General features: G+C 34.9%; 6 protein-coding genes and 1 non-coding gene across 11 annotated transcripts; 3 read left to right on the top strand and 4 right to left on the bottom strand.

The window, feature by feature from the left end:
- The first annotated feature begins 8,003 nt into the window (after window positions 1–8,003).
- Window positions 8,004–8,109, top strand: LOC144570802 (small nucleolar RNA R71). The gene has a single exon (XR_013517026.1). It is a non-coding gene; the product is annotated as a small nucleolar RNA R71 (small nucleolar RNA).
- An 18,655-nt stretch (window positions 8,110–26,764) lies between these two features.
- LOC144569632 (uncharacterized) lies at window positions 26,765–28,668 on the top strand. Its single transcript, XM_078320091.1, has 3 exons — window positions 26,765–27,111; window positions 27,440–28,069; window positions 28,382–28,668. The coding sequence occupies exons 1-3, from the start codon at window positions 27,027–27,029 to the stop codon at window positions 28,417–28,419; spliced, it is 753 nt and encodes a 250-aa protein (XP_078176217.1). The 5' UTR covers window positions 26,765–27,026; the 3' UTR covers window positions 28,420–28,668.
- Window positions 28,669–30,590: 1,922 nt separating this feature from the next.
- On the bottom strand, window positions 30,591–36,516 carry LOC144569887 (ent-kaur-16-ene synthase, chloroplastic-like). Of its 3 annotated transcripts, none has more exons than XM_078320370.1 (15): window positions 36,458–36,512; window positions 35,725–35,843; window positions 35,553–35,599; window positions 35,175–35,451; window positions 34,921–35,101; window positions 34,373–34,590; window positions 34,144–34,264; window positions 33,966–34,063; window positions 33,417–33,616; window positions 33,222–33,334; window positions 33,025–33,120; window positions 32,664–32,879; window positions 31,383–31,524; window positions 31,055–31,300; window positions 30,591–30,954 (listed from the first exon to the last, which is right to left on the bottom strand). In XM_078320370.1, the coding sequence occupies exons 1-15, from the start codon at window positions 36,466–36,468 to the stop codon at window positions 30,658–30,660; spliced, it is 2,382 nt and encodes a 793-aa protein (XP_078176496.1). In that variant the 5' UTR covers window positions 36,469–36,512; the 3' UTR covers window positions 30,591–30,657. The 3 variants fall into 3 exon arrangements, with proteins under 3 accessions (XP_078176496.1, XP_078176497.1, XP_078176498.1); XM_078320372.1 differs by having other exon boundaries at window positions 30,727–30,881; window positions 36,458–36,516; XM_078320371.1 differs by lacking the exons at window positions 35,553–35,599; window positions 36,458–36,512 and having other exon boundaries at window positions 30,592–30,954; window positions 35,725–35,841.
- Window positions 36,517–38,459: 1,943 nt separating this feature from the next.
- LOC144569382 (uncharacterized) lies at window positions 38,460–39,427 on the bottom strand. Its single transcript, XM_078319708.1, has one exon. It carries the CDS (start codon window positions 39,310–39,312, stop codon window positions 38,662–38,664), a length of 651 nt encoding a protein of 216 aa, XP_078175834.1. The 5' UTR covers window positions 39,313–39,427; the 3' UTR covers window positions 38,460–38,661.
- PTAC14 (plastid transcriptionally active 14) lies at window positions 39,415–44,369 on the top strand. 2 transcript variants are annotated; one of them, XM_078319706.1, is made up of 13 exons: window positions 39,418–39,588; window positions 39,717–39,845; window positions 40,291–40,428; window positions 41,113–41,238; window positions 41,547–41,678; window positions 41,759–41,848; window positions 42,124–42,274; window positions 42,470–42,579; window positions 42,665–42,736; window positions 42,837–42,942; window positions 43,429–43,629; window positions 43,908–43,950; window positions 44,025–44,194. In XM_078319706.1, exons 1-13 carry the CDS (start codon window positions 39,532–39,534, stop codon window positions 44,101–44,103), a joined length of 1,434 nt encoding a protein of 477 aa, XP_078175832.1. In that variant the 5' UTR covers window positions 39,418–39,531; the 3' UTR covers window positions 44,104–44,194. The 2 variants fall into 2 exon arrangements, with proteins under 2 accessions (XP_078175831.1, XP_078175832.1); XM_078319705.1 differs by lacking the exon at window positions 43,908–43,950 and having other exon boundaries at window positions 39,415–39,588; window positions 44,025–44,369.
- A 2,449-nt stretch (window positions 44,370–46,818) lies between these two features.
- LOC144569438 (uncharacterized) lies at window positions 46,819–52,561 on the bottom strand. Its single transcript, XM_078319789.1, has 8 exons — window positions 52,415–52,561; window positions 51,920–52,018; window positions 51,045–51,161; window positions 50,865–50,947; window positions 50,391–50,552; window positions 50,191–50,301; window positions 48,542–48,608; window positions 46,819–47,270 (listed from the first exon to the last, which is right to left on the bottom strand). The coding sequence occupies exons 3-8, from the start codon at window positions 51,142–51,144 to the stop codon at window positions 47,005–47,007; spliced, it is 789 nt and encodes a 262-aa protein (XP_078175915.1). The 5' UTR covers window positions 51,145–51,161; window positions 51,920–52,018; window positions 52,415–52,561; the 3' UTR covers window positions 46,819–47,004.
- Window positions 52,562–58,733: 6,172 nt separating this feature from the next.
- On the bottom strand, window positions 58,734–65,836 carry LOC144569460 (vacuolar-sorting receptor 6-like). Of its 2 annotated transcripts, none has more exons than XM_078319822.1 (14): window positions 65,418–65,836; window positions 62,362–62,836; window positions 62,040–62,257; window positions 61,582–61,670; window positions 61,407–61,476; window positions 61,185–61,268; window positions 61,001–61,077; window positions 60,780–60,861; window positions 60,282–60,364; window positions 59,993–60,056; window positions 59,760–59,888; window positions 59,430–59,533; window positions 59,140–59,249; window positions 58,734–59,029 (listed from the first exon to the last, which is right to left on the bottom strand). In XM_078319822.1, the coding sequence occupies exons 1-13, from the start codon at window positions 65,707–65,709 to the stop codon at window positions 59,148–59,150; spliced, it is 1,869 nt and encodes a 622-aa protein (XP_078175948.1). In that variant the 5' UTR covers window positions 65,710–65,836; the 3' UTR covers window positions 58,734–59,029; window positions 59,140–59,147. The 2 variants fall into 2 exon arrangements, with proteins under 2 accessions (XP_078175948.1, XP_078175949.1); XM_078319823.1 differs by having other exon boundaries at window positions 58,817–59,023.
- Between the last annotated feature and the right edge of the window lie 5,115 nt (window positions 65,837–70,951).

Here is a 70,951-nt window from a genome sequence, read left to right as displayed (position 1 = left end):
TAATACAACACTCCTATTGAAGGTATTTGGAGCACTATAGTACTGTCTCTATATGGCAAGAGAAGAGGGTATTGCAACCCTAATTCAACACTCCAATTGAAGGTGTTTGGAGCACTTTAGTAGTGCTCCAAATGGAAAGCTAATGGAGCATTTATAACCCTAATACAGCTCTCCAATTGATGGTGTTTGGAACACTCTAGTAGTGTCTCTATATGGCAAGCTAATAGGGCATTTGCAACCCTAATACAACACTCCAATTGAAGGTGTTTGGAGCACTCTAGTAGTGTCTCCAGATGGCAAGATAATAGGGCATTGACAACACTAATACAACGCTTCAATTGAAGGTGTTTGGTGCACTCTTGTAGTATCTCCATATGGCAAGATAATATGGCATTTACAACCCGAATACAATACTGCAATTGAATGTATTTGGAGCACTGTAGTAATGTCTCTATATGGCAAGAAAAGATGGTAGTTGCAACCCTAACACAGCACTCCAATTGAAGGTGTTTATAGCACTCTAGCAGTGTCTCAAGAGAGCTAGATAATATGGTATTAACAACCCTAATACAACATTCCAATTGAAGGTGTTTGGAGCACTCTTGTCGTGTTTCTATATGGCAAAATAATAGGGCAGTTGCAAACCTAATACAACATTTCAATTGATGGTGTCTGGAGCACTCTAGTAGTGTATCCGGATGGCAAGATAATAAGGCATTTACAGCTCTAGTACAACATTCCAATTCATGGTATTTGGAGCACTCTAGTAGTGTCTCCAGATGGCAAGATAATTGGGCAATTACAACCCGAATAGATTCTCCAATTGAAGGTGTTTCGAGCACTCTTGTAGTGTCGTTATATGGCAAGATAATATGGCAAGAGAAGAGGGTAGTTGCAACCCTAATACAACACTCAAATTGAAGGTGTTTGTAGCACTATAGTAGTGTCTCCGGATGGCAAGATAATAGGGCATTAACAACCCAAATACAACACTCCAATTGAAGGTGTTTGGAGCACTCTCGTAATGTCGTTATATGGCAAGATAATATGGCATTTATAACCCTAATACAACACTCCAATTGAAGGTGTTTGGAGCAGTCTAGTAGTGTCTCTATATGGCAAAATATTAGGGCATTTGCAAACCTAGTACAACACCTCCAATTTAAGGAGTTTGGAGCTACCTAGTAGTGTATGCATATGGCAAGATAATATGACAATTACAACCCTAACACAACTCTCCAATTGAAGGTGTTTGAAGCACTCTCGTAGTGTCTCCATATGACAAGATAATAGGGCATTTACAACCCGAATAAATACTCCAATTGAAGGTGTTTGGAGCACTCTAGTAATGTCCCTATATGGAAATAGAAGAGGGTAGTTGCAACCCTAATCCAACACTCTACTTGAATGTGTTTGGAGCACTTTAGTAGTGTCTCCAGATAGCAAGAAAATTTGGCATTTACAACCAGAATACAACACTCCAATTGAAGGTTTTTGGTGCACTCTAGTAGTGTCTCTATATTGCAAGATAACAGGGCATTTACAACTCTAATACAACACTCCAATTGAAGGTCTTTGGAGGACTCTAGTAGTGTCTTTAAATGGGAAGATAACTGAGCATTTATAACCCTAATACAGCACTCTAATTAATGATGTTTGGAGCACTCTAATAGTGTCTCTATATGGCAAGATAATAGGGCATTTGCAACCCTAATACAACACTTTAATTGAAGGTGTTTGAAGCACTCTAGTAGTGTCTCTAGTCGGCAAGATAATAGGGCATTTACAACCCTAATACAACACTCCAATTAATGGTGTTTGGAACACTCTAGTAATGTCTCCAGATGGCAAGATAATAGGGTATTTACAACTCTAATACAACACTCCAATTGAAGGTCTTTGGAGGACTCTAGTAGTGTCTTTAGATGGCAAGATAATTCAGCATTTATAACCCTAATACAACACTCCAATTGAAGGAGTTTGGGGCACTCTAGTATTGTCTCTAAGATAACAGGGCATTTGCAAAACCTAGGACAACACTCCAATTGATGGTGTTTCGAGCAATCTGTCTTTAGATTGCACGATAATTTATAACCCTAATATAACGCTTCAATTGAATGTGTTCGGAGAAGTCTAGTACCGTGTCCAGATGGCAAGACAATAAGGCACTTACAACACTAATACAACACTCCAATCGAATGTGTTTGGCGCTCTCTAGTAACATTTCTATATGACAAGGGAAGAGGGTAGTTGCAACCCTAATACAACACTCCAATTGAAGGTGTTTGTACCACTCTAGTAGTGTCTCCAGATGGCAAAATAATAGGGCATTTACAACCCAAATACAACACTCCAATTGAAGGTGTTTGGAGCACTCTAGTAGTGTCGCTATATGGCAAAATAATAGGGCATTTGCAAACCTAGTACAACACCTCCAATTTAAGGAGTTTGGAGCAACCTAGTAGTGTATGCATATGGCAAGATAATATGACAATTACAACCCTAACACAACTCTCCAATTGAAGGTGTTTGAACCACTCTCGTAGTGTCTCCATATGACAAGATAATAGGGCATTTACAACCCGTATAAATACTCCAATTGAAGGTGTTTGGAGCACTCTAGTAATGTCTCTATATGGAAATAGAAGATGTTAGTTGCAACCCTAATCCAACACTCCAATTGAAGGTGTTTGGAGCACTCTAGTAGTGTCTCCAGATAACAAGAAAATTTGGCATTTACAACCCGATTACGACACTAAAATTATAGGTTTTTGGAGCACTCTAGCAGTGTTTCTATATAGCAAGATAATAGGTCATTTACAACCCCAATACAATACTCCAAATGAAGGTGTTTCAAGGTCTGTAGCAGTGTCTTGAGTTGGCAAGATGGGCATTTATAACCCTATTACAACACTCCAATTGATAGTGCTTAGGACATTCTAGTAGTGTCTCTATATGGCAAGATAATAGAGCATTTGCAAAACTAGTACAACACTCCAATTGAAGGTGTTTGGAGCAATCTAGTAGTGTCTCCAGCTGACAATATAACAAGGCAATTATAACCCTAATACAACGCTCCAATGGTTTGGAGCACTCTAGTAATGTCTCTATATGGCAATATAATAGGGCAATTACAACCCTAATACAACACTTCAATTGAAGGTATTTGGAGCAGTCTAGTAGTGTCTTTAGATGGCAAGATAATATGGCATGTATAACCCTAATACAACACTCTTATTGAAGGTGTTTGGAGCAGTCAAGTAGTGTCTCTATATGGCAAGATAATAGGGCACTAGTACAACACCTCCAATTCAAGGTGCTTCGACCAATCTAGAAGTGTCTCTATATGGCCAGATTATAGGGCATTTCCATCCGTAATACAACACTCGAATTGAAGGTGTTTGGAGCATTCTAGTAGTGTCTCCAGATGGCAAAAATAATAGTGCATTTACAACCCTAATGCAACACTTCAATTGAAGGTGTTTGGAGCACTTTAGTAGTATCTCTATACTGCAAGACAATAGGGCATTTGGAAACCTAGTACAACACTCCAATTGAAGGTGTTTGGAGCAATCTAGTAGTGTGTCCAGATCGCAAGATAACAGGGCAATTACAACCCTAATACAACGCTCCAATTGAAGGTGTTTGGAAAACTCTAGTAGTGTCTTTATATGGCAAGATAATATGGCATTTATAACCCTAATACAATACTCCAATTGAAGGTGTTTGGAGCACTCTAGTAGTGTCTCTATATGGCAAGATAATAGGTCATTTACAACCCCAATACAATACTCCAAATGAAGGAGTTTGGAGCAACCTATTAGTGTATGAATAAGGCAAGATAACAGGGCAATTACAACCCTAATACAATGCTCCAATTGAAGGTGTTTGAAGTACTCTCGTAGTGTCTCCATATGGCAAGATAATAGGCCATTTACAACCCGAATAAATACTCAAATTGAAGGTGTTTGGAGCACTTTAGTAATGTCTCTATATGGAAATAGAAGAGGGTAGTTGCAACCCTAATCCAACCGTCCAATTGAAGGTGTTTGGAGCAATCTATTAGTGTCTCCAGATGGCAATATAACAAGGCATTTACAACCCTAATACAACACTCCAATTGAAGGTGTTTCGAGGACTCTAGCAGTGTCTTTAGATGGCAAGATAATTAGGCATTTATAACCCTATTATAACACTCCAATTAATAGTGTTTGGGGTATTCTAGTAGTGTCTCAGAATGGCAAAATAATAGGGCATTTGCAAACCTAATACAGCACTCCAATTGAAAGTGTTCGGAGAAATCTATTAGTGTCTCCAGATGGCAATATAACAAGGCAGTTACAACCCTAATACAATGTTCCAATGGAAGGTGCTTGGAGTACTCTAGTAATGTCTCTATATGGCAACATAATAGGGCAATTACAACCCTAATACAACACTTCAATTGAACGTGTTTGGAGCACTCTAGTAGTGTCTTTAGATGGCAAGATAATATGGCATTTATAACCCTAATACAACACTCCTATTGAAGGTGTTTGGAGCACTCAAGTAGTGTCTCTATATGGAAAGATAATAGGGCATTGCAACACTAGACAACCTCCAATTCAAGGTCCTCCGACCAATCTACTAGTGTCTCTATATGGCCATATGATAGGGCATTTCCAACCGTAATACAACACTCCAATTGAAGGTGTTTGGAGTATTCCAATAGTGTCTCCAGATGGCAAGATAATAGGGCATTTACAACCCTAATACAACTCTCCAATTGAAGGTGTTCGGAGCACTTTAGTAGTATCTCTATATGGCAAGACAATAGGGTATTTGCAAACCTAGTACAACACTCCAATTGAAGGTGTTTGGAGCAATCTAGTAGTGTGTCCAGATTGCAAGATAACAGGGCAATTAGAACCCTAATACAACGCTCCAATTGAAGGTGTTTGGAGCAATCTAGTGTCTCTATATGGCAAGATAATAGGGCATTTTCAACACACATACGACACTCCAATTGAAGGCGTTTGGAGCATTCTAGTAATGGCTCTATATGGCAAGAGAAGAGGGAAATTACAACCCTAATACAACAATCAAATTGATGGTGTTTGAAGCACTCAAATAGTGTCTCGATATGGCAATATAAGAGGGCATTTGCAACCCTAATACAACATTCCAATTGAACATTTTTGGAGCACTCTAGTAGTGTCTCCAGATGGCAAGATAATAGGGCATTGAGAACCCTTATACAACACTTCAATTGATGGTGTTTGGAGCACTCTAATAGTGTCTCTATATGGCAATATAATAGGACATTTTCAAACCTACTACAACACTCCAATTGAAGATGTTTGGAGCAATCTAGTCGTGTCTCCAGATGGCAAGATAACTGGGCAATTACAACCCTAATACAAGACTCCAATTGAAGTTGTTTGGAGCAATCTAGTAGTGTCTTTAGATGGCAAGATAATAGGACATTTACAACCCTAATATAACGCTCCAATTGAACATGTTTGGAGTAATCTAGTAGCCTCTCTAGATGGCAAGATAATATGGCATTTATAACCCTAATACAACACTCCAATTGAAGTTGTTTGGAGCTCTCTAGTAGTGTCTCTATATGGCAAGGGAAGAGGGTAGTTGCAACCCTAATACAACACTCCAATTGAATGTGTTTGGAACACTCTAGTAGGGTCTCCAGAAGGCAAGATAATAGGGCTCCAGATGGAGACATCCCTAATACAACACTCCAATTGAAGGTATTTGGAGCACTCTAGTTGTCTCCAGATGGCAAAATAATAGGGCATTTACAACCCTAGTACAACACTCCAATTGAAGGTGTTTCGAGCACTATAGTTGTGTCTCTATATGGCAAGATAATAAGGCATTTACAACCCTAATACAACGAATGTCAAACCTACTACAAAGGATATCAATTGAAGGTGTTTGCACTATACTAGTGTCTCTATATGGCAAGATAATAGGGCATTTGCAAACCTACTACAACACTATTAGAGCCTTGGTATTCACCACTTGGCGCTCCTTCAGGGCTTGGTATCGTAATTAGCGGATGTCAAATGTGAAGTTGAGTCTCATTTCTGTTGTTGCTTCCCATGGTGAAAGACTCTTGCTTGGATCAGAGTTACTGGCCATCTTCCAGAGACTCCATGCGGTTCGTGAATGATCCATGCGGTTTAGTGCTGAACCGTGTGCTTCTGGAATGTTGTGACAGAAGACCTACATAATTTCTTGAACTTGAATTATTAGAGAGAATTTCGGAAATTGCTAAGTGTTGTGAGAGAAAATGACAGAGAATTATGTCAAGATTTATAGGGAGAGTAGTAATCAAGAGATTGGAGTAGTGGAGTGTTGGTTATTTTGGATCATGGTGGTTATTTTGCTTAATACATAAAAACCTCCAAAATAACTGAATTATGGTTATTCTCTTATTTGATCCTGTCTCCAAATTCTTCTAAGTCCCTGTGATCATAGAATGCAGTTAGTATACAAGTTATAACTGCCAAAAAATCTAGAACTTAGAAAATTTTCCTGCATTTTCCTTCAATTCGCACAAGTACCAGAATCGCATGCGGTTTGCTGCCAAACTGTGTGCTTGCTGGTATATTACCTTATTCAAAGCCAACGGCGATCCGTGTGCGATTGGTTTTACCTTATTCAGAGCCAGCATATGATATGAAGAAAAACGTGTGCGCTAGAATACTTAGAACTTTTTCCATTTTAACAACTGATGGGGCATTTCGGTCGCGTGCGGTTCTCAGGTGACCCACACGGCCTCAAGATATCAGATTTTCCTTTAGCCATGGTTGCTTCTATTGGAGCTCCATCCGTGTGCGATTCTAGCTTGAACCGTGTGCTATCGAGACTGCTATTTATGGTAGGGAGATATAAATTTTTGACATTCTCTCAGTTGCATGTGGTTTAGTGTTGAAGCGCACTGATGGGCGAAAAGTTCCATACTGGTGTATTTGCTTAGACTTTTAACAGAAGTGTTCATGTTAAGTATATATTGTGCCCATTAGTTGTGACTCTTTATGTAGGCTTAAAGTGTTAAGTTATCACTCTTAAGTGTGCAAGTCCTAACCATGACCTTACTGTAGTTATGCTAAGAAAAGAGAATGCTAAAAGTAAAAACGAATGTAAAGTAAGTTCTTGGGTTGCCTCCCAAGCAGCGCTTGCTGCACCTAGTTTTAGTGGTTGGGTGGTGGCAAGAAGGATCCTCCTTCGCTAGTTGAAGGTCCTTCATATCCGCATTCTTTTCGGTGGTTGATGCACTTGCAACTCTCCTTAGGATTCACCTCCGGCTGACCCGATAGGTTGGATCTTCCTCTTGAGAAATTGGCGAAATCATTTGCTAGATAAGCAACCTGATTTTCGACATTCTTTGTTCTGTCGGTTAGTGCAGCCACACTTGCAGCCATGTCATCGCTTGTCTTCTTTTGAGATCTAATGAATTCATCCATCCTCCACCAAATAAGGTTTACGAGGCGGTTGAGCATCGAATTATCGCTGCAGATATGGTTGTTGTTGTGTGGGTCGATTTTGATAGTTCGGTTGGCGCATGCCTCCTTGGTTGTTGTAGGTAGGGTTTTGATCATTCCTCATTCCTGCATTATAATAGTTAGGATTGTAATTGTTAGATTAAGGATTCCCTACCATGGTAATTTGCTCGGCCTCGGCCTCGTTCATGAGAGGACAATGATCCTTAGGATTGTGAGACTCTCCACAGTCACCGCATGTTACAATGTTTGCCACTATTGCTTTTTGGGTTGTCAACTTGGATACAACACTAGTTAATGCGTCCACTTTGGCGGAGGGGAGAGTGAAGTCATTGACATTGTGCTTGCCCAGAGTGGCTTTGGCACAAGTCATTTATGATTCGGTTAGCATCCTTGACACTTTGACTAATGAATGCTCCTCCAGCGGACGATTCTAGTATTTGCTTCAGATGAGGGAAGAGACTATCATAGAAAGATTGTAGAACTAGCCATTTGCCAAGCCCATGGTGGGGACACTCTCGTAAGAGGTCCTTGTGGTGCTCTCATGCATCATTCAGAGATTCTCCATCTTGTTGTTGAAAACCGGTGATTCTCGATCGATAGTCAGTGGTCATCTTTGGTGGAAAGTACTTGGCAAGGAAGGTGGTGGCGAGCTCATCTCAGGTTATGATTGACTCGGGATCTAGAGAGTCTAGCCATGCTTTCGGCCTTGGTCCAAGTGAGAAAGGAAATAGGCGGAGACGCATGTGGTCTTGCTCTACTCCTTGTCAGATGGAATCACTGATGGTGAGGAAATTAGAGATGTGGATATGGGGGTTATCTCCCGGTCAGCCTTCAAATCGATTTCTTTGTACTTCGGTTTGAGCATTGGCGGCTGGTTATGAAGTCTTGAGTTCGGTTTGAGCATTGGCGGTTGGTATACGAATGCTACTTCAGTTGTGCTCCCAGTTGGCATGGAATAGTCTTTGATAGGTCTAGTCTCTTCTCCATTGGCCTCCACTCGGTTGGGTGGAGCTTGGTGATTGCGTTGTAGTGTAGGGTTGAGTATAACTCCATCATTGGAAGACATCTCAGAAGGTTTGGGCAGAATTCCCTTGGAGGGGTCTTGCTTCCTTACGTACTTCCTCTTGACTGGAGTTGAGAGATGAGGGGTTAACTTCTTATTTGAGTTGAGAGCTAGACTGGATCTCGTGTATCCAGCCAGTGTATGCACCTACAAGAAGAAAATAAGAGATTAAGAAAGATTGAGGAAAGAGATTAAGAAAAGAAACTAAAAGAATTAAAAGACCTAGATTCAGTTTGATAACTTAGACACCTTAATGACAATGTAAAAATCTGTGATAATTTTTACACCTTCCCCAGCAACGGTGCCAAAAAGCTTGATAGAGTGGAAATCAATGCTAATAATATTTATCGTACAGTATAGATTGGGGTGTCGATCCACAGGGATGGTGTATTAAGAGATCTATGATGTAAACTAAGATCTAAGTTATCGGTTCGATTCACAAGCTCATGAATCTATCGTACAGTATAGATTGGGGTGTCGATCGACATGGATGGTGTATTAAGAGATCTAAGATGTAAACTAAGGTCTAGGTTATCGGTTCCTTTAGGTTGTTTGATTGTTGGTTTCTCAATTGTAATATTGGATTACAATAAAGAAGTAGTAGTAGATTAAGTGTTTAGAAGATGGGCTTCTAGGGAATCAGACATTCTATCATTCAAACTTGTTTAATCTAAGTTCTGGTTGTCATAACAATAGCGCACGGTCTATCACTAACCGCATGCTACTGCTAATACATGTTAATTGTATAGTTACTCAGCAACATGCAACTCTGTCACCATCCGCACACGTTCTGGGTAAACCGTACAAAGTCTGGTTTTAACTCCAGTCGAAATCGCACACGGTTTGATACCGCACACACCCTGTACTAGTATCTCTGTGATCTGAGAGTTGCTAATCATATTCTAATGTTGATCTCCGGTCAGTCTCACAACACCCTAATTGAGTAAGTACCTGTCGGGAACTTAGCACAATTACATGTAGATTAATGATAAGTCCTAATTACTAATATTACAAAAGGGTCAAGTTCACTTGGTCGGTCCTTCCTCTAACCTTTGGTAATAGCAATAATCAAGATTACCCCACTATTAGTAATGGAATGCGACATTCGTCTGCTAAACCACGTCCCAATAGGTCCCTTAACTGTGGTTCGAATACAAGCGGTTAACCGATCAGTCTATTATACTTGTATCTAGGATAACTTATATTCTTCGAATATTGGTTAACCCTAATTATGTATGAATGGATTACGTACTCCACATATACAAGGTCACTTTAAGCACACAATAAACAATAACATAAGGCATAAAATCTCAGTAAGAATTTAGATCATAGTGCAAAGATAATATAAATGAACAATTATATTAAATTCATAAGAATTCAAGATTACATGTCTTCACCCTAGAATAGGGTTGCTTAGCCGCTCATGGCGGGTTCAACAACAAAAGAAACAAAGTACATAAAAAGGGAGAGCAATAAAGAGAGATGGAGGGAGAACACTTATGCTGCCCCTTATCTCATGCGTCTTTACGCCTTGTTCCTTCCTCCTCTTCTAGTAGAGACCTTGTTATTCCTTATTCATTTCTCCTTTGTATAGCCTCCACTAGAGTGAAACCCTAGTTCTAAGTGCTCTCAGATGTGTATATTCTTCTGTGGTTTCAGAGATTCGAGAGTCCCATTTCTTCCCAGGCGTCCATTTGCTTAAATAGGCTTTGGTTGGGAAGTTACATCTGTAACTGCTGTTCTGGCAGTTTTCGCGTGCGGATGCTGAAATAGCATGCGGTTTGGCTGAGATCCACATGGGCAGTTATAACCTCCTGTGATAGCTCTTCCGAGTAGCATGCGGATGGAGGCATCCGTGTGCCTAAGGCTGAGATGTCAGAATTGCGTGTTTTATGCCTGTTTTTACTCCAGTATCATTGAAAATCTGCAATTCTCTAAAATCAAGTGAAATAACAAAAAGAAATTTGATTCTCTATAAAATAAGTAATTGTAACTCGATAAATGGCAATAATATCGGCAAAGTGATAGGGAAAATAGTGACTTATTTGACCTCTATCATAATACAACACTCCAATTCAAGGTGTTTAGAGCACTCTAGTAATGTTTCTATATGGCAAGATAATAAGGCATTTGCAAACCTAGTACAACACTCCAATTGAAGGTGTTTGGAGCAATCTAGTAGTGTGTCCAGGTGGCAAGATAACATGGCAATTACAACCCTAATACAATGCTCCAATTGAAGGTGACTGGAGCACTCTAGTAGTGTCTCTATTTGGCAAGATAATAGGGCATTTACAACCCTAATACAACACTCAAATTGAAGATATTTTGAGCATTCTAGTAGTGTCTCGAGACGACAAGATAACAGGGCAATTACAACCCTAATACAACACTCCAATTGAAGGTGTTTGGAGCACTCTAGTAGTGATTTTAGATGGCAGGATAATAAAGCATTTATAACCCTAATACAACACTCCAACTGAAGGTGTTTGCAGCACTCTAATAGTGTTCCCAGGTGAAAAGATAATATGGCATTTACAACACTCCAATTGATGGTGTTTGGAGCACTCTAATACTGTCTCGATATGGCAAGATAATAGGGCACTTGCAACCCTAATACAACACTCCAATTCAAGGTGTTTGGAGCACTCTGGTAGTGTCTTCAGAATGCAAGATAATATGGCAGTTGCAACCCTAATACAACAATTCAATTGAAGGTGCTTGGAGCACTCTAGTGTCTCCCGATGGCAAGCTAATAGGACATTTACAACCCTAATACAACACTCAAATTGATTTTATTTGGAGCATTCTAGTAGGGTCTCGATATGGCAAGATAATAGGGCATTGCAACCCTAATACAACACTCTAATTAAAGATGTTTGGAGCAGTCTAGTAGTGTCTCCAGATGGCAAGATAATAGGCCATTTGCAACTCTAATGCAACACTCCAATTAATGGTGTTTGGAGCACTTTAGTAATGTCTTCAGTTGGCAAGATAATAGGGCATTGACAACCCTAATACAACACTCCAATTGAAGGTATTTGGAGCACTCTAGCAGTATCTTTAGATGGAAAGATAATATGGCATTTACAACCCTAATATAACACTCCAATTAAAGGTGTTTGCAGCAGTCTAATAGTGTCTCCAGATAGTAAGATTATAGGGAATTTACAACCTTAATACAACACTCTAATTGAAGGTGTTTGGAGCACTCTAGTAGTGTCTCTATTTGGTAAGATAATAGGGCATTTACAACCCTAATACAAGACTCCAATTGAAGGTGTTTGGAGCACTTTTGTAGTGTCTTTAGATAGCAAGATAATAGGGCATTTATAACCCTAATACAACACTCCAATTGAAGGTGTTTGCAGCACTCTAGTATTGTGTCTATATGGAAAGATAATAGGGCATTTGCAAACCTAGTACAACACTCCAATTGAAGGTGTTTGGAGCAATCTAGTAGTGTCTCCAGATGGCAAGATAACAGGGCAATTACAGCCCTAATACAACACTCCAATTGAAGGTGTTTGGGGCACTCTAGTAGTGTCTCCATTTGGTAAGATAATAGGGTATTTGCAAATCTAATACAATAGTCCAATTGAAAGTGTTTTGAGCACTCTAGTAATGTCTCTATATAGTAAGAGAAGATGGTAGTTGCAACCCTAATGCAACACTCTAATTAAAGGTGTTTGGAGCACTGTAGTAATGTCTCTAGATGTCAAGATAATAGGGCATTTACAACTCTAATACAACACTCCAATTGATGGTGTTTGGACCACTCTAATAGTGTCTCTATATGGCAAGATAATAGGGCATTTGCAACCCCAATACAACACTCCAATTGAAGGTGTTTGGAGCACTCTAGTAGTGTCTCCAGATGACAAGATGATAGGGCATTTACAACCCTAATACAATACTCCAATTGAAGGTGTTTGGAGCACTCTAGTAGTGTCTCCAGATGACAAGATAATAGGGTATTAATAGCTCTAATACAGCACTTCAATTGAAGATGTTTGGAGCACTCTAGTAGTGTCTCTATAATAATAGGGATTTTGCAACCCTAATACGACACTCTAATTGAATGTGTTTGGAGAACTCTAGTAGTTTTTTCCAGATGGCAATATAATAAGGCATTTGCAAATCTAATACAACACTCCAATTGAAGGTGTTTGGAGCACTTTAGTAATGTCTCTAGATGGCAAGATAATAGGGCATTTACAACTCTAATATTGAAGGTGTATGTTTTTGGAAAAATTTGAAAAGTGGAAATTAATGAGAAATGTCACGGTATATTTTGGTATGAGTTAATACCTCTAAATTTGTGTATTCGGTGGGTGCCAAAATATATATAAAAAAAAAAGATAGAAAAGGAAAAAGAAAAAATATATATACAATGAATAAAGAAGGACGTAAAAATAGTACGGGCTCTTACGCAAGAATGAAAACCAATAGGCTCATGAGTCCTCCAAGTTTTTATTTTTGTATCAATAAATTTTTGCGCCCTACCAACACTAGTAGTCGGTGAATTTCTAGCTCAATCTTGTTCCAAATTTGGAGGGGTCAAAAAGAAAAAAATCCACTAATAAGTCGAATACACCCTTTGTTGGAAATTGAGAACTTTACTAAATTTGATTTATTAGCTTTTAAAACCTCGGAATATTTTTTTAGTATGAAATTTGATTAGTTTTATTTGTGAGGTCAATCAAGATTTTTCAAGGATTACTTTGAATATTTTCCGAATTTATCTCAAGGTTTTTAAGGTTAAACAAGATCATGCAAATTTGTCATTTTAGAATTAAATAAGGTTTGATAAGTTTTTAGCTCTTTGCTTGAGGACAAGCAAAGGTTAAATCTGGGGGATTTTGATAGCAGTAAAACATATAGGATTTTTAGTAAGATTGATAAGTTCAAACAGCCAAAAAATTTAAATATATCATAATCCCAAAAAAGATAAATCAAACCACCACGTTTTCTGAAAATTTCAAATTTTGACAGGGCCACATCCTCTAGATGCGGCCACTTTTCTGCGGGCCGCATCCCCTGATGCGACCATCTTTTTTTTTTCCTTCTCGTGCGGCAGTTGATGGATATATTAAAATGTGCTTGCAGATCAAATTTTACATTTTTTTTGAATTTTTTTACTATTTATTAAGTATTATACATAATTATTGTTTTCAGAAATTGAAATTTTATACCCATCTTAATAAATAGTAAAAAAAATTCAAAAATATATATAATTTGATCTGCAAGCATATTTTAGTATATCCATAATGTTGAACGGTTTGAATCAACTATCTAGACTTTGAAAATGCAAAGTGTAATCCGGTGTCACTAAAAAACAGTGTAAGTAGATCCCTCGATCTCTTTCTATTATGCACATAGAAAGAAAGAGATGAGCATATATGCTTTATGAAGAGCCACAATTGCCCACCTTCTCTATATATAATATCACATGACATTTATGAACATGTTACTTGAATTTTCAGCTTTAACTTGCAGAATTTGTTGATTTCAATGAGAGCGTGACAAAATCATGAAAGCATGAGAGAGGAGATTATTTGAATCTCTCTTCGCCATATTATTTTTATAAGAAAAATATATAAATCAACTGAGCAGAAATTCCGGTCAATCAGGCTAATACATGTGAAATCAGCAGAAATTGAGATTATCCATTTCATTTTCTTACAGTAGGTACTGGGCTTTATAATGTGTTTTCAAATTAAGTTGAAAAATGATTAAAAACTAAAAAGATAGTGTATTAATTTTCCTATAAGTCCCTAATAGCATTGCTTAAACAATTTAAGTCACAAGTTTGTTCTCGATGAAGACTAAAGAGGGCACGCTAAAGTTATTTAATTAACGTTTAATGTGGTAGCTTAATTAGCTAGATCAATTTATTCTTTTTAGGGGAGACTGAAGTCAAGAATATAATGATTTTTCTATATACCATCACAAATTGTCACGCTTCAGTGCATTACATACAAAATGTCAAAATTTGTCTGGCTGAGATCGCCGAAGGAACCCCTAACTAATATATATTTTCGGTTGGCAGTATTTTTGTTTGATAACACAATATTTTTTAGGATTATAAATATGTAATAGTTATTTCAAACGTTCTCTAAAGACAATGTTTTGGTCTTTCAAAAGAGAGAGAAAAAAGTGTCCACTTTTGAAAGGTTGAAATGTTTGACAATTTTATATAAATGATTAAATATCTATTTAAGTTTAAAAAAGTGTGTATTCTAAGTGTTTGTTCTCTTTTTTTGAAAAAGAATACTGAAAACAGCTATCAGTGTTTACAAGTATCAATAGTAAATAATCAAAACAAACATACACATCATGCATCTAAATAATGAACCGCGAATACGTTTAAAAAAACATTCCAGTTGAAACAATAGTAAAAAAATCTAAAGAAAACAAAAAATTTAGTGCACAATTTTCTCTTTGAACGCAAAGTATCTGGACCTTTTTACTTTTCAAAACATCTGAATACAAATCAATTATTAATATTATTATTATTGTTGTTACTATTAATAATTTAAAATACATTATCACAATGACACAATATATTGTCACTTTATAGTTTATATCTTCACGTGGTCTTTTGCTTTTACCCGAACGGGTATGACCCGTTTTACCCGACCCGTACCCGTTACCCGAGGTACCCGTACCCGTGCCTGGGTATAGGCGGGTACACGGGTACGGGTTTGAGACGGACCAGACTCATTGATTCGGGAAAAAAACCCGCCCAACCCGTACCCGTTTTACCCGTACCCGAAACCCGTCTACCCGCACCCGTTTTACCCGTACCCGCACCCGTTTACCCGACCAACTTTACCCGTTTACCCTTTACCCGTGACCCTTTACCCGTTTACCCATTACCCTTTACCCATTACCCGTTTCATTTGAAATTCGAATTTTTTTGCCGCCGGTTCAGACAAACCGGGCCCGGACCGGTCAAATCAAACCCAGCCGGACCCACCCGGGTCAAATCCCGGTTTTTTTTTTTTTTTTTTTAATTTCGAATTTAATTCCCCCCTCCAATTTTTTCTTTAAATACACCCCCTCTAACTCTCTTTCTCTCCACATTCTATCTCAAACTCTCATTCTCTCAATTTTCATTATTCTCAATTTCTAAATTTATTTTTTTTTAAAATTATATAGTTGTAATTTAATTCATTCTACAAATACGCAAACGGAATTACGAAGGTATCGAAATTACAAAGTTCAGCACCTCCGGCAAGATTTTTCCGCGAGATTTAAAGGTTAGATTTATTTTATGTTAGATTAATTTATTTTTGTAGAGTAAATTTAGTTTAAGTTAGATTTATTGAAAGTTAAGTAATTAGATTTGTTAGATTTGTTAAATTTGTTAAGTAATTAGATTTGTTAGATTTATTTTATATTAGATTTGTTAAATTTGTTAAGTAATTAGATTTGTTAGATTTGTTAAATAATTACATTTGTTAGATTTATTTTATGTTAGGTTTGATAGATTTATTGAATATGTTAGATTTATTTAGTTTATGTTAGATTTGTTAGATGTGAAGTAATATTTGTTTTGAATATGTTAGATTTTTTTTTTTTAAATTCGGATTTATTTTTAATAAGTTAGAAAAGATGTTAGATTTTTTTTTAAATAGATTAGATTTATTTTTCTGTTTTTTACTTTCTGTTTTTAATTTCTGTTTTTAATTTCTGTTTTCAAATTTCTGTTTTTAATTTCTGTTTTTTAATTTCTGTTTTTAAATTTCTGTTTTTAAATTTCTATTTTTAAATTTCTGTTTTTTAATTTCTGTTTTTTATTTTCTATTTTTAATTTCTGTTTTTTAATTTCTGTTTTTTAATTTCTGTTTTTAATTTCTGTTTTTAATTTCTGTTTTTTAATTTCTGTTTTTTAATTTCTGTTTTTAATTTCTGTTTTTAAATTTCTGTTTTTAATTTCTGTTTTTAATTTCTGTTTTTTAATTTCTCTTTTTAATTTCTGTTTTTTAATTTCTGTTTTTTAATTTCTATTTTTTAATTTCTGTTTTTCAATTTCTCTTTTTAAATTTCTGTTTTTAATTTCTGTTTTTTAATTTCTGTTTTTTAATTTCTGTTTTTAATTTCTGTTTTTTAATTTCTGTTTTTAATTTCTGTTTTTAAATTTCTTTTTTTAATTTCTGTTTTTTAATTTCTGTTTTTAAATTTCTGTTTTTAAATTTCTGTTTTTAATTTCTGTTTTTTAATTTCTGTTTTTTAATTTCTGTTTTTAATTTCTGTTTTTTAATTTCTGTTTCTTAATTTCTGTTTTTTAATTTCTGTTTTTTAATTTCTCTTTTTAAATTTCTCTTTTTAATTTATGTTTTTAAATTCTGTTTTTTAATTTCTGTCTTCAATTTTTTTAATTTCTGTTTTTAATTTCTGTTTTTTAATTTCTGTTTTTTAATTTCTGTTTTTAAATTTCTGTTTTTAAATTTCTGTTTTTAATTTCTGTTTTTAAATTTCTGTTTTTTAATTTCTGTTTTTAATTTCTGTTTTTAATTTCTGTTTTTTAATTTCTGTTTTTAATTTCTGTTTTTAATTTCTGTTTTTAATTTCTGTTTTTTAATTTCTGTTTTTAATTTCTGTTTTTTAATTTCTGTTTTTTAATATCTGTTTTTTAATATCTGTTTTTAATTTCTGTTTTTAATTTCTGTTTTTAATTTCTGTTTTTTAATTTCTGTTTTTTAATTTCTGTTTTTAATTTCTGTTTTTTAATTTCTGTTTTTTAATTTCTGTTTTTAATTCCTGTTTTTAAATTTCCGTTTTTAATTTCTGTTTTAATTTCTGTTTTTAATTTCTGTTTTAATTTCTGTTTTTTAATTTCTGTTTTTAATTTCTTTTTTTTAATTTCTGTTTTTAAATTTCTGTTTTTAATTTATGTTTTTAAATTTTTTTTTTAATTTCTGTTTTTAATTGGTTAAAAAATGACATCTCCTCATCACGAATCGGTGGAAGAAACATTTGAAGCGAGAATGTCGGCTTCTATTTTTGGCCCCGATATGCCACGACCTAATTATCCACATAATTATCTTGATAGTTCCTCCCAAATGCCACCACCTAATTATCCACCTAACTATCCACACAATTATCAAAGAAGGGACCAAATCCTAGATTTAAATTATCAACAACCCCCACAAATGCATGCACCGTATTATACTTCAAACGATCCAAACGCCTACATTCCACAAGAAACATTTCAACCGACACCATCGTATGCATATGGAGGCACTTCTTCTGTAGCATCGAGTCAATTTACTCTCTCTATAGAAGGTACTCCTTCGAGAAGTGCCCCTGAAATTCAGGAAGAAGCTATCCCTCCTTCGACAAGTGCCCCCCCCCCCCCCCGCAACAACCAGTGGTAAAGAAGGCTAGAAGAGCTCCGGAATACAATCAGCCGTGGGCCAGATTTTATGAGATTAAAAAAGATGATGATGGCTTTATGGAAACCCTTGAATGTAAGGTACCCAATTGCAAGAAACTTTTTTTTGTGTATAAGCAAAGTAGTGGTATGAGTAGCTTTAAAAGACATGCCGAAACGCATGAAAAAAAGGGTGAGGAACCAAGTGCAAATGTACCATCGAGACAAATCCAAACCCTTATTAATGCGGATGGTACCAGAACCAACCCAAAATTTGATGAAAAAAAAATGCTTAGTGAATTGGCACAGCCTTTGCCCGGTTGCACAGCCTTTGCCCGGTTGGTCATTCGGGGGTGTGCTCAACCAATGTACAAGAGGATGCATCATAGAAAGTTGGTTGGTGAAATAAAAAAACAGTTTACAACCATAAAAGATGACCTCAAAGGTACATTTGCATATCAATCCAATAAGGTGGTTGCACAGCCTTTGCCCGGTTGGTCATTCGGGGGTGTGCTCAACCAATGTACAAGAGGATGCATCATAGAAAGTTGGTTGGTGAAATAAAAAAACAGTTTACAACCATAAAAGATGACCTCAAAGGTACATTTGCATATCAGTCCAATAAGGTCTCAATTACCTCCGATATATGGACTGCTGGTAAACATGGCCTTGGGTACTCTTGTGTTACTGGGCATTGGATCGATGATCAGTGGGTATTACAAAAGAGGATATTAAGTTTTCGAGTGTTAGATTCCCCGCACACCGCAAATGTAATTTTCAAATCTATTATTGAGGTTTTACAAGAGTATAACCTTAAGAGGGATATGGCTAACAAGGTTTTTTTCTATATCTTTCAATAATGCTAGCAACAACATTGCTTCCATTGAAATTTTTAAACGGTCACTAAACCTGATTATGAATGGTGAAATGTTTCACCAAAAGTGTGCTTGTCATATACTTAACCTCGTCGTGAAGGCGGGACTTAAAACAGAAGCCATAAAATTATTGATAGTTAAATTTAAGGATGCCCTCAACCACATTGTTTCAAACCATGAAAGAAGACAAGAGTTTGCGAAGTTGTGCGCAACCTATCGACTAAGCAAGTTGAAAGTACCTTGGGATATAGATACCCGTTGGAACTCAACCTATAGGATGTTGAACCGATGCCTTCCTTACAAAGCTGTCATATGGGAGTTTTTGAGGGGATCCACCCCTCAGGGAATGCAATTGGAACCCACAGTTGGGGAATGTGACCAACTAGAAAGGCTTTCAACATTCCTAGGAACCTTTTTTGAAGCAACTGTCAAACTATCCTGCTCGTATTCACCGACGGCATTTGAGTTGTTGGGGCAAATCTACCAAATTTCCAAGGTGTATCGTAATTTGGAACAAGCAGAAACCCACGATAAATCTCTCACACCGATCGTAGAGGCCATGAAACTAAAATTTCTAAAATATTGGGAAGATGTACCCCTCCTGGCCATTATCGCAAGCTGCCTCAACTCGGCATACAAGAAATATTACACGATCAAAATGGTTGAAGCGTACAAAGATAATCTACATTTAGTCGCAACCGGGGTCGAGGCATACGTGGATGCGAAGTTCGCTGAGATGTTTAACATATACAACTCAAGAATTAGTGGCAACCAGAACCCCTCTTCGTCCCGGGCTGGTCCTAGGTATGAATATATATACATTATGCTTTTAATCTTTATTATTTATAATATCTACATTATTTGTCCACTAATTTTTTTTTATTTTTTAATAGTTCCACTTTCAGGAGCACTAGCAGTAGTGGATTGTTAGCAGATTTTCAGTCAGATAGCGAACCGCACGCATCCACAAACGAGTTAGTGAGCTATTTGAATATGCGCAACGAAAATGAAAACGTTGACATCATGACGTGGTGGAAGAGGAATCAAAGGTCTTATCCAACACTGGCGATGATGGCCCGCGACATCTTTGCCGTACCTGTTACATCTGCAAAAAAAAAAAAAAAAAAAAAAAAAAAAATTTGTAAAACGTTATGTAACGTTTTTCACTGTAAAACTTGATAAAAATAGCAATTTTATGAAGGCTGGATTCAATTAAAATGTCATAACGTTTTCAGAAAACGTTATAACGTTTTATACACTAAATTATGCGTTTTAAACACTATTTCCTGCGTTTTTCACTAGCTGAATCGTTATAACAATTTACCAAAACATTATAACGTTTTATCCGACAATATGAGGGTCTATTCGCAAAATTATGTGTCTCTTTCTCTCTCACTCCATCCCTTCTCCATGCTTCTTGTGTGTTCCGCCAAAGAAAGAAGAAAAGAGAGAGAGAGCTTCCCCTCCCTCTAAAACTCACCAAAACTCCCGTGAAATCGAAGGAAAGAGCGAGAAATTGGTTGCTTCTCTCATATAGCTCTCCCATTCGGTATTCCCTTCTCTCCTCTTCTCTCTCTCAAAACCCAAATTTCACCATTGTTAGGGTTTTTGCTTAAACCCGAAATTCGTGTATAAATTGCGAGTAATCTATCTCCCTTGAGCTTCCATGTTGTTAATTTGGTGATTCTCTTCTCGATTTCATCTCAATCTTGATTTTCAATTTAGGGTTTTGCTCAAATCCGAAAATTGGGGGAAAATTGTAATTGTTTAGTCTAATCCAACCTAATAGAAGTGTAATCGGTAAGTCCCTTTCCCTATCTTTGAAACCTAGAATTTATTTCGATTTTTGATCAATTTAGGGTTTAATTAATCGACAAATTTAATTGTTACAAGAACCAAAATAGTGAGACGGTAAAGGAATTGTTACCAAATTGGAATTGTGTAAGGTCTAGAGGACCCAAACGTGAATATGAGAATTGATAAGAGAGGTTAAGTAATTAAGACCAATGAAGAAAGGGTTGACACCAAAATATGTGAATTTCGTTAAGGAAAGTATAAAGAGATTAATACAACTCAAGCAATCATTCGAACAAAGGTTAAACCAAGGGTGCATGTAATATAGGTGTAGGCTTGGTCGAGCAAGACTTTGCGGGACATTTCGAGACGTCTGATCCATAACTAAGCGGTACGCTCGTTGTAATCAGGTGCGGGATTCTTGGACTTGTTTGATACTTTATTTTCAGGAATTAAACTGTTTATTCGTTTGTCATGTTGAATGCTTAATTGTTGCATACTTTGAAATTCATGCTGCATATTGATTGTTGCATAAATGAGAATGATTGAATTGTTAGGTTAAGGTAAATTGGCATGTTGGTATGGTTATTATTTGATTAGTTCTATTAATTATTCTTGATGTGAATGAATCTGCCAGGCCGACCTGTTTAGGTGGCTGGATAAGGTGACGCTCCTGACTTATGTGTTGACCTATTAGAATTTGCCAGGCCGGCCTGTTTAGGTGGCTGGATCAGGTGACGGTGACCTATCCGTTGATATGTTTCTGAATTTGCCAGGCCGACCTGTTTAGGTGGCTGGATCAGGTGACGGTGACCTATCCGTTGATCTGTTTCTGAATTTGCCAGGCCGACCTGTTTAGGTGGCTGGATTCAGGTGACGGTGACCTATCCGTTGATCTGTTTACTGAATTTTGCAAGGCTGATAGCCGACTTTGGTTCTATTTGAATGAAATTGCAAAGTTGAGCAGTATGGCTGACTTTGATTCCGCGTGATTGCATTTTTGTCAAGTTGACCTGTATAGGTGACTTGTAACCAGACCTTAGGAAATGGTTAAGCCAAACAGCTACAGATGGGTGTCAGATAAAGGGTCCAGCTTGGTTGGCCATCTGTAGGCGCCTGTAACCCTACAGATGTGGGTTTGATAACGGTCCAGCTCGAAAGAACATCTGTAGTTATTACAAGCCCTAATGAGTCGAGTTAAGCCAACTATGTGTTTATTTTGAAATTCATCTTGGAAATTCAGGGAACCGTGATCCGGTTTTATTATTTGTTGTCGAGCATATGCATTCCTTTTTATTATGAATATGTATTTGTTTGAATTGCTATTGAATGGGTTTCATTTTTGAATATGGAGTTTGATTGCAAGTCCAATAATCTAACTGTGGCAAATTCGCACTGAGAATTTATTCTCACCCCCTCCCTTTGGGTCATTTTCAGGTTTATTACAGGGATACAGCAGATGAGGATATTGGTAATGCATATAAAAGATCCACTGCCTTGCGTATATATATGCCTTAATAAATATACGCGGCAGGCTGTCAGACCCGGGATTTGGGGTGTGACAGTACCCGTGTCAACCGTCCCTTCAGAAAGTTGTTTTAGTTCGGCGAACAGGATCCTCTCCGACAAACGCAGTAAATTGGGTCCACATGTTTTTGAGAGACTTGTGTGCTTGAAAGATTGGATTAATGCTGACGAGCGCAACCAACATCGAGATCAAGAATCATCATCCGCAGCTGATACTGAAGAAAGCGTTACCGAGCCGCAGCCCCAAGCTAATTCAGATTCAGACGGTGCGGAAGAAAACGAACAATGGTATATGAATCCAAACTACTAGATAGGTAGTGTCGGTATAATTTTCTAACCTCTTTTAATATTTATGGTTATTTTAAAAATTATAATTTCTAAACATTTCAATTAGTTTTTAAATTATTCATTTTAAAGAACAATTACTAACAAAAAAAAAAGTTAGAACTCCGCCTATGTTATTTTACATAGCCGGTCCCAAGCCCGGAATAAAGGAGGAGGGTAACTTTTATTTTTTAATCTATTGTTTTCAAATTATTCATAATTATTTTTAATGTAATAAATTAATTTAAGATGTTATTATTTATATTTTATTGTTTTAATTAGAATGAGAATTTGAAAATAAAATAAAATGACTTGCTTAAAGAAATAAATAAATAGATTTGTACTTAGCCGTATAAATATACAAATTTTTGTACGAATAATTTTTATATATAAGGTACAAATTTTATTCATTTATAAATTATAAAGACGCGACTTGATAATTTCATGTATATATATACTCTATTTGATATCGAACTATTCATATTATAAAAATCGAATTATAAACACGTAATAATATTTGTTCGACACTGTAAAAAAAACAGAAAAAAAATATTAAATAAAACAGAAAAAAAAAACATAAACAAAGACAGAAAAAAAAAAAGAAAAAAAAACGGAAAAACAAAACAGAAAAAAAAAACAGAAAAAAAACCAAAAAAAAAACAGAAAGAAAAACAGAAAAAAAAGTAAAAAAAAAAAAAACCAAAAAAAAAAAAAAATACCCGTACCCTACCCGCCCTACCCGACTACCCGTACCCGTTACCCGAGACGGGCACGGGTTTGAAACGGGTAGGGTACACTCTTTTAAAAACCTACCCGACCTACCCGTATCCGTCTACTCGACTACCCGTCCTACCCGTACCCGCCCTACCCAACTACCCGACCCGGGTATACCCGGGGTACCCGTACCCTACCCGTTAGCAAACCCCTATCTTGACGTCGTAATATGTTATGTTACTTAACAACAATAATGAATAGTACAAATGACAACAAAAGATAATATTATATATAGTATAGTAATAATATAGTTATATTACTTTATTATTATTGAATACAAATATCTTATTCGAGAAAAATAGTCAAAAATATAAAGTAAAGGACACGAATGGCATCTTTATATTAAAGGGGGGCGAGATTGTTTTTTTTTTTTTCTTTTTTCTTTTTGATCTCTCTTTGTCCATCTTTTATGTGTTATGCTGGTTGGAATAATTGAGTGAAAGAGGGAAATGACATAAATTATAATGTCGATGAAATATAAAAGATAGAATAGAGAAAAACATTTGCTACCAGACCCTCTCAATCTTGCACCGCTTTTTATTTCATTCAGATAAAAATAAGATATTTATAAAAAAAAAAAATGAAATTGAATATATCTTACTCTTACCGAACAGGACTACAGGAGTAAAAATATAATACAAAAATATATTCACTGTTTTCAATTTAATTATTTTGGATCACATGCTAAAAAAAAGTTAGAATATAAAACACCTAACTAAAGTAGATATGATGACCTGCGAATCTTATTATTCCCTTAATTGGTTAGTTAAACAGTCGCTCAGTTGAAGCGGAGAAAACAAGAATTCTCATCTTCTGAGATATCTCATATTTTGCGTGACTTTTTGAAAAATTTCAACCGTTACAATACGTTCTACGCGAATCTCAAAGCTCAAATAATACTGGCCCCTACGTCACCCCCGAATAGGCACCGGACACGTCGGTCACGCAAAATTTGAGATATCTCAGAGGATACGCACTCAGAAAACAATAGGTACAAGTGTACAACTGTACTTTGGTCATTGGTGATTCCAAATCTTCTGTAGCGCATATTCTGCAATAATTTGTGTAGGTCTGTTGAATTTATCTTCATACATGATACATGATCACCGGAAGTGAGCTTGCTGTCTTGCTGGAGCCTGGATGGCGGACCTTTCATCAAGTGACTCGCCACACAGAGATGCACAGTGAACCTCAGAAAAGCGTGGTCATAGGGGTGCTTTCCTTCAGCAAGACTCTTGTGAGGGTGTGCAAGTGCAAATCTGTAGATCTTTACAATTTCTCTTCCCTCAAGCAAGCATTGATGCTCAAATGCTCAATCTCCAAAGAAAGAAAAAGAAAAAAGAAAAAAAAAACTGAAAAATCCTGAGTCCTCACATTCCTTTCCTTTTTTTTTTTTTTTTTTTTTTTTTTCCCTCCTTTGGGAGGTAACCAACTAACCATGACAATATTTTTTTCAGATAAATATTAATATATAATGAACGCATTGTACAAGGTATGGAAATTGCAGGATATGCATGCAGAAATATACATAGTAGATTTTAAGTCATATATGCACAGACAATCCAGATGGGTACTCTATCTACAATTCTACATCGATACAGGACATTTTGATCTTTCTTTTTCCAGAAAAAATAAATAAAAGACAACTTTGTTACACATCAGTACATCACAGATGAGATACTTTTTTTCAGTAAAAAAGAAAGGAAACAAACAATTTCCATGGACAACCCATCTTACCTACACATTTCCAATATTAAACCATTCAAGTGACCCAAGCATTACTTTTTATGTCTATCAGACTACCTCTTGAAGATGCAATAGGAGCTATGGAAAAAGTAAAATAATAATATTAATATTAATAACTCGTACGAAATTTGCAGACGGGTACTACATCATCTATGCCTTGCAAAATAACCCCTAAATTTTTTGAAACATTCGCAACAAAGTTTCTAAAATTAGTTAATCATAAACAGTATATACCACTACTAGTGTGTGTTCTCCAAAATGATGTTCGGGCAACTTCTTTCAAATGATTTTTGGACATCAATGTTTACCATTTATGTATTGAATTTATTTTTCATGAGAAACTGAATTGTAACTCAAAAGGTTAAAAAAAAAAATAGGTTGGACCAAAGATTTTTTTTACCACAACTCAACTCTATTGATTACTTATAGAAAGTGTCATTAAGTAAATAGATAAAAAAAAAATTAAGCATATGTTTTATAATTAAACATACTCTAATATGACAAGACTAAAAATAAATACAAAATAAAATAAAATTAAACACAATACGTTATAGTTAAATCAGTGATTAATGTTTCACCTTCATAAGTTTTGGCAATTAGTTTTTTTTTTCAAAACTTAATTTCTATTTAATTGAACAATAATATATGCATTTTTTCATGAATTTCATTTTCTCTATTTAATTCTGATTCACATATATTCGATGTTAAGTCTAATTTTCTTCATTGTAGCGGTCTTTGGATAAATTATTTTACTTATTATTTAATTAAATAATAACATTAGTTTATAGAGTAATTTTCTTGTTAATACTTGTACCTAATTTTCTTCCTTGCCTCTCTTTCTCATGAATATCTTTATAAAAATAGGATTTTTCACAACTCTTTTTATGATACAATCAAATATTTATTGCAGCACATTCCAATACAAAACTAGGAGTATGGGTCTTGTAAATTAATTTGTCGATTTTTATATCCGTAAAATTTCATCCCACATAATCGTGTGATAACCGAACATGCATATATACCATAATAACATGATGTGTTGTCCAATTTGTACATAGTACCATAAGAAAATTGCATTTAAAACCTACCAATCATGAAACTTTTATAATTGAGTTTTCATATATCAACTTTAAAACAAGTCAAATACTTCTATAAAAACATATCTTCTTTCATATTTAACAGCTATGATTTCTATGTAAAATCACTAATTTTTTTTTAGTAAAGTTGGAGGTCAAGCCACCAAACTATTTAATACCCTTGTTATTATAACAAAGAATTTTCCCCATCTGGGTTTCGAACCAATAACCTCTCACATAGAGATGTAAAATCGCTAATTTATTAGAGCATTTCCAAACCATAAATTCATTAGAAATTAATTATCGCTGCCAACTAGACAATAGAAATTAAAATTAATTTTAATTTCTTAACCCCTCCATCCCAACAATTGCTTTTTAATTTTTTTGAACTCAACAGCGAGAGAGAGGTTCTTTTGGCCAGAGTGGTTTTAGCAACCAATAAGTGTAGTTCTTTTGGCCAGAGTGGTTTTAGCAAACGTTTTCTTTATAAGAAAACTTACTAAATTAGAAAACGTCCCACAACGCTGAAATTAAAAAGAAACTGCCAGCGTAGATTACAAATCGGAAAACAATCAGCGTTATAGATGCTCTTAAAAGTAAGTAATAATGGGTAACAAGTATTTTTTTTTTTTTTCAATTCCTCTACAAAGAAAAAATATCCAACTTTGATGGTCCTTTTTGCAATTTTCGGATAAGAAAAGGAGCTTTAACCAAATTTATCTAATTTTAAGTTTTAAACGATCAATTAAAGCATTTTCATGCCGCTTTAGTGCCGCCCAAAATTGTGTTCTTATTGCTTAGCTTTAGAATGGCCAATACACACTGCTTTAATCTCTCTATATGTACTTTGGTAGCCACCTCTTCTCTCTCCCCTTTGTTTCAAGTATCCATTAAAATTGTGTTGCGCCTCTGTACAAGAAATCAGAAGCTAGTAGGTGTGTAGGGCTCTTAACCCAAATGGAACAAAGAAGGTTTTACTTACGAGTGCTTTATATGTTGTTGCTACTTCTCTTGATTTCTCCACACTTCTTATTTCAAATTGGTAAGTTCGCTTACAAATAGAGAGAAATTTAGTGCATTTGGTGGTTAGGTGCTTTCCAGTCAGATTTAAAACCAGGGATTAATTCAATTTTTTTAACCTAAAAAAAAGTTGATCGAGTACCATTTTTAGAAAAAATAACTAATTTCAATACTCTTGAACAATAAAACATGGAAAACTAACCTTATCAAGAGTGTCATTTTTACAAAGTTGCTATTTTTCAAAACTTCTGAATGACAATATGTTGACATGGTTATGCTTTTAATTGCGGAAACACTATTCTGGTACTCTTCACACCTTTGATTAATTTATTTGTTCACTACTGATACAGATGCAAGACACATAAACCATATCAAGAAACATTCTTCAAATACAGCCACAACAAAACCAAGATTATTAAGCATGTTAGACTCTGATATTAATTATGACAATGTAATGGACCCAACCACCGACTCTGCTGCAACGAATTCTCCCTTTTGCCCCAACCCAACTGTTACACCCATAACTCCGACCCCCATAACTCCCATAACTCCAACTCCTGATCCGACGACTCAACCTCTTTTAACCCCTCCAAAAGTTACTCCAAGCACACCTCCCAAATCCACCACAAACCCTCCCATTGTTGTCCCTGCACCACCGATATTTACACCGGGTCACCCAGTTTTCTTACCTCCTGTAGTTTACCCGCCTCCATTTGGGCCTCCACCACCAATGTCAAAACAGGTACTTTGGTGTGTTGCCAAACCATCGGTTCCTGATCCGATAATACAGGAGGCAATGGACTATGCATGCGGGTTGGGTGAAGACTGCAGCCCGATCAAATCAAGCGGACCATGTTATCAACCCAATACAGTAATATCACACGCTTCATATGCATTCAATAGCTATTGGCAAAATCTGAAGGAGACAGGTGCCACATGTGATTTTGGCGGAGCAGCTGTCCTTGTCACCAAAGATCCAAGTAAGTTTTTTTTTTTTTTTTTTCATGTTTTCTTATTGTACTTCTAATTTATTAGAAGGTATTCTCATTATTGGCCTCTAATTAGATATTTAAAATAACTATTCAGCTTTATAATGTAATAACATTAATTTGCAAAGTTTATAAGGTATTGATATGTACTAACCATTAATTTATGCTGTCGGTAAATCCAATATTTGCACGAATATGGCTCCAACTGATGTAATGGTCATTTAAATTAAAATATAATTTCATGGCATTTGCTATAGTATAGTGTGATTGGTTTCACTCTTTTTTCCCTTTTTCTCTGATTAGGTTATGATAATTGCCATTTCAAGCTTGCGTCAGCATGAATCCAAGAGGGTCCATGGCAAACCGTCTTTTGTTCCACCATATTAAGAGAAATTTCAGAAGTCTTCTGTACTTTAGCAACCAGGATATGATTAATATATAAATTGTAATTTTGTAATTAACAGCTTGTTAGTATAGTAACGGGGAGAGGCGAGATCCCCTGCTTTTCTTTGAATTTTATTTAGTATGAGTTTCCTGTTCTTCTTTCTCTTAGTTATAATCCTTTAATTGAAAGACTACCAAAAATTGCACCATATACTTAATTTGGATATTAAAAATACTCCTCAAAATAAAAGTCTTTTGTTTTTTGTTTGTAGTTAAAAAAGGAAAAATTGTAACTAAAAATAATGATCATACCATAAAGCTTGGCAGACATCCAGAACGAGGAAGCGATTCAGCCTAAATGATTGTCTCGGTCATCGGATTAAGTTGAGAATTGTTAATCCAATAAACTAAGAATATTAGGTTATTAAGTTGAGAATTGTTAATCCAATAAACTAAGAATATTAGGTTATTAAGTTGAGAATTGTTAATCCAATAAACTAAGAATATTAGATTATAACCTGAGTAAGATAGAATTGTTGATTTTAAGGACAAAATGAAATGTTTGATAGAGCTAAAGAAAATGCATAATATATTAATCCAATATACCAAAATAGTTTAGATTTTAACTAGATTAAAAATTAATTGTTAATTTAATCGACAAATTCAAAAGGGATGTATGATATGGTACAGAGTTGATCGACTTCAATTGCATTTGAGACATGGTTTAAGTTTTCTAGGTATAATAGGGAACTATTGTATACGCTTTGTTAATGAAGATTTTTTTGGATAATTTATTAAATTTGATGATTTATGGTCTATAAGTGTGATCCAGATTAGTTAAAAGTACAGACAGATGTACAGAATGTGCCGTATATATATGTATGACAACCGGATTGATTTACACAATGTGAATGTTTTTTTTAGATAATAAGACAATTGTTCGAATATATTTGATTTAAGTTTTGGAGAATATTTTTGAGTTTTGCTGATTGTATGACTCCAATTAATGTCCTCAATTGATTAAACAAAACAAAACAAAACAAACAAACGTACATTTCAACTGTAAATACATTCGGACAAAATTATTTGCATCAATGTTGACATATCTTTGGGAATTAGTATAAAGGGACTTCTTGTAAAGTATGTGATGATCTTACACAAATAGCTGCAAAAATGCACTATAAAATATAAATACATTCCAGCAAAATGTTCACACAATATATGATTTATCGTTTAAAATTTGCACAAAAAAATTTATGTGAAAGTATTAAATATACTTTAGAGAAATATGTTTAGAAATAACACATATAAATCTATAAGAAAGTACTAAATATACTTCAGAGAATATTTCTTAGTTCTACTGATGATACAACTTTTCGCATTGCTTAAGAAAACAAACAAACTCACATTGTGAGTTGTAAATGTGCTTTCGAAATAATGTGCGCACAAGAGTCGATGCATCTTTCACGATCAGCAAAAAGTCATATGCAAAATTGTTTGATGATATTTGAAAATTATTTATAATTAAATCGTGGTTAAATTGATTATAAGTACAAAAGGGTGCACACAACACGTTATTTGTGCTCGAGTGAATTATTCTCCAACTCTACTTCCAGAGAAAAAAAAAAACTATTGCCAACGGAACTCTTAAGTGCATATCCACGATACTGCTGGGATAGAATGGGAAACGCTATCCTCTGCGGAGGTTTTACCTGCGGTCCTCTGCGGTGATTTTGATCTGGTCCGTTCGTTTCGAATCGGACGGGCTGGATTAAGGGTTCACCAAATTTTGAGTTTTTTTAAAATTCGGGTAAGATCTGATCTGGTACGTCCGATCCGAAACGAACGGACCAGATTAAAACCACCGCACAGCACCGCAGGTAAAACCTCCGCAGAGGATACGCTCTCGATAGAATGGAAGTCCCACCCGAGTCATAAGAAATTTGGGCCTATTTAGAATATAAGGGGCCCACTTTAACTTGCATTGAACGGTCCGGATTTAACCTGACAGGGTCAGGTGCCTAACCTGATCTGTTATAAGCTTCCAACAACATTAGAATATTTTTTGGAATCCAAAGTTACAACATCAGTGTTAATACTTCACAAGACCTTACTTTTCAAGAGTGATACAAGCTTAATAGTAAATAAAAGCATTATTCTCAGACTGTTGGGCATTTTTTTTGTTCCAGCCCAACCTAAACATTAAGTGAATCATGAATGACTGCATTAACAGCACTAACCATTTCTTTAGGTGAGCTAAACCCGTCAGTGTTCATATAGAACAAGTGAAGAATTTTACACATTTTCCAGAATAGCTCTTTGCAAGGCTTTGGAACTGCTGTTCCCTCTTTGAGCACCAGTTGCAGTAGCTCCGTCCTGATGTCCTCAATTGACTTCTTCACATCTTTTTCTGCTGCTTCTATAGAAAGGGAATTACCAGAATTCAGCATACAGAGAGACACACTATTTAATTTCCCTTCTTTGCCTTCTCTCTGTATGTGAAAAATATCAGCTCAAGAGGAATTAAACAATTATTAGTTCCACATTCAAAATAACAGAGCAAATAGATAAAGAAAAAAGGAAAAGATATACCCCAAAACCACGGATGTCATTTAGGAGACGACCACAAGTGCTAACAAGTCTGAACAAATGATCATACTCGTCATGTTTTATTATTTCTTCAGTAATCTTCGGACCAACAAAATAGAGAGTGGGGAGAATTATGGGCCCAAGTGCAAAGGATACTGTACCATTGGTCATATATTCTTCCACTGTTGGTATTGATTTATTTCTCTGCCACCTTGACTCAGTCATCATAGATCTTAGCAGACTCTGCCACTACAAGTACATGCATACAACAGGTAAACATTAGTAGTATAACAATATGTTATCTGTAATATATTTAAACATAACATCTCACTATTTTGACTAGATGGTCCGTGATGTCTTGATTTTGCAATGCAAATGCCTTGGTTGCAAGCTCGTTTATATTGCCATGAATAGCCATATAAATGATCTGTACTTGCTCACTGTAGAATTCTTTTTCGCACTTTCCATCCCACCTTTACAATAAAGATTAAAAAAAAAAACAGAATACCAATTAATTCATATCTCCATACGCAGGTCCTTACTACCTTACATTATAGATGGCAAAACTTGACCTGACCCAAGGACCCAACAACCCATGCAAACCATTTACCCAAAAAAGAAAGAAAGATAGAGAACGCAAACCCTTACCTAACCTGACAGTCTTGAAAAAGCAAACCAAGCCTTTTTGGACCCAAATCCCAGACGATCCTGACAAGAGCTGGTTGATACATCTTAAATTACGGGGAATAATGTTTGCATAAACTTGAGAAATCATTTGAAGTTCAGTACAAACCAGGTCGATCCCAAAGCACCTTACTGACTATGACCAGTACAACCTGAACCTGGCAGCAAACCAAAATAACTCAACTAACCCACAAACTGAAGGACCTATATCTGACTAACTCAGCATCCAAATCAACAGGAACCTGAGACAGACCCAACCTGAAGACAGTCTAGACCCAAGAAATTCCTACTCGACTTGATTTACCTGTTGCAACCTCTGCCTGCTATAATTGTTCGGTAATGGAAAAGTAATAGCAATAATACTAATAACAGAGGAAGGAAATGGAAGATTCTCCTGAAAGTGGTCAAAATTTGGTAATATAAAGAAAGACCACAAATAAGACTGATGTAACAAAAAATTAGCTCATTTCTCTTGATTTTAAATATATAAAGCGTGTCATAAAATAGCACAAACTATACATAATTACGTAGAAAACAATTTTTTGGACCATTTTGTTTGGGGAGGAAGGAGGGGGAGTTCTGTTGGTGTCCTTTATCGTAAGCAGTGCCCCTCAATAGAAAGACCTGGTTAGTTAAAACTCAGTGTCCACATATGGAGGAGATGATGGATGACCCACATATGGAGGATATGAATCCCTGATTTTATGCAAGGCCAATATAGCAATAATCTCTAGATATCAGTCAATTATATAACATATGCATTTTCATATTAGATTTTATTTTTAACTGTTCCTGTTTTTGTCATTTTCGGCTTTGAAGAAGAGAAAGGGAAAGAAAAAAGTGCTGAATTGGGCCATCTGGTTGAGCTTGAAATTTTTTCTACTAATAATGCATTTTTTTAGACTGTAGGCAGCAAGTGTTGCATTACTTGTCAAATAAAGCAACAAGGCTCTCAAGTTCTTCAATAGATCCTCCAACGTCAAAAAAGTCGTCAACTACAGTGGTTAAAACCCCATTTTTAGACCATGAAATGCGTGCTTCTGACAACTCCGGTGAAAATAATGTTGCCGCACCAGATAGGTAACAGTATGTCAGCTTCTGGCGCGCAAATTGGAGCTGATCCAACTTGCACTGTTTCACCCAACTGTCAACAAAACAACATAAAAATTAATAGAGTTATAGAGGAGAGAAACTTTATTAGCATTCCTAATTGGATATTGAAAATTCGGTTATTTTTATAGCCAATAACTGGTGTGGTATGCTTGAATAGTAGCTGACAGGTATAGTACCTATTAAGGTCCTTCAGTTCTTCTCTACAAATAGATTGACAATTGTTGAAGTCTCCAACAGCTAAATTGAGAACATCCTCATTGGCGATGCAAGACCTGATTTGAGACGAGAGTAATTTGTTAAGCTAGGTTTATGTTATGATGTTTCAATATATAGAGGAATGTTAGAGTTAAGTTTTATTAGAGTAAAGATTTACATATGTGATGTTTTGAGCATCCGGATTTTTCCAAAATTGAACTGCTCTATACTTCTCTTGTGCTCAAGCCGATCCAAATTAGCATAGAATGGAAATTGTAGAGCAAATTTCACCTGAGAAAGAATATGCACACAAAACATGAAAAATGAATGAAATACAAATACCAATATTATATTTTGTACAGTAGGCCAGTACCTCTTGAGAAATTGGTTCGGTAGAAATTTCTTCTTTTAGTACAATGCTTGACCACGAGTTTATTTTGTTAAGAATGTCTTCATTTGGAAATAGCTTTGTTTGTGATGCCTTGTATATTTCTATAACTGGCCTCATATCTCTCAAATATCCTTGCATTGAATCATGGAAACTACTCGCCTCTTTAAATTTCATTAACAGATCTGTAAGCGAATATAACAGTTCAAGCCCTGAGTGAAGCCATCACCACAAATCATAAGTACTTTTCTGAGGAATAAAGAAACTGACAAATCAATAGTACACTTTCCAAACTAAACTTTATCTTTCTTCATTTGTGCAAAGAGAAATTTGGTACATTTTTCTTGGTAGCCACTGCCAAGGTTTCACAAAGAAATATAAAAATAAAAATAAAGTTGGTACATTTCATGATTTTGAATATTACATAGAAGCATGTATTATACTTTCTAATTTCCAAAAGCATGTGCAATATTTTTATTCTGCATTAGCCCAAGTAAAATTTCTCATTCTTAACTGTTAGGTTAAGTAAATTACCTGTAGAAATGTCATATCCATTCATTCTTAGAAGGCGAAAGGCCATGGCACAGGTAGCCATATCTGAAATTATCTGTTCGTCTCTCTCTAACCAACATCTACAAGACCAAGTTAGTAATATAAAAGTTCCATATGACACGGTACAAATTAAAAAATAAGCCTCAAACTAAAACAGTACCTATATGCTCTATCTAGAATTATCTTTATTTCATCAGAAAAAAACCGAGCTATCCCAATTTTTTGAAGAGTATCAACCATGCAAAGATGAGAATGCATCTCCATAGGATATATAGCAGGTACTAACAAAAATCAAGTAGATAAATAAGCATCATCTATTCAAATTTTTTAATTTTAGAAAAAAAAAAAAAAAACTATAGTTTTCAAGAAAGGAAAGAATGTAAACATACCTGTAGAGCCGACTTGCTGTAAAATTGAACTCAAGTAGTTAAAAGCTTTATCATCATAACATTGGGTTAATACATAAGCAGTAGTCGAAGGAGAATTCAATATTGACCCATTTGTCCTCTGAAATTTCATAATTTCATTCAAGTCCTGAGAACTTCCTAGTCCTTCAGCAATGTAAGCCATATACTCTTTTCTCCCTCTAGAATTATTTATAGAATTCCTATATATAAAAAATAGATAACTAAGCTAAATAATGCATTTTAGACTGCTATGAGTAGGAAAAATAGAGTCCATTAAAAATTATAAGTCAATAAGCTGGCAATGAGACGAAAAACTCTTTCTTTTATTTTAATTTTTTTTATCTTTTATATGAACAAAGAAGGCTCAAACCCATACAAACCATATTTATCAAAACGAAATAACATTACAAAGCTGAGGGAAATGAAATGCACAAAATGTGCAAAAAAAAGTTTCAAGAAGCTAATGTAAGTAGATAAGTTAAATTAAAGAAGAAATTTTGTCTTTATGGAATCAGGAACATATTTTTGACCTTTGTAATTCCAATTTTTGGAGGGAAAAGATTTCACCAACAGCCGTATCACCAAAAGAAAGCTTCAATCCCACTTCAGTTGCCAATTTAAGCATTCCAGGAAAAATAATATTAAATCCAATGGGAGAAGTCAATTGCTCATCACAAATACTCCTAATATTAGATACAAGGAAGCGAACCCCTGCATTTATGGGATATAGTTATTTCTTGTTTGAAGTAACTAAAAAGGAACACAAATGAAATTCCAAAGTTACCATTTTGTATATGGTCTTCACCACAGCTCCATTTCTTGAGAGCAAGAACACACGCCAAAGTTGAACATAGTTTATCTTTTAAAAGAGAAGGACCAAGATTAAAATTTCCCCATGATCCATTTTCATGTTGATTTTGCAATATCCAATCGAGACAATGATCAAAGCATGGATCTTGATGTGAACTTGGGTGTGGTACCATGGCAACCCATGCTGTATCATATGGAGAAGCCGTCATGTGAACATACTTCATTTGTTGTTTGATTTTCTCAATTGAGTCCTATAGAGATCAATACCATAAAATGAAATATTAAAATTTGCTAAATGATAAACATTGTTAAGATTATTTTAATAATTAAATGCAATATGATAAATTCATACTGTCATTGCATGGATTGAGCTTTCTGTGTCCTTCAAAGATTGAACATCTAACCAATAAAGATTAATGCTGTACTAGGTTAGAAACTTGTTAGCAATCTACTGTTCTGTACAAACTTGTTAGCAATTTTCCTCAAAAATAAATAAATTTTATTAGCAATTGAGAATTGTTTACCTGATATAGTAAAAGATCCTCGCATTGATTGTCTTTTAAAAGCACTCGATTTTCTATGATTATAAAAACTTATGCCCCATGATTTACCATGCCAAGAGAGAGAGATCGAACCTTGACTACTTATACAAGAAAACAGAAAAGAACAAAATATTATTCTCCTAACTTTTCCTAGCAAAAAATTGAAAAACATGATTTGATAAAAAAAAAAAAAATCGTATATAAACCATTTTAAACTTGATATTCTTTTTATTTCCATCGAAATTAATAAAAAGATTTTATTTTAACTTATAGACTGAGTTTACAGAAGAAAAATAAATTCCAGTGAAGTAATAAGGGACTCGAGAATTTTACGTGTTCAGAGGACTACAAAAGAAAACAAGAAAATTTACAATTTTAATGCTGGGAAGTGGGAATCCAAAGTGCTGGTATAGTTAATGACGACACTAAAAAAAGTTTCTTGCACGATCCGGTATCATGGTTTCAAAATCTTTAGCCAGTGCATTGAGCAGCTCAAGAGTCTATGCTCAAAGGTACTCACCATCAACTTAAATCTTTCAGGTATCAACCTAGAACCATGCACCAAATGGGTTACAAGTTTTATATTCATAATGCCTACAGTATAAATCTTTGAACTCGTGGAAGTCCGGCGGTAAGAGAGAAGGAAAAGCGGCAAATGAGAGAACACTGATGACTGATCAATAGAGAGAGAGAGAGAGAGAGAGAGAGAGAGTACCTCGGGAGCATCGACGAAAGAGAAAAGGAAAAGATTTGGCGAAGGAAATTAAAAACGAAAAGACGAAAGATACAGTGATAAAGTAATTCTGCAGATGCATCTTTATAGCTTACCTCGGTTACCTACTGTCGAAATTCGAAAAAGAAAAAGGATTGTTACAGCTGCCCAACATTATGAGCAGATACTCATATCCATGCGCTTTGGTCAAACTTTCCGGCTGGGAATGGGTCCGATGTCCTTTGGACCATATCTCGTCCAAATAATTTGTTAAATCATAAAGATTACATTGTGTATTTCATTGAAAATCATAAAGATTACATTGTGCAGAAGTAAATGTACTTAGAGTTACCTACTGAGTTGAAAGAAATTGCATAAATGAAAATTAAAGGTACCTACTTAGCATCAGCTACTGAATTGTAAAAAATTGCGGAATAAGAAAAGTTTCTATGAGGCTGTGACATCCTGTCCAGTCACTCAAAAAATAAAAGTTGGCTCTCCGTATATGAACCGTAAAATTGTATATTTTTTTTCACATCGGTCCAGTCACTAAATCGAACGATATTAAAGACCCTTTGGCAGGGGCGGATCTAGTGTAGCACGGGGGTCAGTCGCCCCCTCTTGGATTTCGAGTTTTAGTGGTGATTTATTGGTACTGATCGATTATGCCCCTCCCTGGAAATTTTTTTGCCCCCCTTTGGGTGTTTGAGTTGTAATTCGGATTAAATTTAGCATTAAAATCAAAAATAAATTTCTTGAATTATGATTGGTAATATTAATTATAAGTTATAGGATCAGAAATTATAAGTCAATGTGTTGAAAAAATAAGTCAAAACATTATTTTTTTATCGAGTACTCAATTAGTTAATGAGTTTAAATCCGATATGCTATTTAAATCCGATTCGATATTTTTTTGCCCCTCCCTGGCGAAAATCCTAGATCCGCTCCTGCCCTTTGGTGTAGAGCTATACAAATTTTCTTAAACTTATAACTCACTCATTTACAACTCAAGTTGGCTGACTCGTTTAATAAATAAACTGAGTTTGAGCATACCTCAACTCGCTCATTAACAATTCGAGTTACACAAAATTTGTTACAATAAATCTCATTCTCTTCTAAATAACTCCTAAGTTATTGTTTGAATTTTTTATTTTGTTAATTGTCTATTATTTATATTTGAATTGTTTGTATTTAGATAAACTCTTATTAAATCATTTAAATTGTTTGTGTTTAAATAAACTCTTACTATTATATAACTATTACTAAGAATATTGACTAGTCAAACGAGTTATAAATGAGTTGTGAGCCAACTCGAGTTTGTAATAAACTAAACTCAAGTTGGTAATGAACTAAAGTCAAGTTGGTTTTACAACTCGTTATTGATATCCCAACTCAAATTGACTCGCTCATTTACTAAATGAACTGAACACAAGTTGGAAGTAACTCGCTCGAGCTCAACTCATTTACAGCCCTACCTTTGGATAGGAGATCGATCCAAAGGGCATCAGACATGTTCCCAACCCCAAACTTTCAATTGAATTAATTGAAGGGAATGTCTTTGTTTTTTTATAGTCTTCGTGTCTTTATTTTTTAATTGTTAATAATTTAAAAAACCCGTGGTATCTCGCGGGTACAACGGGCACGCGTATAAGACGGGTAGGACATGATTTTAAAAAAAAAAAACCGTGATGCCCGGCCCGTGGCACCCGTATACCCACCGTATCCGTGCCCACACCTACCCGTGCCCGTCTCCGGATATGCCCGGCCCGCTCGTGCCCTGCCCTGCCCGTGATCCAAACCCTACACTGGCTTTCCAATCTGGATCATCTATACTGGTTTACCTTCACTTTACTTTCTCAAATTAGTACTCAACATCTAACTGAACTGTGCACTCACATGTACCTGTACCTGGACTATGTGCTCACATAGTCACTTGTAAGTTGTAACTGAACTGTGTTGTTATGCCTACAGACCAATTACAAAAAGAAAAAGAAAAATCTAACTTAGAAAACTAGCTTATTTCATTTCACAATTCATTTATTCACATTTATATAGTTAGTAAGAAATGTTTATAGATAAACACGTTTGAGAGAGAACATAGTTTGGAAAAATCAATTCCATTACTTCTCTTCCGGAGAAAACAGCATGCACTAGATATAAAATGAATTTAGAAAATAAAGACAAATAAATGGCAACGGTAACTCTTATCAATCTTCCCATTCACATATCAACCGATCAAGCATTCCCAGAGCCTTCTCAAATTCATCTCCACTGCAGTTTTCCTCCAAGCTTCTCAATACCAAATCCAATTCCCTCGCCTCATCAATTCTGGCCTCTTGCAACAATCCCCGGTACACAAGTTCTCTCATGTCTTCTCCCACAATAACGTTATCTCTGGCCATTTCTCTTAAGACTCGAAGTACCTCCAGCATCCTCTCGAGTTTACAAAACCCACGGATGGCCATGTGGTAGAGATGCTTATCAGGTCTGTGTGCCGAATCAGGTCGACATAGCCAAAAGAAGATCTTGGAGGAGTCTTTGTAGGGGCGATTGGCGAGGAAGGAGGAGAGAAGAGGGGAGAAAAGAGGAAGAGGGGAGGGCTTGAGGGGGTGGTGACGGAGAGCAGTAAGGAGCGAAAAAGTGGGGGCGAGATCGGGGAGGGAGGAGAGGAGGGACGCCAGAGGACGGAAGGAGGGGTGGGGAGGCGGGAGAAGAAGAGAGGCGGATAATAGGCGGGAGGCAGCGGGGGAGGGAATCAGGCGAGGGAGGAGGTTCGAGATTGAGGTCAAATCGGAAACAGAGAGGTTAGCGGCGCCTCCGGCGGTGGAGAGGAAGCGGGAGCAGGGAACAGTTCTCATTTGATGGGGGCCTTGCTCTGCGTGCTGATCGATTTTGATTCATTATCAAACTTATGCCGTACAGAATTGGCCCAATTGGGTCTCGTACCGAGCCTAAATAGGCACTTTTTGTAACTTTTCTCAGCCCGGCCCATTATTCACCGTAAGCAGCGGGATAACATCTCCTTGCAAACCCTCTCCTTCGCCTCCCTGCTTCCCTCCCTTTTCTCTCCAGCTAAAATGGCTTCAGCTGCTTCTCTTCTCCTACCTTTTCCCTCTCATTTCTCTGTTGGCACGGTAATCTCTATCTCTCTCTCTCTCTCTCTCTCTCTCTCTCTCTCTCTCTCTCTCTCTCTATCTCACTCCCTCCGTCCCACTGTAATTGATATGCACACTAATGCATCCGCCTTCTTTTTTTTTTTTAGCATAAATGCCACAATGATGCAGGGGTTACATCTCCCGTGCGAAAGAGACCCCTCCAAATTAGAGCTTCTATTACTGCCACTAGATCGAAGAATGTTGAGTCATTGGACATATCGCCAACACCATGGGAGGTAAATTAATCCATTGTTTTCTAAGTTTCTTTTACAATACCAGACAATTAGAGGTTCTAACATGAGGAGGCTGATTCATGTTGGGGTTGAGCCAAATTCTGGCCATTTCGACTATAGTTCTTTTTGGTTGACCGGGCTTGTGTCAGCTGACACTTCGTGTTTATTAGTTCAGGTTGGAGTTTGGATTTGGGTGGGGGATAGGGCCTTCTGTCCAGTTAAAATCATACTGTCTTTTTGTGTATGGTTCATTTCAGTTTAAGGATCTTTCGTAATTGGGTCATTCATGCCTGGATATTTCCGTTAGGGCTGATCAGGCTTGGTTTGATTCATCCATTCTGGTTCATTCATTTATCAGATTCTAAGATTGGTCAGTTTTAGTTTTGTGTTCAGGATCAGCTTCAATAATACTATTTGGACATGATGGTAAATTTTAAATTTCCTGCAGATGCAACCAGCTGATCCTGACTTTTACCGGATTGGGTACAAGAGAGATGTGCGGGCATATGGAGTTGAGTTCATGGAAGGACCTGATGGGTTCGGAGTTTATGCTAAAAAAGATATTGAGCCATTGCGAAGAGCTAGAGTGAGACTAATTTTAAATAATTTAACAATATACATTTACATAATCATCATAGTACTGTTTTTTTTTTTTTTGGTTAAAGAGGCCTAGGCTCAGTTTCATTAATCAAAATGAAACAAGAGTTTTAGGAGTACATAAAGTTCTGTCAGAGAGGGACTCATACACCTCTCCTCTCTACAAAATACTGACTATCTACAAAAGATGCACCATAAGCAACAGGTAAGTTATCAAGACTTAAACAACATCTAAACAGTCCTCAAAATGTGAAACAACTACTAATATCTAGTATCTATAGTCTCTCTCAAATCACATCACACACTGTCTTCTGGAGCAGAAGAATCCTCTACCATCTGGAATGGAATGCTCTCCTCTTCACCAGGGAAATGATCCTTAATGGAATTGCATCCATTATCTCTTCTGAAATTGTTATAATACTCGGCAACAGTAACCAATCTTAGTAATATTGGTGGGCCACAGGTATGTATGTCGGATGTGAACAATGACTCTATGTACTAAAACAGAAAAAATATATTGCTCTGATAAGGGCTATATAATCAAGGGTCTAGGGTTTATGGTGATAAAACTTGGATAGTTTTTAACATTGCTTTATTATTCTTTTTTTAAGAGTATGCTTTATTTGTTGCAGAATAAGCCAATTTTTTTACATCATTTCAAATTCATGTGCAGGTGATCATGGAGATACCAATAAATATACTGCTTACAATAAGCCAGAAAAAACCATGGATGTTTTTTCCTGATTTTATTCCAATCGGCCATCCTATTTTCGATATTATAAACTCCACTGATCCTGAGGTAACAAAAATAAAATGTGATGAACTTCCTTTTTTCAGTTTGTTGGTTTAAGAAAATATATATTCCATTGGTCTGTTTCTATTATCTTGCTAATTAACATATGAATGAAGTTCACTCCTTGGACTTTGTCTCATGTAAAAATATGTAGTTAAGAATTTCGTTAACAGTACCAAAGGTAGGCTTGCAATTGACCTAAATCAAACTAGCACTAGTCCGGTACCAATCTAAAGTTGATTACTTTTATAAGTTGATGTTGCGGTCCAACTAAGCCTCACTAGTTCTCAATAGTGGATGTTTATTTCTAACAGACAGAAGAGGATTTCAGGCTAGCATGTCTGTTACTTTATGGAATGGATGTCTCTAGTAACTTTTGGCAATTATATGGCGATTTCTTACCAGCTTCTTCAGATCAATGCACTAGTTTACTTCTTGCTTCAAAGGTGCACATTCGCTCAAAATGTAGCTCACCTTGAATATCTATTGAAAATAATATGATCAAATTCTTAAACCTTACCTATAGGAGGACCTGGCGGAATTGCATGATCCAGATCTTGCTTCAAGAATGGAAAAACAACAGAGAGAAGCAATAGAATTTTGGGCAAAGCATTGGGTATGTGCTTAGTTTTGTGATATTTTGAAGTTCAAAGATAGTTCTTTGTAAAATGTTATGCCAAACTATGAACTTTATCTTACCAGAAAGGTGTCAAATATACCTCTTGACCAAGATTGTATTACGTCAGCACTTGAGGGGGTAGAGAGAACCAGGCCAAATGCAAAATATAAATATAAATATTTGGGCAATGTTCATTGGTGTTGAACTTGCTCAAGGGTGATCATGAATTGTAAATGTTTTGATGTATCAATTGCACCTCTGTTATTTTTCAGTACCCAGCTGCACCTTTGAAAATAAGGCGACTTGCACATGACCACGAGCGGTTTCTTTGGGCAGTTAGTATTGCACGGTCTCGATCTTTTAGCATGAAAATACGAATGGGAGCTCTTGTTCAAGACACCAACATGCTAGTACCTTATGCTGGTATATTTTTTGAGAAAAGTTAAATTTCAAAATTCAATTCTTGTATTTGCAAAACAAAAAAAAAAACAGCTTGAATTTTTTAATTATTCTAAACAGACTATATTTTTTGATAAAGTAAGAGCACTTTATACTTTTCATATTTTCTATTATGTTATTTGTTTACTTATTTTGTGATGATGAAGTTGAAATGTACAGATATGTTGAATCACTCGTTTCAGCCGAACTGCTTCCTTCATTGGCGGTTTAGGGACCGCGTGCTTGAGGTCTTGATAAATGCTGGGCAAGACATCAAGAAAGGAGAAGAGGTACTTTATGATACATGTATTTCATATGTAAATGCATGCATACAAAAGCATTCCTGAGACACCAGTCTTTTCTAAACTGTGACAGATGACACTTAATTATTTGAATGGAGCCATGAACAACATGCTCATGGAACGATATGGATTTTCATCTCCTACGGTACTACTGCCTAATCTGACATCATGTAGACTTTGACTTATCTGTGCAATTTTTCCTTTCTTTAGTGTTCATCATATTAATGAATAATTGTATAATGTAGAATCCCTGGGATGTGATAAGATTCTCTAGTCCAGCTAAGATACACTTGGATACCTTCCTTTCTATTTTCAACATTTCTGGCTTGCAAGACGAGTATTATCACAATTGTAAGTTTTAAGTTTTTTATAATGTTAATTCATGTCAAGCTAGTATATATGTTGGATATCAAGTTCTATTTTATTTTATGAGGTATCTAAAAACCTTCAAGTCCTAGTCAAATTGCACTTGATCCAAACGTGCTTTCCTCAGAGCTTGTAGTTTGAAATATTGTGTGTTCGTTGATTTCCAAAAAAAAGTATGAGAAAGTTAATCTCTTGCAAGCACTAGAAGGTTAATTTGAGAAAAAAAGGAAGTCAGAGAACTCTTTGAGATTTTGATGGATCCAGCACGAAGTTCAAATGCTCAGGGATATGCAGATCTAAATTGGTTTTGGTACCAAGGCTGCCAATGGTTGTGTACTAATAGCATGTATTAAATATAATTACCTAGCTTAACTAAATATATTTTTTGGATGCTATTAATATAAGAAAGGACTGGTATCAAATGGATGTCTATTACTGTTGTCTTTACATATCAATTGTTTTTTTTTTTAGATAATTTGTCTAGTGACGAGGATAGAAGCTTTGTGGATGGAGCTGTGATTGCAGCTGCAAGAACCTTACCGACATGGTCTGAGAAAGATGTACCAATGATCCCAAGCATGGAGAGAAAGAATGCAAGGGAATTGCAAGAAGAGTGTCTCCAAATTCTAGGAGAGTTCCCTACCACCTCTCAGCAAGATCAACTTTTGTTAGGTAAGTTTGTCATTCTGACGGTGGGTGCTGATTTCTTGTGTTTGTGCACATCTACTAGTAGAGTGTAAGAGTTAAATGGACTTTGTTAGTGTGTGTGTGTGTGTGTGTGTGTGTGTGTGTGTTGGTGTTAGAGAGTGTTATATGCTTTAGTGCCGGTATGCGCATGGTGGAATTATATTTCTCTTTGATTATTTATGCTTCCAAGTTCCAAGTTCCAATTGCATATTAATTTTATTTTTTCTTGACCAATTATTTTTTCGTTCTGTGTGGATGTTCAGATACAGATGCAAGTATTAGCAAATCAAGAGAAATAGCCATAAAGTAAGAGAACTCTCAAGTAATACAAAAAGATTAAAAGAAAAATCTACTAGTTTTAACAATGGTAAAACTGACAGGTACCGAATGCATCGGAAATTGTTGCTCGAAAAGATTATTGAAGCTTTGGAGGTTTACCAGAAGCGCCTCTTTTTTTAGATATGTATATATGAGGATCTGCATGCAACAATTTTGTAGCTGTTTAAATATATTTACTTGCTTGATCATTATCTTGCATTCTTCTCTCTCTCTCTCTCTTGAAAATCTTGGCAGCGGTTCTCTCTCTCTCTACCCCACACCCAATTTTTTCATTCATAAGAGCATCTCTTGTTTACCAAAACCTTGTCCTCATTTTCTTCAAACAGATAAAAACCCATCCTTCCTCACTGTATCTACGTGGGAATGTGTATAAAGGTAGTTCATATATTGTTTGGTCATGAACTACTTCAGTTTGCTGCAATCCACATCACAATTTCCAATTACCAAAAATTGATTTGGTTTAACATAGCAAAATGTGTAATAATTAAGTAACTCATGTTGGTTTAGGTGGTTGAGGTGGGATATGGTATGTTCTAGCCCTTATGGTCAAGGTTCTGATTTCATTACCCTGTTAACCGATTTTAGCTTTCAATTATGTCATGTACAAGTCTGTGACACTTTTAGCTCTGCATCTGAGTGTACCCAAGAAGGAAGCTGATAACTGAAATTGATACGAGGCATGTGGTTTAATACAGAGCTACTTGAAGGCTTAACTGGACCTATTTTTGACTATTTTCAAAACCAAGAGCTACTTTGAGGCTTTAATTGGGTCTAGTTTGGACCAATTGGATAACAAGGTTATTACAGCTTATGCTGTCAAAACTGGAATCAATGTGTACCTGCTGTAAGAAGTTTTACCAGTATTAAGTATTAATCATTACATAGGTAAGTGCACACAATTATTGTCCAGGTATCCACTGTAGCAACCCGAAAAGCTATGTTTGCTAAACTAAATAACAGGAAACATGATTGTTATCACTGTGCTGACAAAGACAACAATAATATACTTGTGATCATGATCACACTGGTTGATAGCTATGTATGGCCGGATGAGGTAAGCTGCAGAGTTTTGTTTACCAACATATCAGTTTATCAAATAGCAAACAGCACATATAGGATCATGTTTGATTTAAATCAACAACTCTGGAACCCAATTATAGCTCAAATAAACACCCCTTACTAACCCCTCAAAAAAGAAAACATTTTTTCTTTTCGAAAGGTAAAGGACTATCCTTCAATTAAATGTTTGTTCATTAAGTAACATGTCATACAAATTTGGGAACGATTGCACAGATGGATAATGAGAGTTCCTTCATGATAATTGTTGCACAAACTTATAGCTCTGCATATTATTACTACAATCCATATTCTCATCAAATCAACGGATCTCGGGCGATATAAATAATTATTACAAAGGTCATATCACTATAATCCTTATTACTATGTGGGATGCTCCAAATTTTGTTGGTTTAACGAAGTACAAAAATATGGGTGACTAAATTAGTTTAAAGAGGGGCCATATATCAGGATAGATATCGGCAAAATAATGCGGGTACTGATTATTGGCTGGTTAGTCCTGCAAAATAAAATATTAACACTGGATAATCTCAACAAAAGGAGCTGGGTTCTGGTAAATCAATGCTGTCTATGCAAGGCGCAGGCGGAGTCTACTAATCACCTATTTCAGAAAAACTCCTGTACCCTTCAGTAAAAAGCAAGGTTCTAAATAGCGATTATAGCGGCATAGCGGGAAGACAAAAAAAAAAAGCTATTGCGAATAGCATCGCTATAGCGGAAGCTATCACACATAGCGATTTTCCCTTTTCAAACTTTATATTCTATATTTCTAATAATTATTAACATAATCAATATTAAAGAATTGATGTAACAACTAAATGACAACTAATTTAAGTCTATATTTTTTATCAATTACGCAAGAAGGAAAAAAAATCTAAAAAGTAACATTATTTAATAGTTTACACTTCATGATATTACATATTATAATAGACAAAGAGCAATTAATTTTATAAGGTAAATGAAGTCAATATACATATTTAAACATTTTATAATTATAATAATAATCAAAATCAGCTTTCAATTGAAACGAACGATAATAATTTTACAAATGAATACTATAAAAAGAGTAATCAAAATGAAGAATTAGTATTTGAATATTTCTCGATATAGAATGATAAAATAAATCACAAATAAAAATAGAAGCATATAGTTTGGTTGAGTATACTTATCGTAGAAGACCATGTAGCATTAGAAATAAGAATAGAAATACAGAAGTTCATATAAATTGCAAAAAAAAAATCATGTAGCATAGCGGTAGCTATAGCGGGTCTCATATAGCGGTAATAGCGGTCAGCTATTATAGCTATAGCGGTCAGCTATTATAGCTATAGCGGTCATAGCTGAGTTAGCGCAATTTTATTTCATAGCTTAGCGTTTATGGTTTGGAAGAGCTATAGCTAGCTATTTAGAACCCCGGTAAAAAGTGGGGCATTGAGGCTCCTTCCCCAGCTGTCACAGTGTGATCGATTTGTAGGGGGACATTACATGCAGGCGCAATTATTATTTGGAGAGAGATGCAAGTGCATTTTTGCAAAGAGAGCTCAGACACAGGTTACAGGGAAAATCACAAATGAGGTTGGAAGTTGGTTTACCACTAATGATAATGAATATGAACATCAGATAATGTAGAGCTATGTTTCTGTTTTTTTATTTTTTTTCTTTCTTTTTCCTTTCTTCATTATTTTTTTTTTTACGTTCTTTCATGTAACTTGACACTACTTGTGTCCGCATCAATGAAATATGGAGGCTAGACTCCCATTTTTATCTTTCAAAAAAAAAAATTCTAAAATCATCTAAGTACATGCATAACTACAAAAGATGACAAATTCTCCTCAGCAATTTCAATCCATAACAGATAGTGAAAACCATCATAAAAAATAGCAACAAAAGTTTGCCAGAGGGTTATTAGAAAAAATAGCAAACAAAAAAGAAAAAAGTGTTGTGCTAAGCACTTGAAACTGCTGCTTTATTTTTGTGGCCCCACCTGGGTGTGACCTCTATAAGCTGATGTGGCATTAACTGCCTCTCCTTTCTTGTCAGCTTCTTGTAGTTACTAACCCTTAGTTTGGCAATTTTAGCCTCTTCTTCTGGTGTAATTTCCCTTACTATCACTGTAAGACGGCACTTCGGCCTTACCATCACACCACTTCTTCCTTTTGCATGGTAAGATATCCTCTTCAGATAGAGACCTTTGCCTACAAAGGCTTCATCTAAACAAAATAAAACAGATGTCATGTTAAAAATTATGGTAAACATAGCAAACAGGGTGCATGAGAAACTGGTATTCATTAACAAATGGAAAATTTTGTTTGTGCCCTGGCAAAAACTTTAATAATGTTGTACATACCACTAACAATAAGAAGTATCTAGTTGAACCCAATGGAATGCAGAAAATCACCTTATACTGCAAACAAAACATCAACACCTGCCCAGTTTTTAAGCCCAAAACAGAACCGATCTGAACTTTTCAAAAAAAAAAATTTCTTTTTGAGAATCTTGACAGCAGAACCTTCCAAATATTGATTGCCAACTGAAATGACCTCAGACAGCAATATCAAATGGTCAAAGCCTGGCCAACCTTAGACCTGGTCAACTTATAACATAAAGTTTGACCTGAGCTCCACCCAAATCTAACTCAGGGCAATGGAAAGAGAGGCAAACATGCCATTTGCCACCTTTAATTTATCTAGAGCAAATCACTGAGGACAGGTAATTTGGGCATCCGCAAGATCAAATGAATTGAAAGGAAGTTTTTCATGTGCAATCTTGCAACATGCTGCATTGTATACCAGAAACTACCCTCGTGGCAGACTGGTAGTGCATGAGGGGCAGCTTAGGTAGGATACCATGAAACTGAAACAAGAGATGCAAATGAAGCTTTTTATATTTTTAAAAGGGTGTGTACACAAGCTTTCCTCATATGCTTTAACCTGTTTCAAGTATATGTAATTTTTTAGGTTATATTTCAAGAATACAATGACAATGACGAATCTTCTATTCACAACTTACCATGGCTATGTATGGATTGTGAAATAGAAGTAGATGGATTAACAGCATAACTCTTATCCAATGTGAGGGTAAGGATAAGACCTATCCCTCAACTTTTCACTTTATCCATCCAAGCAATAATGCGTCTAACAGTTTTATATAAACATATTACATTTTAGGTACATATCAGACATATAACCGCTGCCATACTCCATATATACATAATATATAAACCTATTGAAGTATGGATAGTAGAAACAGAAAAATAATAAGCAATAGCAAATGTATTAAAAATTGAAATAACAGGGAGACCATAGAAAAAGAGAAGATATATCATCCATAAAGAAAAGAGGTAGTTTTTTTAACAAGAAATTTTAACAGCTGTTCGCAGTGATATTTCATTTATGTTAGGTTCATGCATGACAATTCAACAAGTTTTTATGGACACACAAGAAAACTCCTCAAAAACAAAAGGAAAAGACAAAAGACATACCAACAATAAGTCGATCGGGGTCGAGACCATGATTGTGAGAAGCATTGGCACGGGCTGAATGGATTACCTGATGAGGGTCAGAATTGAAGATCACAAGCATGGTTATTAGGTAACTGGTAATAGTAGCACAATACTTATCATATTCAATACTATATTAAACAGATATAGGTCCAGTTTATATATTTTGGTGTTATGTTTATTTTGTTCTTTTCAATTTTTACCGATATCAGTATATGACATCAAAATGATGTATGCCCAGAGGCGAAGCTAGTTCACTGCAGTGGGAACAGGCGGCGCGGCGATCAGCAGTAACATGCGACGGTGCGGCACTTGCCTACCCCTGAAAAAAAAAATCATTTGGACCGTGCCTTTTTATAAATTTGCCTACCCCAAATTATTAGGTTTGCCTACCCCAGAGCTCAGAACTCAAACCCAATAACCCAGAGCCCAGAAAAAAAAAAAATCTCAACCCTCCGCTACTGAGAGCAAAGAAAAACCACCGCACGAAGAAAAGTATCACCTCCGCCTGCTCATGCGCCTGCGCGAAGAAAAGAATCATCGTGCCGCACCGTCGCCTGTTACTGCTGATTGCCGCGCCGCCTGTTCCCACTTCCGCCTGTGCCCGCTAAGTAGCTAACCCTAGCCGCTTCTACTGTTGTTCGGTAAATCCCTTCCTCTGTATTCTAGCAGCTCGATTCTATTAAAATTGAGTATTGCTGCCTAGACTCTTTGAATTGCTGAAGCAATTTGAATTGTATATTGTTGGTCATAGTCTCATTTCGTGTGAGATTTTTGTGAAAATTGGCTGTCAATGGCTGAGATATTGACTTAAATTTTGATGATTATGATTCAGTGAGGTTGCTTATAACTTGATATTGAAAAAAATGAATATGTTCAAATCTGATTTGTGTATTGGTCTTAATCTCATTTTGTGTTAGATTTTTGTGAAAATTGGAGGTTAGTAGGTTACATTTTTGGTTGGAGAACATGAACAGTATTGAGATTTTGCTATGGTGAAAAAGGGTAGATTTTTTTTGTCTGAGGTTATTTGTCGAACCAAATCAATCTCTAATTTCAAGTATAAAAATGCTCACTTTTATATTTAATTTCATAATTTTTACAATTTATTTGCTATTTATTACACTAATGTACATAATGTAAGGGGCAAATTTGGTCATTTTGACAACCTGCTTTGTTATTTTTGCACAGAATAATGTACCAACTCCAAGTTGAGTGTTTTTAGTTTCTGAAATTCATAGACTTAAAGATATAGACGCTGGTGAAGTTTCATTATTTTTTGGATTTTCTAGGTGTGTCAAACAGTATGTTAAATGCAACACAGATTAAAAGTGCCAGAGGTACAATACCAGTATATACATTTTTAAAAGGTGAACTTCAAAACTTCAGTATTAATTGTAGAAAAATCAGAATGACATGAGGTTTGTACCTAAATGCTCATGTTTATGCTTAATTTTGAATTTTGATTAGGTTTTGGTTCCGGCTTCTAACAGAAGGTTGTTTTATACCTAAATGCTCATGTTTTTTTTTTTGCAACTATTTATATAGTTATGCTTGCCTACCCCTAACAAAATTCCTAGCTTCACCAATCGCCACTGTGTATGCCATACTAGCATGAGTTCATACACTACCTGGTATACTGTCTTTGCAGCTCGCTTCACAGTAACTTGCAGTTGCAAGAGTGCATCCTCTACTCGCATTCCTCGTACAAGTGCAGCCACCAAATTGAGTTTTTTTGGGCTCTAAAGGCACAGCAACAAAACAAGCATTACTATAAAAATAATAAGAAGTTAAATTCAATAACTGGCAATAAACTGATAAATTGTTTTACCATTCTGATTTCTTTTTTAATAGCTTGCACTCTTGAAGGCTTCATTGTACCCTCTTTTTTGCCAGTTTTCAGATCCTCTCCAGTTGGTGGGGTCAACGGAGAGGAGACTGGTACCATGTTTGTCTCTTCTGCAGCCAACAGATTTCTTGTGCTACAAATATTCTGTGTGTGTGTGTGAGAGAGAGAGACTCTTAACAATTAGTACCCCAAATATTTACTACGACAAACATTGACAATGGTGTTCTTGAATCGTTTCACCCAACAATGTGCCAAATATGCATATCCAACATCGCCCATTTGCAAATAATTCTCAAGATTTTAATGTCAGTAAAATATAAGAAATTTCAATTTAATGCCAAAAGCATATCAAATACAGTGCAATTTGCAACATAACCTTTCTTATAACTTCAAGGCTTCAATACTAGTGTCAAATTAACTAGACATTTTTTGTCAGCCAAGGAAAAAGTGTATTACAAATCGTTGGAGAAATTGATGGCAATCAGTTGTAGTTCGGCCAAAGGACAACGGGACTTTCCTTCCCAAGTTTGTGAGTTGTCCTGTTTAAACAAACACAAACGTTGTACATTAAACAAAAGAACTATATCCAGCAAAGAAAGGGAAATACACCACCTACGAAATTCAAAATGAATATACCTTGACATAAGAGTGACCTAACGCCTGCTTGGTGTTTTTGCTCAAAGCCAGTGCTGAGCTGGCGCATAACAGAATTCACACATCTTCGCCAAATCACCATGATTCCAATGTCAAAACCTAAGCATATATTCAATCATTAATAACTTAGGGTAAAGGAACTGTTACTTTGCTAGTAGAAACGGAGTTGAGGGCAATGGCGAAGCTAGGAATTTTGTTAGGGGTAGGCGTTCATATATAGTTGCAAAAAAAAAAAAAATGAACATAATATAAAATTACATCATCAATTAAAATAAACAAGAAGTCAAGATAATATAAATGAACATCAAAGGTTTCAATTAAGTCAAAAGTTTATAACAAATATTCTTTTACATATCAAAAAACAAGAAATATATTAATGCTACAAAATCAAGTCAATGGAGGGAGCATTGTTCTACGGGTCTTCATATTTTGAAATTATTGCATAATTCGTTCATCATCTACCTCATCAAACAACTCTTTCTCAACGTAAGTCAATGGAGGTTTGTGTGTTGGGTTCAGTTGGACCCAAGAAAAATAAAAAAAATAAAAATTTGGAGCTGCTATTTTTCTTGTTAGATTGGGTAATGAGGATATTCCAAAATTTGGGCAAGTTTTGGTTCAATGTTTGAAGCAGGTTAGAGCTGATTGGCAGAAACAATAGCAAACGCTTGTTAAAGTCTTATCCAGTGGGTAATTCCATCTCAGATCTTGGTTACCAGTATTAACTAGGCTGGTATAGGAGTGCGCATGTTGGTAGCAGAGCCATAGTGGTTCAATAAATTAAATAGCAAAAAAATCAATCTAGTTACATCTTGTTTTCCTTTTTGTATAAAGATCTTTTTCCATGACATTGTTACCTTGCCTGAAAAATAGGTCGTGCAATTATCCCGACTGTTGATAAGGGCTCCCAAACAGTAGTCTATGATCAGGTTTGTTTGTTTGTTTGTTTTCTTTTTCTGAAAATTAAGACAAGAATACAAATTAAAATTAAGACGAGAGCTATAGCAATGCACAAAAATAACAAGTGCTTAAACATCTTCTTCTTCAAAGTTCAAAGTTCAAGGTTATGATATGGAGATAGATCAAAATCACATTCACTGCTTCAATCCTTTTGAAGCCTTAATTAGTTAATTTCATACTACACATAAGCTATCTCTGACATAAGGCTTGTACTAATTTTAAACAGATGATTTCTGCCTTAATTTCTACATCAGGCATAACATCCTCCTCTTATGGTTATTGACAATTCTTTGTTCAGTATTGATCAAAATCCAAACAATTAAAACACACAAATCATGTAAACCCCGGTCTGCAAATTTACCACACAAAGACAACAGTAGAAGGGGATTTACCGAACAGCAGTAGAGGCGGCTAGGGCTAGCGGGCACAGGCGGGCTGCACAGGCGGAGGTGGGAACAGGTGGGCACAGGCGGCGCGGCGATCCTTCTTCTTCGCGCAGGCGGAGGCGACGGTCCTCCAACTTTTTTCTTTTTTCGTGTTTCGCCCCTGGCTGCTCTGGGAGGCGCAGGTTGAGACTTTGAGCATTTTTTCGGCTCTGGGTTCTGGGCTTTTGGTGGGCTTTGGGGTAGGCAAATCCACAAATTTGGAGTAGTCAAATTAAAAAATAGGCCCGGTTCAAAAAAGAAAACCTCAGGGTAAGCACTTGCTTACCCATGTTATTTGGGGTGTCAATTATACCTTCTAACCGATTACTCGATCGTATTTAATAAGACGGATATGGATAAGGTTATTTTTTTATTAACTTATTGGGTATATGTATGGGTATGGATAAATATCTTTTTCGTTAGTTAAACGAGTAAAGGATATTTTGTATTCGTTATCCTATAGGGTAATTATATAAAATATAGTAATATAATTGAGCAATAATCAGTGAGGACTTTTACTATTTGGTGTATTTTTTTTGTTGTAAGAAAAATATTTAAATATATTATTTTTATTTGCATGTCTTGTTCTTTAATTAAACAATTGAATTTTATCGAAAGATATATTCTTGTTTTTTAATTCTTTTGTTTTATAAAAATGCAATTTAGTTGAAATTAATTGCACATTTATTTTATTTTTATATTTTATTAGTAATGTCATTGCATTCATGCAAAATAAATGAATTTTGATGTTTTATTTGTAAAATATAATAAAATTAAGGGGGAATTTCACGTATATACCTCAAAAACTTTAAATTTACGTATCCCCCTCTAAATTTTAAAATTACATGTTCTTCCTCTAAACTTCAAAAAATAACATATTTACCTATTTTATTGTCTTTTGTATTAAAACTCATTCTGAATTTATAAAATACCCATTTTACCCAGTATAAAACGCCTCATCAAACTCAAATTTGAATATGAGGGTTCTTATATCGTCCGATCCCTACACATCGCAATAAGATCTGTGTGTGTTTGTTTCAAAATTCGTGCTAATCTAGCGGACACGGGTCTTAAAGCAATTTTGATCTGTGTACATTGCATTATGATATATGCACGTTGCTTCAATATCCGTGTGTGTTCACTTCAAGATCATGTTGACCTAGCACGTGCAAATCTTAAAGCAATTTGGACAGTAGAGGAACCTTTTAGATTCAAATTGAAGTCAGATGGAAGTTTTATGCTTTTTAATAAAAGGGTAAAATTGGTATTTATGAATTTAGAATGTGTTTTAATATAAAAGACAATAAAATGGGTAAATATGTGAGTTTTTGAAGTTTAGAGGGGGGGAATATGTAATTTTAAAATTTTAAGGGGGGCATATGTAATTTTGAAGTTTTTGAGGGTATATGTGAAATTCCTCCTAAAATTAATTATTATACTAGTATTATTCGTTATTTACCCACTACCGTTTCGTTACCCGATAATTTTAACGGATAAGGATATGGTAGGGTAATGTCAATTCTTAATGGGTAATGGTATAGTATGGATAAAGTCATTTTTAGTGGGTATGAGTACAAAAATGTTGGTCCCAAAGGCACCTAGAGGTGGGGTGAATAGGTCATTTTTAAATTTTAATCTAAGTTATAAAGTTCGATGGTGTCCTAAAGTTATTCTTGGCGAAAACTTAGAATAACTTTGTCCTAAACTAAAAGTATAAAATAAGTAAAGTAAAGAGTAGAGTTTAGAGACACTTGACACGAGAGTTGTTTACGGAGTTCAACACTAACGCCCACATCTCCGGGGCCCGTGACTTTCGAGATGGCGCGCCTTTCTTTACTCAATGAGAAAGGATTACAAAGTGGAACCAGTGAGCCCTTACAATCTTCTGGGAAGTCACACGGCCCGAACAAGGAGCACTAAAGGCTCAGGTTGGTCAATATGATTCGCGAGGACTCAAGGATTGCCGGGGTGAGGTAGTAAATGGGTTGATCACGCATGATCACTCTAAGAGTTGTGTAATTGATTGAATAAGCTTGAGATTGATTGTGAGTATTGAAGTTTAAACACACAAGCAACAATGGCTTTCTCTAAATTTGAAAATACGAAATATTGAAGTTAGGGGCGGCTAGAGTGTCAATCAAAACATTGGAATAGCTTCTATTTATAGAGAGTTGCCAAAAAGGAAGTAAGTGATCCCGACCGTTGTAACAGTTCATGGACCGTTACAACGGTAGGGTAGTTCGAACAGGTTTGGCTATGCAACGATAGAGGACCGTTGCAATGGTCCCCACAACGAAAATCCTCTGACTTGGTTTTCGATTGGGATCGCGTGAATTGATTTAATGCAGTGCAGTCATTTTTGCGACTTGATTTATTCCGTTGCAACGGTTCATGGACCGTTGCAATGGTAGGCCTCACTTTGTTCAGTCTCAAGCTTATTTTACCAATTTTACAGATTAATTGTCCTTAATCTTGAGTTATGCTTTTGTCATCCATACTCTTGTGCTTCATGACCACATCCTTGATGTTATATTGCAATTCATCCTCGGTGTGTATTTATTGTATCTCTAGTTGTCATGAACCTGCACATGTCTCAAGAAGGAAAACTGTAAAATGCAATTATGTATGTTTTGCAAATCCAGTCAAACGAGTAAGTCAAGGGCTCCAAAAGCCAACAGAAAATGCTTCCACCATACTCGTATTGTATCCATTGACACCCCTAGTAGAGGAGGTGGCTAGCGGGGGAATTTTTTTTATAAACCATAACTAAAAAATATATATATATATTTTTATGAGACCAACATGATTATTTTTTTTTACAAAAAACCATAAGTACTAAAATGTCATTTCAGTCCACCATTTTTTTCGGTGTCCGAGACTATCCGAGTTCCCCATGTAAACCCGAGACCAATCGGACCAACAGCCCAGACTGGTCCTAACCTACATTTGTTAGTATGTAATAAACTATAAGTCAATAATACGGTAATTTTATCATATATATTTTGTTCATGAATTGAATGATTAATCATTTTGTTGCCTTGAGTATTATTGCATTTATGAATCATTTCAAGTTCATGAGTGGATTTGTGAAACTTCATAATATAGATAATATATACTCTTAAAAGTCTCTAACTGAGGTAATTAGCAAGAACACTAATTAACTGTTCCAAGGTTAGTATGTGGATTAAAAGATAGTTAAGTTTTACAAACCATAGACAAGAGATGTCATTTTAATTACATAAATACATGTTCCAGTAACATGATATTTGACAAACCCCAAATGAAACATTAAATGGAATTGTGTTTGTGTCATTAATGCTTTCATTTAGTGTTAAGTTCTACAGTATGAGGTATTCATCTTTCCTACTAAGAGATGTGTATGTGTAAGTGTTATCTAACGCTGTCCGTAAAAAGCAACTATAACGGTAGCACTTCAGTATACATAACTTATGCTGAGGAAGAGATGGTCTACCAAAAGTACTATTGTCCCTCGTATTTCTATACGAGTAATAGTATCACTGTGCCCCTTGGTAGAGTTAGATTATCTGCATGCGATATGATAACAAGAGTAATCATATTTGATAATCTACTCAAGATCAAGAAAAGATTAAGTTTTCAATCATGACACACACCTACCTTGAAACTAATCTGATAGCTATGAAACAAAAGAATTAACACGAGTATTGTTTACTGGATCGTGATATTATACAGTACATCATCATCTGTGTAATTAGATGGTCATAATGCATTTTACCAGGTGCACATTATGATTTGTAGAAGTTAAAACAATTTTAATTCTATTGACCAACATAACACAGATCTTATCGGGTCACGCCGTATAGGAGCTAATCAAATAATCTTATTGATTAATTATAAATTGATTATTATTAATAATAAGATGGTTATAATATTATACGTGATATAATTAAATTATAAATGTCATGTAAAAATGACAAGCAAAAACAAAGGTTAATTTATAAGAGTATACGGTACGTTGTATAAAAGTTACCGAAATAACAACTGCAAGAAATATAATTGTTCAGAATAATTATATGAATATTAATTGAATTTGGGCCGAGGGTATTTTGGTCTTTTTATTTCATCCTTATCCATACATGTCATTATTCTTATCCACTGAGGACATTTTAGTTTTTTCACTTTGGAACCTCCTTACTATTCATGAGGTATTTTGATAATTTGACAATCCCAAATATGCCTATAAATAAGGGTGGAGGGGTAGAGAGAAAATCACTAATTTCTGAGTTCATACTGAATCGATTCGGTATTCTATTTTCTCTCTTTCTCTGTTTCTTCTCCAAATAGTGTTTCGGGTTAGAAAAGAAAGTTATACGTAATTCACGTATAATTTTGCGGGTTGTTGAATAGTGTTTGCAGAATTGGTGAATAGTATTTTCTCGAATTTCGAGGTATTTCTGTTTTTGCTTATTAGTGAATCGGAATAACTGTAGATTCGTGAATAGTGTTATTACGTCTTTTTGGTGAATAGTGTTTTTGCAAATACTGCAGTTTACGATATTTCTGGTAAGAGAAATAAACCGATCTCTGGTTAGTTCTGGTGGATAACTGATAGAGGCATCAAACATCTGGTGCTCCGAGGCGAGTCGGTATTCATTCCAATTGGAATTTTAAAACGAGGTATAAATGTTATATTAATTTATTTACTTGTTAAATAGATTTAATTTTCAGAAATCAATCAAGGAGTAGATCTTAAAGGATTAAAAGGGTCTTTGCAATGAAAGACTGGAAATGGACACTTTCGGTGGTCTTTCCGACATACCCCTTTTAATCCACGGCTTGAGTTAGAAATAAAATTTTTGTTTTACGGTTTTTCTGCGGCTTAAGTCTAACGGTATTTGGCAACTCCAAAACATAACAGCATTCGAGATCCAATCCACTTGGAGCCCAACCTCCCTTCAATACACCTCTCATTATCTGTATTCGCAATATTCCTACACCTATCCCCCAATACATATATCCTCAATACACATATCCTCAATACACGCCTCCTCGATACACCTACCCTTCTACCTACCCATACCATTATACTACTCTATCAGGCTATGGCAATCCACACCTGAACCTGGGGGCAGACACTAAGGCCCTAGAACCTCAGGCGAGGGTCCGGGATTCCACCGTCTCGCCCTACGCGAAACGCTCAACCTGTATTCCCTGAGACTCCGCAAGCCCTAACGAAAGGATACTAGGCTGAAACCTCATGCTTGACTTCGATTTGGAGGGAGCGGGAATGGAAGTCGGAGGTGGAGATGAGGGAGGCGATGGAGGACATGATAGAGATGATGGGGACGGGTTAGAAACAAGCGATACCTCATCTAACACGGACGAGGACGAATCAAAGACAGATAGTTCGAAGCCCACTTTAAGTCCGGAATACCTTAGACATTCTCATGATGAAAGGGGCTGATGTACCGAGCGCAGACCTTCTGCGACCTCGAGGAGAAATCGTAGAAGGGCGGCCCAGGTTTTTTTTTGTTTTTTTTGTTTTTGATTTTTGTCGGTTTGGATGGGCAATAGCGTCCCATTTTTTTTTCATTTTTTTCCTGGTTTGAGATGTGCAGGGATGCCATGACTTCTTCCCATGGGACAACCCAACCCAAGAAATGAAAAAAAAAAAGTCCCCAAGATTGAGGTGTGAAGAATTTTTCGTTTTCTGAGTTGGGTTATGTCATAACGTCCCACTTTTTTTTTCCTTGATTGGATCTGCATTCATCTTTCTCTTCTTAATTATTATAAATTGCCATATTTTTAAATGTATAACAAAATATATTTCGTTTTTTAATATTGTTAAAAAGGGAAATAAATCTACTGTTATTTCATTGGAATAATAGGTTCATGTTATTCTGATCCAAATCATTCAAAGTTTTTCATGTGTGAATCTCAATGAATAAACTTTTTCATGAACGAATCTCAATAAAGGTGAATAGTTGGTTGAAATAACAGAAATATTTTATTCCATTGGAATAACAGCAGATTTATTTCCAAACAAAAAGTACCACTTTACATTGAATGGCAGGTTCAAAATATATTTTGTGATAATAAAATTTTCTATTTTTCCTAAGCAGCTTCTAAAAAATGGACAATTTTCTTTTTTTTTGCTAAATATATGTTATGTGATTAAATAACAATGTGTCTTTGATCAGTGTCATCATAGTTGCAGTGAAGCTTGGGTGCTCACCCTTTTATAAAGACTATATGGAGATTAATAAAATAAGATTGGGTTATTGGAAAATATTCATTACGATATGAATTTTAAGAAATATAATAATTTAATTAGGATTAGTTCGTTGTAAATTACAAAGCGGATCATTGGTTACCAGAAGAAAGTTCGCAGTCCAGTCCTTCTGAATCGATAGAATGGTTCATTTATGTAAAAGGATTTGTATATCTATGCCAAAACCAATTCTAACAAAGCATAATTCTCATACAAGAATTAAAAATTTTCTTCTGTATACATTCTAAAATTTTGTAATTATGGTGAAGTGTACATGTGTACATATGTGTCGATCTGTTTGAAAAAAAATGCGATCCCCCCATCACCTGTTCCTACATTAAAAATAAAAACATATATTGTTAAAAATAAAAAGAAGTGTATCGTAATAACATCGATTCATTTTTAGTTAAATATGCGATGAGACTATAAATAATGGAAGTACCATGAAATTTATGCTTGTGCATCTTCTCGTATAGTGTTGATTTCTATGTTCTGGTTATCAATAGGCATGTATTGCGACATGATAGCCACGATCTCCGAGTCCATGTAAGACTTAAAATAGGAAAATGAAACACAAATTTAGTGAACAAAAATATTATAGCGGTGATTATATTTTCACTTTTTGATGACCACTTGTTTCTTGGATTGTTTTAGTTAATATTAATAGTTGATTTTGATATAGGGAACTATTGGATTATAATTAAGTATGGAATTGGTTTTTAAGGTACGAACCCGGAGTCGGTACTTGTAGTAAACAAATCCTCCTATGCCAAGACCGATCACGCAAGAGAGAACCAAGATTGTGAAAAACCATCCAACTGTGGACATGTTTTTTGCTGAAATTTAAAAGAGAGAAAGAAAACCAATTAACAAAAGTGGTTAATTAATATATTACTCCACACATACAGTATATAAATGCTCTACATTTATATTGCTGCTACTTTAATTACCCCCTGAATGACTTTATATAATATATTAAGTCAAACAAAAGCACTGTCGTGTTGTGGAGCAGAGATGTACCGGGGGCTGTTTTGGGTGATAAAAATATTTTTTTTTAATTACCTATGCAAGTATCTTCTCCTTTGATGTATATAAGGTTACCCTTGCACTTGCAGTCATACCCACCCCATGTATTCTTACAAGAACAGCCGTCACATTGACATGCTGTTTTCTCCTTGCATTCATCAATATCTGAAACACAATTATAGAAATCATTTTTAGTAATGCTAAAATTGCACTGTCCTGAGTACCTAAAATATTATTTTTATTGTCTTTTTTCTGTAATATTGAATTACCTACACATGTGTAACCATCACCGTCAAACCCAGATGGGCACTTGCACCCGTTCAAGTTTGATTCCTGTAAATAATAAGAAAAGAAACTACATAAGATAACTTCATGCCAGTCAAACTGGTACATGGTTGCTCAGTTGGATATATAAAGGAAAAATAAATTCCAAGATACTCTTTTGATTTAACGGCATTCTTTCTCTTTTTGTTTTTAGTTGAAGTGCTTAATTATGAACTTTCATGGTTTCTAAAAACGAAAATGTGTTATAATGAAATTGAGATTCAGGTGATGTACCGAGCAAGCAGAGATTGTTTTGCCATCTTTACTTTCAATCCAACAACCACCATTGTTCGCTGAACACCTTCCAGGTCCTACAGCTGAACACAAAATGATCATGTGTCATATGTTTTAGGAAAATAAAACAGGGTTACTGATCATTATATTAGTTTCACACTTTCACTTCTAAAAACAATCAGTGTAATTTTTCTATAGACTAGCACAGTTTATCATATAATATGACAACATAATACCACAAAATAAATAGATATATACTATTTTCTTAAATTGTGCATGTTCAATTTTTTTTATCGTATATGTATGAACTTGGATTTTTCAAGCACTATGGTTAATTCCCAGCTGGCATAAGGTCACAGGTTCGAAACCCGGAAGGGACAATCTTTTGTGGATATTAAATAGTTCGGTGGCATGACCTCCAACCTTTACTGAAAAAAAATTCCCAGCTGGCAGCCTGGCACCTACATCAAAGCCTCGCATCAAAATGTAGAAGTATACCTTTACATGAAGAGTATCCATCTCCTTCCCACTGTACTCCGCCAACCAAGGGGCATTTGCATATTCTTCCTCTATATGTATCCTAGAGAAAAATAAATTAATAACAATGAGCAGATAATTTTACAAAAAATCTTACATGTTATAAAAGGATAATTTGTGTATATGTACGCAATACCCCATAAATAAGATAATATGAAATGTTTAAAAATATTTTTTATTACATGGCAAGCAGTCACATTCAACTTCTCGTCCCTCCAACAACCGCCATCGTTATCAAGGCATTCATTTGTTTCCATATCTGGAATACAGAGAAAAGGACAAATTATCATTTTGCATTCAAATTATAGTTTTAAATCCAGCAAACATAGATAGGCAATTTTTTTTTTTTTGGAATATGTCAGAAACCTTGGGTTAGGCACACATGAGGTTCCGTTGACTCCTTAAATCCAGCACAAATAGCTTTAAGAATCGCTGTGCTCTCCAATTTTCCTATCACATGTAAGAAAAAGAATTTATGTCCATCATATATTAATTAAAAAAAGTTAAGTTAACATAGATTTTGTATAATGAAACTAGGAGTTTCACAATTAATTCTTAATTAAATAATTGAAATGGAAGCATTCAAACCTCGGTATTGGATGTTATTTATTACGATAGTAGGCAATATAGTTACATCACCGCGACCACCATGTCCGACCTACGATTGAAAGTAGCAATGTTATCTTATATAAGAAACATGCTTAAAAAGATGCATGATGCCAACTGCTAAGTACTCGAACAAAATATGTACTGGCTAACATACCTGAACAAGTTGTTCGGTTTTCATTATATCATTCTCTTTATCAGCATCTGGATCCCCCATGCATTCACCAATCTTGTCAAGTGGCAAACCTAATAATATGAAATTAGAATTAATGTGGAACCATAAAGTACTGGATGTTAAATTTTTGTGGCAAAATAATAATCATCAGTGAACAATAAAAAACACTGATACCAAATTAACATGCTTAAATTTTTGGTCTAAGAGTTCATACATTTTAATTTTACTATTGCCTTAACTTCTGTACTAATTACAGAGAAAAGGAAATTGTTGTCTTCAAGAAAACAAATTTGTTAGGCGACCTACATAGCAGTGTTTTGCAAAGTAGTCCTTGAACAAGTTAATGTGTCTACCATCTTAATTTTTAATTAATACTTTGTGTCTTTGTATCCTTAAAACCATGAAAACATAAAATTAACCCATAATTTATGCAAACTTACTGAGAGATTTGAGGACTTTCTCAGCACAATCCTTGCTGTACTTGTGGTTTTTCATTGAACACCTAATATGATAATCTGTGACAAAGTCCCACCAAACCCACGACCGTCCTAGTGAGTTTGCCACACGATGAACACATAACTGTCTCAAGTTTTCAATAACAACATCCTTCCCATCATATCCAGTGGCAAAATCTTGCTCAGGATCTGGTGCACAATACCTATTTTGAAAAAAAAGTTAGTTAATTTGAAATTTGATGTGGACTTCAATCAATTAGTGGTACAGAATTCTTTATTAGAAGACACACAAAAGCAAAGGACAAACCTTCCATTGTTGATACATTGAGACTTGCATTGCTTGCTTAGAAGAAATGCTTCCGGGCAGTACCAAGTGATATAATGCGGAGTGAATAATGTATACCCGCCTTTCTCAAGCAGCTGTGCATGACCTTTAAAATTCTTAACAAAATCCATCTGCTCATCGCACCGGGTCCCACACTCATCATTACTGTTTGTCCAAAACTCATACCCGACTCTCTCATCTGGATGCGGCATCGACTCTGTCCAGTCAATTTTCACAACAATTTCTTCATTGGATTTCTTGAGTTGCTTTTTCAAGGCTTCAGTGAACGCACGAGTGATGAAGGCAGATGGGATGGTGATATTTTCCACATAATCTGTCTCGAACGATTCTTCGGGTGTGTCCATGGTTAGGAGCGGCTCCTGGACATTGTCGCCTACAAGCACAGCTGCTGCACCAGCTTGTTGTGCATTCCATGATTTCAATGCAAAATAGCAGTCTGTGTGAAAAGTATATTAGATTATGGAGTAAAGGAAATAGTATGAGAAGTTGAATACCTTGCTCAGCTAAAAATAAAATTCATGAATCATGATACTCATGAACAGATGGTGGACGAGCTTGAAACAAATAAAATTACAAAAACACCATATTTTCCAGAATTATTGGAGAAGAGCTAAAATCTCATTTCTCAAATTTCATATTTTCCAGCATAAGTGAGAACTCTGCAAAAATTCAGTGTGACTTCGAATAAGTCTATGACAAGTGAGAATCATGTACGAATTTGATTTTGTGCATGGTTCCCACATACGAACAAAAATATGAGTCAATATATAGCGCTTTGATTGATAGACATGTTGGAATTAATTTCAATTAATTACAACATGTGTGGGCTTATATGTAATATAAATATATATTGAATAATAAACTGTCAAAATTAGACCCATTATGAAGTGATCAAATTAAGTATTATTTATCAGATTCAATATGTGTCATGAGAAGTGGGGTCTTTGATGTGTAGAATGCGTATTAATAATTTTATGATTTAGTGATGGTCTAAATTATATAAAGTTTGGTAATAATACAATTATGCTATTGGTCCCTAGGGAACACAATCAAATATGACAATGTTCCGTAAATAAAGAAATACCCAATAAGGCAAGTTCTGAATTCAGACCCACTAAGGATCCAATAAGATTGTTTAATTAATTAATTAATTAATTAAATAAAAGGCAACAGGCGCCTATTCATTTTGGTTAAAATGAAAGTGCGCTAATGGGAAAAAAGGGTCTTTATCCTTTTAATCAAATAGAGTCTGTATCCTTTTAATAAGACAGACGGATCTCTCTCTCTCTCTCTAGTTTCTCTCTCTACAAAACAGAGATTAATATAGAGTGGTTAAGGAGAAGATTTTCAGTTCAGAACTTGAATCGGGTGTCTCTCTTTGTACAGAAGAGAACGTTGCCGCTGCCGCCTCTCTCGCTCTCTCCATCAGACTTGAGAGGGATTACTTGGAAAGGAAAGACTTCTGGTGATCAACGGTGATTGTGCATCCTTGGAAGACCATGGCTACCGATCAAGGTAACTTTAAATTTCAGATTAGGGTTCACTAGAGAATCATGACAATTTAGGGTTTATATATGCAATATGGTTCTGCATAAAATTAATAAAACTAACAAGACAAGCCTGGAAGAAAAATACTTCGTACATGGGTCACTGTTGTCATAAATTTGTACAAAGTCACACCGAATTTGTACAGGGTTTACACTTATGGAGTTACGGATAAAAATATGAGGTGAAGTAGTGCGCTCTAATTGAGGGACGAGTTCGAAAGAAAAAAATGCCTCGAGCAATTGTTAACATCTCTCTTAGGGCCTGTTCGGCAGCCCAGTAGGAAATAGAAATGGATATAGGAATTGAAAATTTTGAACTGAATTTTACTGTTCACGTGGGGAAAAAAAAATTCAGTCTGAGTGAATTTTTTTTTCCCACATGAACAGTGCTTTCGGGATTACTGCCGAACAGGACCTTAAGGGATTATTTTTCCTAACCATGTTTTATTATTTTAGCACGCCGCATTTGAAACATTTACGCTGCAAATTGCCTTGTATATATGTCTACTAACCACTTCATCCAGTTAGAAATCAAGACATTGTTTACAAGTAAAAGTTTGAGTTGCTTGAAAGATTAGAGAAGAATAAATGGGGACCACAATCAAGAACTCTCCATTAGTTCAGAAAATTGAGATGTCCTTTGTAAACTAGTTAACTAACTAGTGCCACGTCAGGGATGATACTCTGCTTTGTTGGAACTTAAAAAAAAAAAAAAGGTTCGAAATTTATTGGGTAAAATTAACTCTCCAAAAATGTTAATTTATAGTTCGCATGCCTAAACTACTTACTATTCGATACATGAATAAAATAATCCGAATATATGAAACAGTAATAAAAAAAACACACACACACAAAGAAACAGAGTGTTGAGCTTAGTCAACGGTTGCATTTGAAGTTTTAAACGGGTGCAATAAGACAACAGGCATCAATTGGAATTATAAGAAACCAAAAATGCCTAATCAACATAGTTTTAGTTCATTTGAAGATATGACCTTGAATAACATTGAATTGCACGGGCATGCTGCCAAATAATACTCAAAGGTTGTTGATTGTTGCTTCAGTCCTTGGTAGATATAACATATTTAATTATTTCAAATCATAATACCAAAAGTAAATTGATTTTTATTGTTAAGTAGAAAGGAAATTGTATGAATTGAAAATATTTATTCTTGTGTGTTAAACTATGCTCTATGCTCGAATACAACAAAGGTCCTCATTTGGGAAAAAAAAAAAAAACTTAATATTTAAAAGTTAATTAGACGCGTTCGTGAAATGGTTATATGGGGGAGAAGTGGAGAACTCAAGGTCAACTTTGCTACAATCTCCAATTATCATTTTCTAAAGATCACAGGGGTAAAACATAAAAGTCGTGTATCGACACAAACAACTTAAATACTAAATTCAAAAAATAAATAAAACACAAAAGATAGAACAGATAAAGGGATCAAGATGAAGATATATATAACAAACCTCCACGATCAACGAGAAGAATCACTGCGCGGTTCGACTTTGATTTGAACTTTGTATCGAACTCATCGCAACCGTTCGTTTTCTTGTCTGGGTAAACTATGACACCTGTCAATGAGCCGCCGTAATTGGGAATGCCGTAATTGGCTATGGCAGCTTCCCTCTCTCCTGTTAGCTCCTCCGGAGAAATAACCCTGACGGTGTTCTTTTCAACTATGAATCGAGATGTGGCGGTTGAGACGATGGTCGCCAGAAGGAAACAGAGTAAGAGAGGAGTCAACTGCTTGTCCATCATTTAGAAGAAGAAGAAGAGGAGGATTTTAGAGCGAGAAAAGGAAGGATGCCTCCCGGGCAAGATGGGGGAGGCTAAATGAGGTAGTAGTTAGGATTTTTTTTTTTTTTTTTTCAACTTGTTTCAATTGCTATTTGAGAAGACTATCAAGCGAGGTCTTTTATTTTTCTAAAGGTTAATCGTCATTGTTGAGAGAGATAGGAGAGAGAAGACAGAGAGAGAGGTGACTTTGAGGTTACGACTTACGAGATGACAGAGGTGAAAGGGCCTCTGAGATATCTCAATTTTTGCGTGACCGATGTGTCCGGTGCCTATTCGAGGGGGCAGTATTATTTTAGCTTTGAGATTCGTGCAAAACTATTTAAACGGTTGAGAGATTCCAAAAAATCACGCAAAGTTTGAGATATCTCAGAGGATGCGAATTCGAGCAGCGAGGCGACTTATGAATTTCTGTGAATTTGGTTTCTCTTCGGTCTTGATTATTGCTGCAAATGATGTGTCATGTTTGTAATGTTATTAATGAGTTGATATCGGTGTTATATGACACTAACTATAAAATTAATTGGATAGACTTCAAATTACTAATTTAAACGGTTCAAACCGATTTGCTTTATGAGTGATGCGTTTACATCCAAATTTTTTATATTTTTTTAGTTATTTTAGTATCAAATCAAGCGGTCAAAAATGTTGAAAAATGAATGCATTAAAATGAATTTAAAAACTTCCACATTTGACCGCTTGACTTGATACTAAATAAATTCAAAAAATTATAAATTTTGCATGTAACACACAACTAATGAAATAGATGGATTTGAACAGTTTGAATTCACTGTTTAAAATCGATTTAATAGATTTTGAAGTTGGTGTTATATAGACTGTAATGAAACTTATGTCATACTAACCATACTCGTTATTAATGATTTCTCAATGAAACGGACATTTACATGCCTTATTTTTTTTTTAAAAAAGGTGATGTGTCATGTTGCTGGGCCATGGCCGCCAGGGTCGATTCACGGTGAATTAATTTTCTCATCCTCCATACTTTTTTTGCTGAAGTAGAAGGCAACGAAAATATTAAAGAAATTTCATTAAGAAGAAAAGTTGTTACATTGTGCTTTCCAACATAAGGAGGGATCAAGTTACAATAATTTTTTAGTTATAATAAATTATCATAACTATTTTATATGTTTTTAAAGTTCAAATTATTGATCCAAACCGTTAGATGTGATATCCACAATAAAATGTACTTGGAGACCAAATTTTACATTTTTTGGAATTTTTTTACTATTTATTAAGATGGGTACAAAATTCAAAGGTTTGAATTTAACTAGTTTTTGTACCCATCTTAATAAATAGTAAAAAAGTTCCAAAAAAATGTAAAATTTGGTCTCCAAGTACATTTTATTGTGGAGATCACATCTAACGGTTTGGATCGATGATTTGGACTTTAAAAACATATAAAATAGTTATGATAATTTATTATAACTAAAAAATTATTGTAACTTAATCCCTCCTCTTCCAACATACCTGGGTAGATAGTTTTGTCATCTATAAATTTTAAAAAATTAACTGTTGCTGAAAAGTATCTTACTATATAAAATTATCAATTGAATGGTGAAATTTTGTTACTCTGAATTTTTGTTTTCATCATGACATATAAAATTTAGAAAAAAATTTCAGTGTGCCCATCCAAACTTTTCAAATAGCCAATTTTTTCATAAATACACCATAATATCCATTAATTATGGAGATATTAGATATTATGGTGTATTTATGGAAAAATTGACTATTTGAAAAGTTTGGATTTGCACACCGGAAATTCTCTAAAATTTATAAGCTACGATGACTACCGTTTTCATCTCCAAATTTTCATTTCTTAGTTAAAGCTACTTTAATTTTCAAATAATAATAATAATTATTATTATTTTAGTATCCGCGCTACAGTACTCGTGCTACAGCATCCGCACTTAGAGAAATAATATATTATGGCCCCCACTAATTTTATAGTCTCAGCTAATTATTACTCTAAAATTCCAGCAACATCATTTCTCTATGGTCCCCACTAATTATATAGTTTCCCTTTTTACAATCCCCGCACTCATTCTCGTGTCAACATTTCTCTAACAAAAATAGTTGACTTCATAGGAATAAATACTTCAATGCATAGATATAAATACTTTCAGTACTTAGATATTAATACTTTCAGTGTCATATGTAAAAAATACTTAGATATGTATACATTCGTAGTTATAAATATTTGAGAAGATAAGATATTAACACTTAAAAAAATATTCATACTTTGATGCGTGACTTGTTATGATTATCTCTTTTCGAGTTCCTCAATCATCCCCGCGTCAGCCTTCCTCAAACAAAAATAGTTGACCTCATACGTATAAATACTTCAGTGTATAAGTATAAATACTTTCAATACTTAGATATTAATACTTTCAATGTCATATGTAAAAAATACTTGCAAGTATAGGTATAAATACTTGTACGGCGAGGTATAAATACTTGAGCGACGATGAGTCTGAAAGTACGTCATCATGGATCTTATTTGAAAGAAAAAATTGCATAGATATTAATATGAAAAAAAATTTGCGGAGATTTTGCAGTCCCTGCAGGAAGTTATATTTCTGCATTTAATTTTCGGTGGTCCCCTCACGGGTACAGTGGTGCGGGTACTATTATCTTCGCGCTACAGTACCCGCACAGTAAATAATTGTTAACCTCATAGTTATAAATACTTCTATGCATAGATATTAATATTTTAGGAAAAAAAATTGAATTGTGGAATTTTTGTGATCCCCACAAAAAGTTATTTTTTCACATTTAATTTTCAGTGGTCCTCCTACGGGTACTGTAGCGCGGATACTGTTATCAGCTTCCTAATAATAATATTAATGTACTTCATATTATTATATGTATTGCAGGTATAGAATCATCTAATAAAAAATATTATATATTAGGAGGTGGATATTTAAACTAAAATGAGAACAAAGTTAGGTATTGTGATACAACCAAAATTACTCCATTAGGAAAAATAGATCATTCATATATATTGTATTATGACATTTAACCAAAATTGGAACTTGAATTCTAGATATGTTCTTGACCATATAATAGGCTACATATCAAATTTACTGCAATTTACACATTGTATGGTTGCTAATAAGATTAATTTGTTAGATTATCGCTCAATGGTTTGACTTATTATTTTTCATATTGTACTAAATTTAATGCATATAAATCTATGTCGGTACTTATATTGTACTTCTTTAAAAAGAAAAAGAAAAAAAAAAAAGAGGAAGTCAATTTTAGAAAGTTTTGGCATTAGTTGTGAGTTGTGACGCGTATGGAATAAGTATATTGTTAATATTATATCCTATATTAGAATATTATTGTGATAAGAAATCATGTTCCTGAGTCCTGACTGATTGAGCCCTAGACAGGCAATATGTTCCTATGGCCTATGAGCTTTCTTTCAAAATAAAATCTGGTAGATTTTGGCGAAGGGAACGGACTCTTTTCTATAAGAAAAGCAGGGTACTGTTTTTCTGATTAACTATTCAAATTTGTTGAGATTTGTACATAAAATTCTTTTTTATAGAGATACGTAAATAAAAAAATTTAAATGGTTGAGATCGAAAAAGCAGACCCTGCTTTTTTTATTGAAAAGCAGATCCTTGGCGAAGCTAACGCTGGTCGTTGACTCGTTCCAATTGGAAAGTTATGTATTTTCTAACAGTCTTAAGCGGTTAAGCCTCTGAAGTGACATGACGTTCATTGCTATTTTGTTCGTATATTGGAAATTTCAAAGAAAGATTTTAAGGCTGAGAAGGGCTAAAAAAACAAATCTATGTCTTAACATGGAACGCAACTTCTAATATTTTCTTTACTTCGACAGCCACTCAATTTAATAAATAAAATAAATAAGTGCACTGCATGTAAGCATGTTTTAGTTTAAAATAAAACAGATAGTATTAACTATTAAATAAGAGCAGAATTGGTATAATGAAAAGAAAAAAGAAAACAATATATTCTTTAAGCACTCAATTTTTTATATTTTTCTTATGCAAGCTTGCTTTTGTTGCATGTTCTAGCGACTAATCATAATGTAATAACTATCAAAAACATTAGTAAATAATTTTGTTGGCATGCTAAATTAGCTTGCGCCATTTAATTATGTTGATAGACAATTTGGATGATTTTTTTGTCTCACCATTGGAGGTTTTCGTCATAGTGGCTATTAAATTTTATAATTTTAATATGCATTAGCGCCTTTTCAGCTCTCTTATAAAATAAAATTACACTACATTTGATTTTTCAACTTTCCAATTTTAATTTTCTAGTTCTTTACTTAATGGTCAAATATTGTGACGCGTTGAAGAGTCCTACTCCTACACTGACATCCATCCATATATATAGTAAAAGTAACTAAATATAATTGATAAGCTCTAGGTCAAATATATAATTTTACTTAACATATTCTTGGTTCATTTCGATCGCCTTTTTGTTTAAGATATATCGAAAACATTTTTTGTTTTGTTTTTATTAGTGTTTCGCCAATATGCTAGCACCCTAGCTAGTGTAAGCCGATTTTTTTTATTTATATCCAAAAAAAAATATAAATTTAAAAAACTAACCAAACCTTTCGTTAAATTTGAAAACTATCCAAACCGGAAAAAAAATTTCCGGTAAATGAATATTAAAACCGGAATAATTTTTTCCGATTTTAGGATTTTTTTTTTTGTAAAACCGGAATAATTTTTTCCGGTTTTAGAAAAAAAAATTTTAGGATTTTTTTTTCAGATTCTTTTTTTTCATTTTTATAATTTATTTATTTTTTGTATTAAAGTATTACAAATATTTAATATATATTTTTTAAAATAGATGGAATACTGTATAATTTGATTTATTCGAAAGACTAATACAAAAAATCCGGATCAACATTTTTCATGCCGGATTTGAAAATAATTTGAAAATACCGATCGTTGAATGCCTACCGTTGAACGAAAACTTAAACTGAATTTTTGAGGCACTAAAAATGATGGAACCGGTTTGGGTAGTTTTCAAATTTAACGAGAGGTTTGGTTAGTTTTTTAAATTTATATATTTTTTAATATAAATAAAAAAAACCGGTATTGTAAGGGTCTTAGATTGTTTTTAAAATTCTCAATGTTGAAACAATTACATTTTAGCGTGTAAAGTTTAAAAAATAACCATGCAATCATCATACATGAGG

This window comes from Carex rostrata, chromosome 18, assembly GCF_964058835.1.
Source record: "Carex rostrata chromosome 18, lpCarRost1.2, whole genome shotgun sequence".
Lineage (NCBI taxonomy): Eukaryota > Viridiplantae > Streptophyta > Magnoliopsida > Poales > Cyperaceae > Carex > Carex rostrata.
This window is presented reverse-complemented; position numbering and strand designations above follow the sequence as displayed.

Excerpts from the sequence above, each read along its gene's own strand:
- LOC144569632 (XM_078320091.1), top strand. The coding sequence starts at position 27,027 with ATGGAACAAAGAAGGTTTTACTTACGAGTGCTTTATATGTTGTTGCTA. Across the intron at positions 27,112-27,439 it reads ACACTTCTTATTTCAAATTG|ATGCAAGACACATAAACCAT; the intron begins GTAAGTTCGCTT and ends CTACTGATACAG. Across the intron at positions 28,070-28,381 it reads CCTTGTCACCAAAGATCCAA|GTTATGATAATTGCCATTTC; the intron begins GTAAGTTTTTTT and ends TTCTCTGATTAG.
- LOC144569887 (XM_078320370.1), bottom strand. Across the intron at positions 35,452-35,552 it reads GCTCAATCCATGCAATGACA|GACTCAATTGAGAAAATCAA; the intron begins GTATGAATTTAT and ends TGATCTCTATAG. Across the intron at positions 33,335-33,416 it reads CCGAACCAATTTCTCAAGAG|GTGAAATTTGCTCTACAATT; the intron begins GTACTGGCCTAC and ends ATTCTTTCTCAG.
- LOC144569382 (XM_078319708.1), bottom strand. The coding sequence starts at position 39,312 with ATGAGAACTGTTCCCTGCTCCCGCTTCCTCTCCACCGCCGGAGGCGCC.
- PTAC14 (XM_078319705.1), top strand. The coding sequence starts at position 39,532 with ATGGCTTCAGCTGCTTCTCTTCTCCTACCTTTTCCCTCTCATTTCTCT. Across the intron at positions 41,239-41,546 it reads TAAACTCCACTGATCCTGAG|ACAGAAGAGGATTTCAGGCT; the intron begins GTAACAAAAATA and ends TATTTCTAACAG. Across the intron at positions 43,630-44,024 it reads GCAAGATCAACTTTTGTTAG|GTACCGAATGCATCGGAAAT; the intron begins GTAAGTTTGTCA and ends TAAAACTGACAG.
- LOC144569438 (XM_078319789.1), bottom strand. The coding sequence starts at position 51,144 with ATGGTGATTTGGCGAAGATGTGTGAATTCTGTTATGCGCCAGCTCAGC. Across the intron at positions 50,948-51,044 it reads TAGGTCACTCTTATGTCAAG|GACAACTCACAAACTTGGGA; the intron begins GTATATTCATTT and ends TTGTTTAAACAG. Across the intron at positions 50,553-50,864 it reads ATCAATTTCTCCAACGATTT|AATATTTGTAGCACAAGAAA; the intron begins GTAATACACTTT and ends ACACACACACAG.
- LOC144569460 (XM_078319822.1), bottom strand. The coding sequence starts at position 65,709 with ATGATGGACAAGCAGTTGACTCCTCTCTTACTCTGTTTCCTTCTGGCG. Across the intron at positions 62,258-62,361 it reads CAATGTATCAACAATGGAAG|GTATTGTGCACCAGATCCTG; the intron begins GTTTGTCCTTTG and ends TTTTCAAAATAG. Across the intron at positions 61,269-61,406 it reads AAATAACATCCAATACCGAG|GAAAATTGGAGAGCACAGCG; the intron begins GTTTGAATGCTT and ends TACATGTGATAG.